At 43.9% G+C, this 60,948-nt stretch overlaps 4 protein-coding genes and 1 non-coding gene across 6 annotated transcripts; 3 read left to right on the top strand and 2 right to left on the bottom strand.

Annotated features, from left to right (window-relative positions):
* Positions 1-808: 808 nt before the first annotated feature.
* LOC117838007 (uncharacterized) lies at positions 809-4,507 on the bottom strand. 2 transcript variants are annotated; one of them, XM_034717867.2, is made up of 7 exons: positions 4,370-4,507; positions 3,856-3,930; positions 2,844-2,970; positions 2,430-2,593; positions 1,843-2,173; positions 1,296-1,459; positions 809-1,198 (listed from the first exon to the last, which is right to left on the bottom strand). In XM_034717867.2, exons 2-7 carry the CDS (start codon positions 3,881-3,883, stop codon positions 1,047-1,049), a joined length of 966 nt encoding a protein of 321 aa, XP_034573758.1. In that variant the 5' UTR covers positions 3,884-3,930; positions 4,370-4,507; the 3' UTR covers positions 809-1,046. The 2 variants fall into 2 exon arrangements, with proteins under 2 accessions (XP_034573758.1, XP_034573759.1); XM_034717868.2 differs by having other exon boundaries at positions 3,856-3,922.
* Positions 4,508-8,193: 3,686 nt separating this feature from the next.
* Positions 8,194-13,011, top strand: LOC117838006 (uncharacterized). The gene is made up of 3 exons (XM_034717866.2): positions 8,194-9,761; positions 9,997-10,186; positions 12,535-13,011. The coding sequence occupies exons 1-3, from the start codon at positions 8,232-8,234 to the stop codon at positions 12,660-12,662; spliced, it is 1,848 nt and encodes a 615-aa protein (XP_034573757.1). The 5' UTR covers positions 8,194-8,231; the 3' UTR covers positions 12,663-13,011.
* A 2,828-nt stretch (positions 13,012-15,839) lies between these two features.
* On the bottom strand, positions 15,840-18,044 carry LOC117838008 (uncharacterized). Its single transcript, XR_011896972.1, has 5 exons — positions 17,896-18,044; positions 17,448-17,614; positions 16,871-17,207; positions 16,377-16,530; positions 15,840-16,282 (listed from the first exon to the last, which is right to left on the bottom strand). It is a non-coding gene; the product is annotated as an uncharacterized protein (transcript).
* A 15,009-nt stretch (positions 18,045-33,053) lies between these two features.
* Positions 33,054-33,953, top strand: LOC140221111 (uncharacterized). Its single transcript, XM_072290435.1, has one exon. The coding sequence runs from the start codon at positions 33,054-33,056 to the stop codon at positions 33,951-33,953; it is 900 nt and encodes a 299-aa protein (XP_072146536.1).
* A 2,802-nt stretch (positions 33,954-36,755) lies between these two features.
* LOC140221110 (uncharacterized) lies at positions 36,756-39,859 on the top strand. Its single transcript, XM_072290434.1, has 2 exons — positions 36,756-39,735; positions 39,837-39,859. The coding sequence occupies exons 1-2, from the start codon at positions 36,756-36,758 to the stop codon at positions 39,857-39,859; spliced, it is 3,003 nt and encodes a 1,000-aa protein (XP_072146535.1).
* Positions 39,860-60,948: the final 21,089 nt, after the last annotated feature.

Below are 60,948 nucleotides of genomic sequence, written 5' to 3'. Positions count from 1 at the left end.
ACTTTTGTTCGTAAAAGGAATAATCCAAGGTCATCCGAATTACATCATAGAAGGAGCCATCAGAATCTAAAATAGAAATCGACGGTGGCACTGTAGCAATTAATTCTTTAGCTCAACAATCCAAAAAGAAAAAGGAAGCAGAAAAGGGAGAAGCACAAAATGGCAATATGTGAATAAAATGCTGCACTGAGGGACAGGCTGTGGACAAGTACATTGGATGCTGGAGGCCAGTTTGAGCGTCAGCAGGGGTAAGAGAAACATCAGAACAGAACTGGGAGACGAAAGCGAAATAGAAGTGTAGACTCCACAGGGAACTAGAATTTGCTTGGGCTATTCAATGTTAAGGATTTTTATTTTTAGACTATTATTTCAATGAGAAAATTCGGATTAACCATCACCAATAATGATTTGGTGATAATGCACCACATGTAACTACATTCAAACGAGATCAAACATGTCAAATCTCTCAAATAAAGTTTCCTGTTACAGGAACACTTCACGGAGAGCCATTTTCTAAATCGGCATCATCATACACGAGTTATTTTTAGACAGGCAAATGAGCTTCGAGGAAGGTGCACATGCCATGTAAAATAATCTCAAACTCAAGGTCTAAATTCTTCAATCTGCTGTATGGCTATAGAACATTCCGTTTACAAGGCATGGGGACCATGGAACCATGTAGTATGGAAAATAAACTCATTGAGACCGCATACATGACTCAACCCATTAGGCTGAATCTAGAAAAGCATGCAGAATTTAAGGAGTTGGCACACCAGAACAAAATGATCTACAACAGAAACCAAGCATGTAGCAAACACAAGCCAATTAAGACACCCATAAGATCAATTAAAAGTATTCCCCATGCCAATAGACATATGCATATCATCCCCTCACGGTTTCTCAACCTGAGTGCTCAGGTCACCTCTACCATCATAAATAAGGTCACCACTAGGCATCAGTAGTGTTTGCTAACAGAACCATTATAGCCTCATAGGCATCAGTGGTAGTATTTAAGGACATTACGGCTTCCTAAGATCACTTAAGGTCTAACCAACAATGGATGACCCAACGATAGCAATATCTGCCTTCACAATGCAGTTTGACCCCACAAGGTAGCCAAAGGACTGGTTCTTGAACAGCCAACGTGGAATGAAATTGGGCCATCCCCAGTAATTTGCTGCTGCAAATGCCAAGCAGCCTGCAAATGTGACAACATAAGGCCATCTTTAAAAAGAGCAGGCATGGTCAACTGATTTTGTGACACACTGATAGATAAATGTTGAGGAAAGTGGAACCTGAGCGGGTGTACTGTTTCCCGTTCTTCTGGTCCAAGATGGACAAGGTCAGTTCAATCATCATCCCAGGCTCAAGAGTGAGCATGCTTGGTTTATCCATGTACAAGTACAGGGATAGTGACTTGGTGCTGAGCTGGTTACCACGTGGATACATTTGTATATGCCTGAGACAGAATTGAAACAGTGTCTTATGACCATATCCATACTCTCACATGTAAAGAAAAAGAAGAAAGTAAGGCATAAATGGTTGCCTCTCTGAAACATTCTAGTTGTTCGCCTCCCTACTTATGCTAGATAATTTAACTAGGATCTGAGAGTGCAAATATCTGAAGCAGCAAGAGCGCTTCTACTGCACAAAAGAACCCCACATGTGAAAGCAGTACAACAGAATGCCCACTAGTAATATTGACCAACACTTAAAGCTTCTAGCAATCTCACTTATCAATCTAGCTTGGTATGTTAAGTTGAAGGATGCTTGTGCCCTGAAACAACTTACATGTGCATATTACATATGAATCAATTACAATGTACAATAACAGTTGCATACCATTTATAACCGCCAACTTCAAATGCTGGGGAAAGCACTGCGAGCTTCGAGTCAAGAAAGATGTTCATGGTCCAGGTGTAGGTCCGTTTGATGAATTCCTTTTTCTGAAGGAAGAGATTCTGAATTGTCGTAGGTTTCTTTGGAACCACAACGGTCTTTTTGGGAACCACAGCAGTTTTCTTTCTTGCAAAAGAGATATCTGCTTTTAATATCCTTACACCAAAGACACAGCTATCGTCAACCAGAAAATCAGCTGATTCCAGTAGTTCTTCAAGAGGAATCAAGCATTTTTTCTCTGAGTACCACTTCTTCACAAGGAAGCTGTTGCTAGCTGTTCATAGATAAAAGGTGATGGTAACTGTATTAGCCAAATACTCCTAAGCACGTCTAAGCTGAAAAAAACTCCAAGCACAAATTAACCTGCTTCCAACCCAAGTTAACCAATTTTTGATAATTCAGAAAATCAGTTAACATGTTTAAGGTTTAAGAAACCACCTTTGCATCCACAAACATATAAAAATAAAGCAATATGGACTCCCAGATATAATAAGATGGCTGTGCTTGAAAAACGAAGTTTAGGAGATCACCTTGGCATCCACAATATGTTCTGTTGGAATGGTTGTATATTGACAACTCGAATAGTGCATTCATGATGTAATCTGGCTCCAGGGTGCTTCCTGTAAGAAGACGAACAGCAACATATGGACTTCCAAAACCGAATTTTTTATGCTTTGGGGTTACCGTCAGGAACCTGGAACATTAATTAAGAAGCAGAAGATCAAAAATAAAAACTGAAGAAAACAAATGTTTTCTAGGAAATTGTGATTGCTTATGACTTCAATGGAAGATGAGCTGTGGCAAACTGCAGTTTGGTTAATATCATCAACAGATATTAAATGAAATCAGGAGTGATGTTTTTTTCTTGAAAACACAGGAGAGCTGCGTGCTTGATCAATGCACACCTTCTTGGTATGCATCCCTTTTACGATCACGGCACTTACCACTCATATCCACAGCAGTGGAAAACATCAGAGGTGACAGTTGTAGCTCCCTTCTCAAGTAGAGATGAGAATCCATAAATCTTCCACTGAAAAGCTGGACCATCGGCCTTTTCCAGCAGCGCATGAGCTGAAATTAGAATAAGAGCAAATTTTAAAATTACAAAAGACAGGGGAAAAGAAGATTATGTGCTAGAGCATATTATGGATCATATTGCAGTTCCAAATAAAGAAAAACATATTGAAAAACAGAATAGTTCTCTGGATACAGAAAATTATCTTATATTACATTCAACTAACAACTATCTGAACTAAAAACAGAAGAAAACTATTATTTACTTGTGATGAGTGGCCATCGTAGAAAGAATTCAGGACATTGATCTAGTTTTGCATGGCATAGACCATTTGTGTGCCTCTTGTTTTTCTCAACAGTTTTCTTTTTTCTTTCTGGTGGAAACAGGGACTCCCATTTCCATTTCATTGAAACAGAATTAATCAAGTTTGTTTACAACTAGAAATTAGATGACAAAACATAAAGCAAACTGACTTTGTCTTAGTTCACTCCACAGTTAAGAGGGTAAATAGTCCTATGAAAAGAATGATTTTTTAGAAAGTCAAGCATTTTTTTCTTTCAGTGGTGCAATAGTTACGTGGTACTATTGATATTCAAAACAGATGTCACAAACTCACAATACATGTCATTGTTCACAGTTTACATAATGTATACTGGATAACACTTATTCATAGCAAGTAAGACCAAGATGCATTTTTTCTGTGCAGTTGTTCACTGAATCAAAAAAATCTACTCCAACGGAAGATTGCAGGACGATGATTCCATTTTATCCAGATTTTGTTTATACAAGCAATGGTCACAATTTCATCCTAGTTGTGTTCACATATACAAGGAAAGATCTAATTTTGAAACAGAAATTGACCAACATCACAACAGTGATCATCTTTCTAGCACAAAAATTCAAGAAACAAACAAAACAAAAGGTTCAAAAAGAATCCTTACGAGCACCAGTGACGCAAGAGTTGCCCATAGCTAGCTCTACCGCTTCCTCTTCCCAGGAAATAAACCTCTGCAAGGCTGCAAGTGAGATCAGTCGTTATGCTGCCATAAGCCAGTAACCAGTAATACAGTGCTGAGGTAGCGCAAATCTTGGCTACAAAATTATCGCGGAATTTAAGAAACAATCGCAAGAAAAAGAGAGATCAAGGGGGGAAAGGTAGACTGAAGCGCTTCACTCTGAACTTCAACGAACAAACCCTCTTTCCAAGAAAGCCAAGAACAAGCATTGCAAAAATCCGCAAGGCCCTCAAAGCTCCCAAACTACCCAGAGAACGCCAAGATCGAGTGGCAAGACAAGATTCTCGAGACCTTCCCTTTCCTCCCTTCCAATTCCACTCGATACACACACAGGAGTCCACGATCGCAGATCATGCGACGCCAAAACTACGAACTTTCCTACGGATCCGAAAAGGAAACAGAGAGGGAGACCAGGATTCCAGAAGGATCGAGCACGCACCTCGCAGATTGCAGTGCCTTCCTCGGCGGAGCTCCGGTGGGCGCTTGGAGCAGGCCCTAGGTCAAGGGGGTTTTATGGAGCAAGGGCGAGTGAGGCAGCCAGGCAGGGGGTCGATAACTCGATACTGCCTGCTTTTTTCACTTGGGCACCCGAGACTCTCTTGGTCATATTTCTTTTTATAGACTGGGTGGGCATTCGGTTAGGTTCTTCCGTCTTTTGCGAATTCGGTTACTAGAAAACATGAACCGGTCGGTTCTTGAAATTTCTGAGAACTGAGAACTTCAGTTTCGGTCAGTTCGGTTCGATTTTCGATTTTGACCGAACTAACCGATCTCAAATCAACAGTCACAAATCGCATGAATCAGCAACCAAAATCAACAAGTAAAATCTGCGGTGGAGTCCATTCTCTGAATTTGCTTCCGAACTGCACACCTTAAAGGTTGAATCGGTTTTATATAATGCAACACAATCATATCCATGTAAGCTTGAATCTTCTTGACTATCATCCGAGGAGACACATTGGTTTCATTCCGAACATCCCAGATATAACAATAGATGACAACCACTGCTACCCACTGTATCTTAGTGCAACAGACTCTTCCAAATAGATGTAGCAAAAGGGCACATAAAAAAACAATGCTCACCTTTTTCATCTTAGCTTAAAAAACAATATATAGGATTAGCTGGAATATGCCGCTTCTGTAGCTGATGTCCCATAGCCAAATAATCATGAGCAAGCCACCACAAAATTATTTTTATCTTATTCGAGGCTTTGATGGACCATAATTTCTTCCAATTTTTCTGCTCACCAGAAGTATAAGACATAATACCAGCTCCAGGCCTATTTTGAAAAGATGCAAAAGGAAGAGGTACGCACTAAATTATAAGCTGACTTCGTTGTAAAATCACCAAATGTAGTATTAGGCAAATTAGCAAAGTCATCAATACACTACTAGCAAGAGACATCTTATTGGGAATGACAAGTCTGCTCGCATCCAACAAAATAAATAGGTACTTGATGAATTATTTGGTCTTATGTGACGAATAGATTGCGAAATCACCCAACCGGATCAGGTTCCTAATGATTACTCGAGTAATTATTGACTTGTTGTTTTGCTCCATCAGTTGATTTTTTTACATGTGCTTTTTTTGTTTCTTACGTGCTTTTCTATTGTTTAGGTCGGCCCGTCAGGGAATTCGGCCTGATACCACATGGCCGAGGCGTTTCTTCGTGCTTTGCTGTTTCAATTTGAGCGAGGCTGGGTGACACACACATTATGCATGGTGGGCAACACCCTAACAACGATCGGTTTTTCTTGGACATGCATCCGCTAAATAATGTGTCTTTTTTATGTGGAGACATTGCTAAATCTAAAGGAGATGCAGATATCCTCCGATTTTCTAAACATCTGCATCTAATGTTTTAGATTTTTTTTTCATTTTGTATTGTGTATTTCTTGTCAAATTTCTAAAATATTTTTTGAAATTATTTTTGTTATGTAGGGTGTTACTTTTTGGACCAGATCAAATTAATAGAATAATTTGTAATGCTTTTGTCTTTTCAATGTATGTCTTTTTTTTGTCAATTTTAGCTTTATCATGTCCATGTCAAAGCATCTCTAAGAGTGTCCAATAAATGTTTAACAACTAGTTTGGAAACAAAGTTGAAAAATAACACTCAGTTTCCAACGTTTTCACTGCCCAGTACCGGCTCCATCCAAAGCTAGATTTCTGCATCCTCCCCGTGCTTCCAATCCCCGAAGATAACAAGGCGCTTGGAGGAACAATGAGGGAAAAAAACGGTGAGTTATCTTTCATGTGAAAACTTAAGGCTCCTATATGGATGATGTGGCAGCAATCAATTTGTTTTAGGAACCAATTTTTAGGAGGTGTTGGTTGCGGGTTTTTTCCCACTAGTTTTTAGTAAGGTCCAAACCTTTTTTGAAATTCTATTTTTTAGGTACACTTCGAGATGTTTCCATAGTATTTGCGATTTTGTGAAAAAAACCAACCTTCCGTAGGTTTGAATGGCTGAACAGGTTGAAAGAGACGAAAGTGATGTCTTATATAGGGTGCCTTTGGTTGGGCTTTCCAACCTACTTTTGCTTTTGCAAAAGTCAAAAGCCAACCAAAGGGCCTAAAAGCTCTACGTGCTTTTGCCCAAAAGCTACTTTTGCTCTAGTACAAAATCAAAAGCACCTTCCCCTACTTTCAAGTGCTTTTGGGGTAAAAAATTACCCACCTGCCACTGATTATGAAGGTAACGATTCATTTTTTGCCCCCATCTATTTCTCCCATCACGTCCGTCCGCTCCTCCCGTCACCGACCCGGCGCCGCACCCCGCCGCCCGTCGCCGCCGGACGCAGTCCGCCGGCCCGCCCTCCGCCGGCCCCGGACGCCGGTCCGCTTCCCGCCGACCCGGCGCCCCCGGCCGCCCGCCACACCCCCGCCCCCGGACGGCCGCCGCCCGACGACCCCGACCGCCACCGCCCGCCGCCCGTCGCCCCAGGTTGCCGGCTGCTGGCCAGCCGTCCGCCTTCCGTCGGCCGGCCATCCGCCGCCCTCGGTCGCTGGCCCGCCTCCCGGCGTCCCCAGCCGCCCGCCACACCCCGCCCCCTAGACAGCCGCCGCTCGACGACCCCGGCCGCCACACCCCGCCGCCCGTCGCCCCCGGTTGCTGGCCGCCGGCCAGCCGGCCGCCACTCCCTGCTCATCCATGTTGAAGGATGGCATCCTTGTATAGAACTTTTGATGGATATAATTTTATTTATGTGGACCAATCACTTTAATGGATGAAAAATATATAAAATTTATTTTGTTACGTGCAATTTGCATATAAACACACTCACAGACCTTTAGGGGCATTACAGGTATTTCTTACACAGCCTACAGTTTCACAGCTCCTCTAACCAAACGGTCCTCTGCTTTTCTCACAGCTGCTTTCTCACAGCTGCTTTCCCACAGCCCACAGCTCACAGCAGCTTTTCCAAAAGCCACAGCCCAACCAAACACACCCATAGACCTGAGCAAAATAGGTCTAGCCCAAGCACGACAGGCTAAGCCCAGCCTGATACTCGTTTAGGGTCGGGCGTGACGCTGATTTTTGCGGCTAAAAAAATGAGCGGGCCTGAGCCCGCCCTGAATAATAAAATGAATTAAATTTACACTAGAAAATGATGGCGGTCCAGTCCAAATTGGGTCCAATTTTGTTGGCCCAATGTTGTTAATGGACGGGCTTGGGCGGAAATTTTGGACACGAAAGAAATTGGGCTTTTGCCGGCCCGGCTGGGCCCGTAGTTTGCTTAGGTCTAGTCTTATATAAAGAGCATCCACGATCAATGCGGATCAAGAATATGGTAGATGTCTCGCGTCACTTTTTTTAGCTGTGTTGTAACGCTGTTAATGGACGGGATTCTTTTTTTTCGAGTGATTTTGATTCCTGTTTTCAATTGGTTGTTTCCTCTGCTTATTGATCGGGCAAAATCGACTGATTTTTATCTTTCCGTCACTCAAATTTCGGTAACCGCCAAACTCCACGTGGCTTCTTCTGATTATCTTAAAAAATCGATTGACAGCATCACATTTTTTCACTCGACTGTTACAGAGTCATTCCCAAGAATTTATGTGCGTTTTGCCAACAAGCATTCTTTCTTTCCGGACAAAAAAATAACATTATGTACCGGGCCGGTCTTGCTGACCTCTTCTGTGTCAGAAAGGCCCGCAAACATCTCAATACTCTGGCCTAGCCCACGCTTATGGGATAATACTCGGCCCAACCCACGGCCCGCCGAACCTTCCGCACGGTTCCAACCGCTTCCCGAGAATCGCCGCGAAACCCACCGGCCGTCTATCCCCACCCGAAATGCTCCTCCTCCGCCACCGCCTCCCCTCCCCTCTCCCGCGCCGTCGCGCCCCGCTCCGCTTCCTCCGCCGCCTCGCCATGTCCTCCGCCTCCGCCACCCCTCCCTCCACCTCCGCGGCCGCCGACTACCACTGCCGCACCAAGCACAGCCTCACCGCCGGCTACGCGCGCGGCCCGGGCCGCCTCGACTGGGCCAACCAGCCCAACCCCTTCCTCCGCTTCGCCCCCGCACCCCAGCTCCCGCTCCCCAACCCGCCTCCCCCCGCGCTATCCTCCGCCCCCGTCCCCTACCCCGCCCTCTTCCACTCCCCGCCCCCGCCGCCGCCGCCGCAGCCGCTCACCGTCGACTCCCTCTCCGCGCTCCTCTTCCACTCCCTCGCGCTCTCCGCCTGGAAGTCCGCGGGCCTCTCCACCTGGTCGCTCCGCGTCAACCCCAGCAGCGGCAACCTGCACCCCACCGAGGCGCACCTCCTCTTCCCGCACCCGCGGGAGCCCGGCCGGCTCGCCGTCGCCCATTACGCCCCCCGCGACCACCTCCTGGAGGTCCGCGCCGCGGCGCCCGCTGGCGAATGCGCCGCGATTCTGCCCGCGCCGGCGACGGCGGTCGTGGCGCTCTCCTCGGTGTTCTGGCGGGAGGCGTGGAAGTATGGGGAGCGAGCGTTTCGGTACTGCAACCACGACGTGGGGCACGCGCTCGCGGCGGTGGCGGTAGCTGCAGCAGCGCTGGGGTGGGACGCGAAGGTGCTCGACGGGTTGTCGTACGAGGATCTTGGCAGGCTGGTTGGAGTGGAGAAAGGGAGCCCGGCTGCTACGCCTGAGGAGCTGCCCGACAAAGTGGTCAGGGGTAAGGCGCCGTGGGTGGAGCGGCAGCACCCAGATTGCGCCGTTCTGTTATTCCCAGCAGGGTCTGAGCCTGAGGTGGACTATGGCAGGATGAGTGAGGCACTGAGGAGGTTTGATGGGCTGGATTGGGTGGGGAAGGCGAATGCGCTTAGTAAGGATCATGTGGTGTGGGATGTGATATACCGTACTGCAGAAGAAGTCAAGAAGCATGGTCCTGCGCCTGAGGAACGCTTCTTTGTGATGCCATGGCGGAAGAGCCCAGCTATGTCGGAAGGTCTGTATAAGCAATTAACAGTGGAGGAGGTGGTGCGACGTCGGAGAAGCGCTGTGGACATGGACGGGGTGCATGTAATGGGGAGGGACACATTTTATCAGATGCTGTTGCACTGCCTCCCGTCAGGGAAGGTTGGCTCAGGTGAGCGGCAGGGGCAGCAATGTGCTCTTCCATTCCGTGTATTACCATGGGATGCAGAGGTGCATGCCGCATTGTTTGTGCATCGCATCTCGGGGCTGCCAAAGGGGCTATATTTCCTGGTGAGGAATGAGGAGCATTTTGGTGCATTGCAGCGTGCCATGAGGCAGGACTTCGAGTGGGTTCGACCGGAAGGGTGCCCGGATAGCCTCCCGCTCTACAGGCTGATGAAAGGGGATTGCCAAAGGCTGGCAATGCAGATCTCATGCTTTCAGGTATTTGAAGATGCCAGATGGCATTGTTTCTGGTTATTCAGTTATAAACTATATTCGATTGGCTGGTTAAGAAGTTTCCTTATGAATATATCAATGTTTATTTATGCTTAGTCCTCACATTCTTCCTTTAGTTTATATATTGAAGCTAAGGGAGCTAATTTTAATATCACCATGTAACCTATTCTAGTACCTGCAGGAATTTTACTATTTTTCTGCTTTTGGTATTTTTATGCAGGAAATTGCTTCACATGGATGTTTTAGCCTTGGTATGGTTGCTAGATTCGAGCCTCTGTTGCATGATAAAGGTGAATGGATGTATCCTCGTTTGTTCTGGGAGACTGGCGTTCTTGGTCAAGTGCTTTACCTGGAAGCCCATGCTTTTGGAATATCTGCCACAGGGATTGGCTGTTACTTTGATGATGCTGGTAAGTTGAGCAGACATTTTAATAGATCTATCGCAGTTTAGTACTTTATTTCTTAACCATGGTGGTATTTCCTTTGTCAGCAATAATCCTCTGCTAACATGCATTAGCTGAAACAGGGAGCATCTGCAAACTATTAAGAACATTTAACACCATTACACTCCTTTCCACTTGTTGTAAAAAGAACTGCTGTGTTGTTCACAGCACAGGGGAACAAATCCCAGTTCTAGTTTGTTTTGCAGTTTATGTGCACTTAAAGATCTGATGATTGACGAGTAGGATGCTCAGGATTCTGTTGAATCATATACGTGCTACGCTAAAACCAGGCATTTTTTTTTCGTGAACCACAAGCCAATTCAAGATTATCTAATCAGTCCAATATCTTCGCTAGTCTTTAAGAATATTGGCAATGCATTACTCAAATCTGTATTGCAAAAAATTTCTGTTGAACAATGTATTATTCATTTTGTTCTGTTGTAGCAGCTGTTGATAATTCATTAAGCCAGCTGGGACAACACTACTTGGAAAGAGAATGATCCTTAGAAAGTTAGAATACTGTTAGCATTTTTACCATAAATAGCTGACCACGCTAGTGTAAACATACCTAATAAGCATATTATGACTGTTTACTATCCTTTACAAAATCAAAATATCGGTAGCTTGTGATGTATTGCAATGATTACACTCTTGATTTACTGACTGGACTAACTTTGTGAAATGATACATCCTTAAACACTAGGTTTATATCACAAAAATGGAGGAAGTGCTATTATTAGTTGCTCAATGGATCAACCTCACTTCACATTCCCAAATCCTAGTCTAAAGTCCATGTTTGTTAGGTGTCTGATAAGCCATGCCTCACAACAGAATGTGATCAAATATACACTTGTAAAATTGTGAACACAAAGAATAACTACACTTAAAGAATAAAAGAAGGGTATATCATGATGAAGCGTAGTTCTGATAGCTGATAACTACATTTTGTATAATGGCTGAAGGTATGTTACATTGGTCTTAACAGTACAATTGTTGAAACATTTTTAAATAGTTGCAAATCAAATATCAATTTAGCAAGCATATGTTTTATCATCAATGTTGAGTCATGATGGGATATCTGCGCTGCAGAATATGGCCAGACAACATTGCTTGAAGGAGGGTGTAATAGTAGGATAGGTGATATAGATTTAACATGATCATTGATGGTGATGGGTTGAGAAGAGACTAATTCATTATTTCTTTTTCTTCTTTTTAGATGGTCCATTTGTGTACAGGACCTTTTTTAATATGCGCCACTCTTCTTGAAACCAAAGAGACAACTTCTAGACTTCGGGACTCTAAAAACAAATCCTATGATTCTTATGATCTTCTTATCTCTAATTTCCATGCAAACGCATGTAATGTTCCAGTTTGGTAGTGTAAGATTCATGCTAGTTAGGAAAAAAACAGAAGTGGTTTCATGTTTGTTAATTTGGTTTCCTTGTAGATATACTTAATATATTGGAGATTAGTTTGCTGGGATTAAGGGTGTTTCTAACTTAAGGTCAAGGATATCCTTTTTGTATCCATTTTGAATCAAGCAAAAATAGTAAATGTCTCACCAGAACCCAAAATCTGTCTCGCACCAATATATTGTCCATCTCCTGCTATTCTGCTAATACATATAATCCTTTCAAACGATGCTATCTGGCTTTTCTTAGACTGTTGAGGATTGACGTGAATGATTGTGAAATAGTATCTGTAATATAGGGTGAACTTACCATGTCCATCCACTGTCAATGTACTGAATCACATTGTTTAACATGCCTATGCACCCAACTCACTTGTCTCACCACTAGGTGTCACTTCCTACACATTGTATTTCTTAAAATTTTGATGAAAAATTATTTTCTGCTTAGATCTCCAAGCTTCACCAGATGTTAGAAAATCTGTTGTTTAGCTTAGAACTCGTGATGTCGTTTAGATCTTTTTGAAATCTGTATTTTACATATCTAACAATTCAATCCATATGTTTAATATTTTGCAGAGTGTTGCATACTTCTTTTTGTTCATGTAAAACATAGTTAGCATTATAATAAGACATCTTTTCAGCACATTGCTCGATTTTCATGCCCGAGTTGATTGTTCTGCCTGTGATCATGAAGCACAAGATCACTTCTGACTTATATTTGGTTTCTCTTAATTACCATCCACTGTGATATCTAAATAATATTCACCATCCACAGTGATACCTAAATAATATTCTTCGTATCTCTATTCAGTTTGCAGTGGTCATGATAATTTAACTCTCCGTTGGTATTTTAGCTTAAGTATTATTCAGTAGTAGCTTCTAATTTGCTAGAATTTCTGTGCAGTTCATGAGGTACTTGGCTTAAGAGATTTGGAGTTCCAAAGCTTGTACCACTTCACTGTGGGTAGTCCTGTGCTTGACGAGAGGATAATGAGTCTTCCGGCGTACCCTGGTCCCGGAATCGATGCATGATTTTTGCTTCGGGGTTATTGTCCATTCATGCATCAACAAGAGAACTGAGGAACCTGACCGTGTGGGAGTTCGTTTATGGTATAGTGGCATGCCGTGCTATCCCTGTGTACACCGGCATTACCCTCTCTTATTTCTGTAGTGGTTAGCCGGGTTGATTTTATGATGGTACATGGCACTCCCTCCGTAGCTCGTTTTGATTTTTCTAGGTTCATAAATATTATCATGCACCCACACATACACTATATTTAGTCTAAAAAAGCTAAAACGACCTACAATTTGGAACGGAGGGAGTGGGTATGTTGGGATGGTTCAGAGTGTTTTAATGCATGTTCTGGACTTCAACTGGTTATATAGTTTTGTCTGTCCACAGATCAACAAGACTGTAGGTTGTCTGTCCACATACCAACAGGAATGTAGGATTAGCTGTCAAAAGAAACTGGAGATGAAAAACTATAGATCCTTTTGAGGCTATACAACAAGAATGTAGTTTTGAGAGACATTATGGCATGACCTCGACCTAAATCATCTAAACATCCTGTCAAGGGCCAGTCAGGGAAGAGATCCTTTTACTCGGTTAGCTAGCCCCATCCAAATTCCAACACTTCATCTCAATTACCAGCAGCTAAGTCTGGTGACCCTCCATCAAAGACACATCTATTTCGGTGATTCCATAGCGACGACACTCCTAGGATAACAAAACATCCTAAAATGTTAACTGGCGGACCCTAATTGCCACAATGTCAACATTTAAACATATGTTCCCAATTTCAACATCTTATCAGAAATATTCCATAGCTGCTACAAGTTCAACATTCCAAAGTGCACACATATTCCAAAGTCCAAACATCAACAGGAAGGACGTGTTGAAAACAAAAGGTTCACATGACATCACAGGTTCACATGACAATAATGTCATGGGAGGAACAAAACTTACACTTGGTGTTATATAAGACAAAAAAAAATTTCAGAGAAAGAAAGGAATTGAAGTCATCTCCTGGTACCAAATAAGAAATTTTCTCTATATATTGAGAACCATGCTTGTCTCAAAACTAAGCCGTCTTAAGAAAGTACATTGTTATATGTTAATGGTCTCATATGTCGTCTCATGCAGTGGCACATAAGATTTTTGATGAGGTGGAGGAGAGAGCAAGAGGTTGTTGTTTTTGCGAAACAACCACCTCATGAGCTAAATTGTAGGACTACAAGATAGCTCAACAGCCATTGTACGAGTTGCTATGCAACTCGTAATATAGCAACTCGTAATATTTCCTTTTTTATATGCACAAATCAAGGAACTATATAGTTCTACCAGACAACTTATAAGATAACTTATTGTACGGGTTGACTCTTGAGTCGTTCCAAGATTACATGTCAATGCATGAGACCGCCTATTAGACGACATCAATGTACTTGAGGAGGAAGAGGCAAGCCCTCCCGAGTCTAGAGCCGTGTATGGTGTACGTTGGCTAAAATTTGCACGATAGCGGCTATTAATTTGCACGTACTGAGAATCTGATATCGGACCGGACTAAGTTTCCGTAGCTTCCCGGCCGGCGCTAACCAATTGGGGACCTGATTGGTTCACTTCTCGGCAGAGCCTGGCTCGTATGAGGGAACCAGGCCACGGTTGGCCAGGCCTAGCGTCTGATTGGTTAGTTGGTCCGTTCCAGCCAGGTCAAACGAAGAAAGCGATTGGTTGGCTGGATGCACGCTCGTCGAGCTATCATTTACACGCGCTTGTGCGCTCCCTGCATGCTGGTTTGCATCGGCCGAGCCTGGCTCGCGAGAAACACCCACAATTCCTACATTTCCCGCGGGCCTGACTCGAGCTGTACGGATGCATGATCGAAGCCTGGCCCAAGCGCTTGTTCAAAGCATCCAGGCGATTTTCAGCATGTAAGGTTGCAGCCATGGAAATCACAGATGAAGTTGTCTAACATCATCCTATAGTGCAAGATCCTTTTTATCTATCTCATTGTCTACGAAAAAGAAAGAAAGAGAGGAAAACAGTGATGTGTACGTGCTACTGCTGATTGCCCTTGCAGCAAGAATTAATCAGCTGCCACTTTAACAATGACCTGGAGACACCGCTAACTACGTTCAGACATGGTCAACTGCGTCAGATCTATCAAGTGAAGCTTCTCTCTCTTACCTTTTTGTACTATCCAACCACTACCGGAAAACTCACCTTCCATCCATCCCCTTTTGTCCCAGTTTAAAGTTAGCCCGTGACTAAAAGTGGTGTCAGTTTAAAGTTAGCCCGTGACTAAAAGTGGCGTGCTACAGTAGGCCAGATTGGGGGAGCTTTAGTCCCGGTTGTAACGGTCGGATTTTTTCCACCAATGGCAGTCCTCTTTTGTCCCGGTTGTAAGCTCCAACCGGGACAAAAGCCTCACCCTTTTATCCCGGATGAAAAGTTTACTCCCAGTTGGTAATTCCAATCGAGACAAAAGGTGGAGGCTTTTGTCCTGGTTAGTGTTTCCAACCGAAGGTAACTCCCAACCGGGACAAAAGGGGTTTGTTTTTGTCCCGGTTGGAATTTCCAACCGCCGGTTGGAATTTCCAACCGGGACAAAATCTCCTCTATTTCTTCCTCCTCCAACCCGAGCCACTCCACTCCACCAGAGAGCTTTATCCTCCTCTCCATGGCGATGAAGCAAGCCTAGGGGAGGTGTTGCCCGAATTTTTTTCCTCATTTCCATGGGGATTTCACTCATCCAAAGTGTTGTGAAGGTTAGCTACTTCATCCTCCTTTCATTTATTGTTATTATGCTTTAGAGAGGGAGAAAAATGAGGTTTTTAGAATGAGGGAGAATGGAGATGATTTTTATTTATACATGTTTTTTAGAATGTGGAGATCTTTAATCCCGGTTGAACGATCCGGGACTAAAATTCTCCCCCTCGTCTTGAAAACTATATCCCGAATGATTTTTAGAGAGATTTGGCTCCTACCAACCGAGGCTAAAATCAAGGTTACCGAGACTAAAGCCAAGGTTTCCGGTAGTGAACACCAGCTGCTACCACGCTGTGAGCCCTCCGTTCCATCCACACAGACAATCAGATGTTGTCTCAGTGTGTTATTGTGTCATAGAAGCCTCTATCAAGCTAATCTATGCTAGAATTAAACATGCCATCAGTTCTCAGCTGTGACCAACTACTAAAAAATATGTTTGTCCACTGCACATATGCGAAGGATATGGCATGCCATGACACTATGTTATACATAGTGGAGGTACAACTAGTAACACAAGTAGCATAACTAGAGCACAGGAATCTGGAAAGTTTTGGTTTCCCCCTCACAAATGTTATCCAGAATTTAAGATTACCAACTGGTCACGTACGGCGCCAACGAACAGGGCATGCAAACCGTGCAAAATGTTTAAGGCTCAACCTATGTTTGCCATTTGCACTCTCATCATCTTCAGCAGAATCGGAGAGGCACATGTGCGAGCACAACCGTAGTGATGTACTCTACCCTTTCCTGGAGGAGCCAACGATTTCGAGCTTGCCTTCAATGCAACACTTGTTTTTCGTGAGATACCCATTCGAAGCGTCCTTGAAATCCTCTAGTGAAATGAACTTCTCCAGTCCCCACTTACAATTGCTCGTGGAGAACCGGCCTACATTTCCCCAATAAGACAAGTTAGGAATATGTGATGATAGGTTAGCATCTGGAACCCTGTTGATCGAGAAAACTTCTGTCAAAATACGAACCAGTTGCATCGCGATGCTTGCCACCCTCCTGGTCATAGATGAATAAGGTAAGTTCGACCAGGCTGCCAGATCTTTGGGGAGATCATTTGGCTTGCCCATGTTCAGATACAAGGAGAGGTGCTTCCCGTCATCAGATAGATGCATACTTATAAACCTGCAAGTTTGGAAGCATCACACATGCACAATTCAGTTGATGCATTAAGCTACATTACTCTTTACGTGTCAATTACATGTGCACTGTAGTAATTTCTATAAAATCATGTTTAAACTGGTAAGAGGGCTCGGATTGAAATAACATCCAGTCACGTCAAGCATCGCAAGCTGAAGATGCTATCATGACTAGATTGATAGATACTGATTAACCTGCAAAATTGAACAGTGTCAAAGGTCTGCGATTCAGTCCATGAATGAAAACGGCGCAGCCCTCAGTACCTCTTGAAAAAAAAGGGCAGATATAGTAGTCTTTACTTTTCAATGATCAAATTCAAATGAACTGCAGTAGCTTTAATGAAACCAAGCCTAAAAATGAAAAGGTATGGAACCAGTTGTATCCGCTGATTTCGAATTCCGGAGAACAGCTTGTATTCTTTAGAGCAAAGAAGTCCTCTATGTTCCAAGTGTAAGTTTTGGCCTCGTTGAAGGTGTTCGTCTTCCGGACAAAGAGTGTTTGTGATATCATATCCGCTTTTGCAGTGACAACTTTAATGAACTTGACTCCAAAGACACAGGTGTCGCCGATGAAGAATCCAGAGGACTGTTCCTTCAGTATATCGAGGGGAATCATGCATGCTATCCCAGTGCTTGTGCTTCCAGTCTCGAAATTGTGCTTCACTGCACACAAAAAAAATATCCAAAGCGTGAGTGTTCAGAAATAGAGATTTTACTGAAACAAACAATGGCTGTGAAACAGAATACTCGTTAGAGAGAAAATAAACATTCTCGAAGACAAACATAAATAAAGGTTGCAAACTTGCAAATTATAGCTGACAGTGTAACCAGGAAGATTTTGAGTTAATGTATGTAAAGCATCCCAGCTATTGCTATCAGGTGTATGTGTATTTGCTATTTTACCTTGATATTTGCGGTGCTTTCCATAGAACTGGTCATATATCATGAACTTGAAACATGCCTCAACGATAGTGTCGGGTTTCATTGAACTTTTTGACAGCCCAAGCCTCATAGAGACATAATCATTTTGATCTCCACTCTTTTTGTCCCTCAGATTCAGCATTAAGTACCTGCAAACAAATTAAGACAGGGCACTGAGGATCTGTTCATGGATGGCCATGTTCTCTTTTTTGATTCTTATACAGAAACCTCTGATAGGCCTGCAGCCTGCTATGTGTTGGGGCCTTGGGGGAGATGTTAAAAACAGTCATTTTTTTGTTGGCCAGACTTCTGAAGCTATTAAGTTTTTTTCATGCAGGATATTAACCAAGTTAGTTGATGTTGAACGGTTCTAGTTGTAGGAACCAACAGATGCAACAAGAGTCGCAAAGAGCAGCTGCTACATCCATACCAGTTCAAGTCCATGATCTTAAACGCTCCAGAGTATGTCCATCCTTCACCCTTGTTGAGAAGCGAGGAGAAGCCGTCAATTGTCCACTTGAAGGTTGTCTGCTCTGCAGCTGGAAAAGGAGGTGTTTTAACACTGGGATTGACAGGCATGAAGCATAGATAACTAGAACAGTATGAAAGATCAACATCTAAACATTAGTGCTGTGATAGAGAGGAAAGTCCAAATAACAAGATGAAGTGTTGCTCATGACGATCCATTAGTGCAGCTTCAGTGGGATATCGGTCCAATAACACTGTGATGAACAATGTTCTAGCCAAGAAACAAGCAGAAAAGGTGCAGAAGACAAGAGGAAATCCTTACGCGAAACAGTGAGGCAAGAGTTGCCCATAGCTCTGCCAATTCCTCTTCCCAGGAATCCTCTGCATGTGAAATCACTAGATCAGTCGCCATGCCATAAGCAAATCATCAGACTGCAGAGTTATGAACTTAAATTGTCTTTAGAGGCAGAGCGAATCTTATAGCCAAATAATTACCACAGACAGAATCAGAAATACTGACCAGAAAAAGAATTCGAAAGGCTAAAAACCTGCTGCACTAACAAGAAATAGGCGGGTTTTACTTCCAAGTCGATCCCTCTATCAAGAGAAAAAAAAGGCCCTAAAAACCAGGACGAGCACACTAGAACAAAATAGGAGATAGCAAGATGTAAAAACCCTGTCCACAAACCTATGAGGCCAAAACCACAAGAAATCCCTCAGTCCCTCCATCAATCCTCAAGAAACCCTGGGAGCACTCAGATTAGCGATCCCGGAGCACTACAGGAAGATCAAGTTCTTTCCTTATTCCCCCCTCTTCCACTTCCACTGTAGAAAGACCACAATCGATGCACACCAAAACCACGAAAGCAGCCAATTTTCCATGGATCGGAAAAGGGGAGACGAGAAATACCGCGATTTAGGGAACGATTGGACTCACCTTGGAGGCTTGGCTCTTTTCTTTTTTTTTGAAACGAACCAGCAGGAGAGCTGCTGCTATATTAAAAGAGAGGAAAAGCCCGACGGGCGCAAGGTGGGGTATTCTGGAGGTGCGACGGTGCGAGTGCGAGTGCGAGGGCAAGGGCAAGGGCGAGGGCGAGTGACGTAGGGCCTGCGTTTTTCTCCCAATGAGAAATTGAGAAGGATGCGCATGCACCCGAAAGGGCGGAGGCACGCGGTAACAAACTGAAGCCGTCAAGCGATTCAGCAGCCGGTTCCTTCGCTTAAAGATGCAACCGACCAACTGCAGCAGCGTGTTGCATTCGCATCCATGTGGGAGAGGGACTGGGCGTCCCTCGAGAGAGGGCTCCTCCACGACGTCTTCACCCGCCTCCCGGCCGACGCCGACGCCGCCAGCTTCCGCCACGTGTGCCGCGGCTGGCGCACCGCCGCGGGACCCGGCGCGCTTGTCCCCGGCCCCTGGTTCGTCCTGCAGTCGTCTGCCGCCGACGGCCATGGCGCCTTCGTCCGGCCCGCCGGGCGCCGCCGCGTCAAGCCCGTCCGCTTGGACGCCGCCAAAGCTCCTGTCTGCGCGTCGCGCGGCTGGCTCGCCGTGGAAGACGGCGGGAGCCTCCTCCTCAGGGAACCCATCTCCCGCGCCGAGTTCCCGCTGCCGGACTTCGAGGACCCCGAGTACCAGGACTACCAGCTGTCCGACATCTTCCTCTCCGACGACCCCCTCGACGCGCCCGGCCGGTGGGTTGCGTTCGCCTTCTTCAAGATGAAGCACGTCACCTACGCCGGCCACGTCCTCGCCTTCTGCCGCCCCGGCGACGGCGAGTGGGCCCGGTTCGATCTCGACGGCCAGTATGCTGGGTTCTACTGGGGGCTCGAGTTCTTCCGGGGCCGAGCCTACGTGCTCGTCGGCATCAGCTGCAGGATCGCCGTCTGCGACGTCGACGCGCGGACGCTCGTCGCGAGCTCGGTAACCCTAGAGCACGTGATGGAGTGGCCGTGGCGGGACGCCCAGGTGCACCTGGTGGAGTGCGGCGGCGACCTCCTGGCCGCGGCGGTGTCGCACTACGAGGACAGGATGCCGCCGTCGTGCTGCGCTCGCCGCCGGCGCCAGCCCAGGACGGTCGGCGTGAGGGTGGTGAAGGTCGAGTTCGCGGCGGGGGGCGGCGGCGCCATGCCGGTGGCGTTGTCGGACGTGGAGGGTACCGGGGACTACGCGCTGTTCGTGGCGCCGCGCGGCCACGCGTTCGCGCTCCCGGCGAGCGGCTTCCCCGCCGTCCGGCCCAGCTGCGTCTACCACTTCGACACCAATATGACGACGAAGAGCGCGAGCGGGATGATCATCACGGATCTGCTGGATCACACTCCACACCAGCATAGGCCCCTCCGGAAGCTGCCCCTCGCCGGGAAGTGGCATCCACTGTCTTGGTTCCGGCCCCGTTGTCCGTCGTTTGATACGACGCCGGCGCGCAGGCGATGGTTCTTTGCATGATCCCATTCATTTTATTTCCTTCTCAAGTTATACATCTTCTACAATGCTGTCTTATTTGAGGTACTGCCCGCTTAATTGGAATTCCTGAGATAATCTAATTGTTTCATGTGGATTTCGCGCGAATAATCTTGCATTGCACACATGCCCGAAATGGTTATGATAGTCTTTTATTACCGGTATGATTTAGATTGCAATTTGTACATCAAACCGACTTGCCTCCACCTACAACCCCCAAGGCTTCCGGCACCACTCCCTGTAAAAAGCACACAAGAGGTCGCTTTCCTTCCTCACCCGCCATAGGTCTTTCCTTTGTCATACCCTAGGCGTGCCCCTCCATTTGGTTCCATGTCTCCTTATGACTTGCTCCCCCAACACCTCCGACACTCTCGCCATCGCTACTCGCTATCTTGTTGTCCCAAAGCGCCCTCTGGGTCCAACAAACACTAGTAAACTTAGTAAACTATGTAACTTTAAGCTCAAAAAGTTTGCTGGATATAGAGAAGAAGGGGCAAAGATGGGAAGAGAAACTTCCAGGTGCAAGGGACAGATAGAACACTTGAGGGTGATAAAAAAATAAAAAAAATCTTAGTGGCATAAAGTCTATGTTTCCATGATTCATCTATAGAGTACACATGACAAATATATGATTATATGGTACGACATATAATCTGATAGAATCGGACAAATAGTTGCACCTACATCCCCAAGAGGAATCGGATTAACCTTGTTGGCAATATAAAGTTTATTCTGCCTGGTAGAAACAAAAGGCAAAAGCTATATCTCACCCAAGTGAAATCTAGCCTTTGCTCACTCAATTTTTCTGGCCCGTCCGATCTGATTTGTGCGGCTAGATGAGATCTGCTATGTTTTGTGTCTGCTCCCTCCATCTATTCTTCTTTTATCTCTATCTTGTCGCTGACTTGTGGGGTCCATTTGCCGGGCTACACTATTTCGCATTTTTTTTGGAAGCCACCGATATTTCTGGTCAGCATTTCCGACGCCGCTCTTTGCCCGCCCCCAGGTCCAACGCCCCTAACCCGCCCTGCCGCCGCCGGCGGCAAAGCCCCCGCCCACGTCACCCTGGAAGGTGAGCTCGCGCCGATGTCGAGCTGGCTTCCCCAGCTGCTCGTCCCACGGCTCCTCAAGCCTCCCGGCACCGCCGCCTCCGCATCGCCCCACCGGTCCCAGTAGCACGTTGTAACATCCGCAAAATCACTAACCTAAAATCACCCATTAAAAATCGTTTTTAAAATCTTTTTACCGCTGAGCTCCCGGAAATCTAAAATCTTCCCGGTGATTTCGCCGTCCCGGCACCCAAGCCGACAGCCATCATTTTATCCGTACCCGAAATTCTTGCCGCGTGCCGTCATCAGACGCCGCGCGTGTGCTCCGACCGCGTGCCGCGAACGCCGCCGGTCCCCCTCTTTTTCTTTCTCCTTTTCCCCTCCCCTTTTCCTTTTTCTTTTTTCCTTCTCCCTTTCTTCTTCTCCTTCTTTCTTCTCCTCCTCCCTCCTTCTCTCTCCTCTTCCTTTCTTCCTCCCGGTTCCTGGCACCACTCCTCCTAGCCGGCCCCAACGCCATTACTCCCCGGCGCCCACCTCCTGGCGCCACACCGCCGGCCGCCTTGGACCCGCACCCGGGCCACGTGCCGCCGCCCCGGCGCTGGCCCCTCGCCCGTCGGCTCCTCCGCCCGACGCGCCGCCGCCGGCCCCCTACCTCTCCTCCGGTGCCGCCTGCCGCTCGCCAGCATTGCCGTGCCCCCCCCCGAGATGCTCTCCCCCGGAACCCGAGCCCCTACCGCTGGCCCGGCCTGCCCGGCCCCCACCTCCATGCCGCATGCCACCGGCCGCCCGGTCCCCTACCACCGGCCGCCCCTCGCCGGCCTATAAAAAGGGCCACCCGCTCGGCCTCCCTTGCCACTCACTCCACCACCACCCCAGCTCGCCACCGCCGCCGCCTCCCGCCGCCGCCCGTGCTCCTCCACCCGAATGCCGCCGCCACCCAACCACCGCCGCCCGCCCCTCCCCCACCTTCAAGTTCGCACGATAATGGGCAAAATGGAGCCCCCTCCCTTCCCTCCGCCGCCCCGGCCCTCAGCTCACCGCCGGCGAGGCCCGGCCGGCCAGCCGCCGCCGGTCAACCCCCATCTCCCTCTCCCTCTCCAAGTTCCTCGAGAAGGAGATAGGATTTCCCATATTCCTGATTTGACCTCCAAGTTTTCCCAAATCACACATAGGTCCTTCCACCACTCTCATAACCCTTTTTGCGGATAAACCCCTCCACCTCCAGAAATATTTACAAATGGGTCCCTAGTTTATCGCAAATCAGTCCTAAACCTCCTTTTTAAGCCCTTAATCCATGTTTAACTCATCATTTCATGCGCCAAACTTCCTCCAATTAATCCCAAATTTTACCACGTCATCCTCCAGAATACTTCCGCCGATCTATATCCAAATTTCCCAAAAATATTCTTTTTACCTATTTTCCGTTCACGTTTTCTGTTCGGAGCTCAACGGATAAAAACCGATTTTCTTTTATTTATTTGTGTGTACGTTTGTGTGTGCCGTAGATCGTGGATTAACCAAGGAGGAGCCTGAGGAGGAGTTTGACCGCGAGCCCGAGCCCGAGGACCAGCAACACGAGCCGAAACTCCCGGAGGGCTTTGAAGACGGCAAGTCCAATCTCACCCTTTGATGCATACTTAATACCTAGTTTTTCAAACACAACCTATTGGCCTGTTTTATAAAATGCATATTGTTTTATTGCAAGACATAGTTGGATAGCCACCCCTTGATTGTTATGAACATTCCTTGTTGTCCCATGTTTATCTCTAAATATGACTTGCTCTGTTTAGATGATAACCACTGCTAGAGTGCTTAGGAGCTCGTTACTCAACTTCAATCGTTATTACAATGGTTTTTATGGAAAAATACATGTGTGTGTGTTCAAATGGGAAGTGGTTTTCCGGGTTCAAGGAAAAAGAGAGGTATAGATGAGATGGATGGGTGTTTCTTGTGTGAAATGCCAGGGTGTTGTGCTCGTACCTTAGTGGTTGGGCAATGTCGGGAGATATCCATCTTGTCATGGTTAAGGACCGAGTTGATGTGTCATCTTGCCTAATTCAACCATCGTGCAACCACTCGACCGTTGTATGGGCAACGGCTTAGCATAAATCCCACTAGCTGAACTGTTAGTCTTCAGGGGTGCTGGTGAGCAACGGGAGCCCATGGAAAAGGAGTAAGATCTTGGTGACTTAGGTCCCAGTTACGGCCTCGTGGATGAGCCGTGAACCCCTTGGGTGCTTCCGTGAGGACTAGCCAGTCTTAGTTAAGGTGGGTAATGGCTTTGTTAGGATTCGTACCGGCACTAAGGTAATCGTGTTGCGGTACCCTACTTGTGGGAAAAGTGTACAACCTCTACAGAGTTAAAACCTATCCGGATAGCCGTGTCCACGACATTGGACGAGTTACGGCTTGGTCACATAACTAGCACTTGGGCATGGATGGTCACGTGTGTGTGTGCGTGTGTGTGTGTTGGATTTTGGAAGTGTCCGGCAGTTGTGCCGTGGGCTATGGCGGACGGGAAGTCCGATAGCAATAAAACTTGGATCCTTTGTATAGGATCAACCCCACTCAATGTTTCAGTTACTAAAGAAAAGTTTTATGAAAACTCATTTGAAAACGAGCCCGTGCATGTGTTGGAAATTTGGCTTTACTGCAAATGAACCCTAGCCTATCCTTGATATATCCTGTGCATATACTTGCTTGTATCCCCCTCCGTGGATGGGGTTGGACTTGTTGAGTACGATCGTACTCACCCTTACTTCGTTGCTACAGAGGAAGACCTGGACTTCATCACCGAGGACCTTGAGTAGAGGTTGTGTCCGCACCCAACGCTGCCTGTGGTGTTGCCCTTTCCAAGATGTTGCTACTGCCGTGCAGTCCCGAGTGCGGTCTTTTGGCAGTCGCTTGGTTAGTCGCTGTTGTTTATTTACTTCTTATCGCTGCGTAGCTTTCACGCCCACTCCCTCGGGAGTTGTACGGTAACTGAATTATCTGTCGAATAAATGTGTTATCAGCCTCCTGGGACTGATATTTGTATCACATTTAGTCTCTACTTATATGGGGACGCTTCACATGTCCGCCTCGCCCTCGCCGCTGTAGCTGCCGAGATGAGCCTCAGTGCGCGACAAAGCCATCTTGCTGGCCGCGGGAGCCGGAGGAAGGACGGGGCGAAGGAGGAAGGGAGCATTCACCTAGCTCCCGTGCTGCCGAGGAGAACCACTCTAGAGTTCATCTGTTCCGATTAGTATTGCTGTCGATTTCTGTTTCCACACCCATGGATCTCGTGTTTCCTTTTGCCCTTTGTCTGATCTGATTTTGGTCCTAGTAGTTATAATCTCTAGGCCGCTTTATGCTATGGAATATTTTGATCTCTATCTTTTTTCACTTTGAGTCTGTGGTAATTGGTTCATGTCGTGTTACCGGCGATTCAATAGGATTTATTTTAGGATATTTTAGCATTGTAATCAGATCAGGTTACAACAGGTTTTGAATGTTTTGTTCTCATTGCTTAGGGTTTCGGCCTTTTGCACCTTTTGATAGCTGATTGGGTGAAGAGAAGGGGGAAGGAGATATTTCCTAATGAAATGGTGGTTCTCGGTCCTGGAGATCAGGCAGCTGTTTCATTATTAATGTTTATGTGAAATTGATGATATGGTAGGACTATATGAATGAGGGTGGGGGGTGGGGGTGGGGGTGGGGGATAAGGGGCATGATCATTATTTCTGATTATGAACAATTGTGCAGGTTGAATGGAGTGGTGTCTATTATTGTTTCACATATTTGAATCTTATTCATTCACTTGTATCTGCGTGTGTTTGCTTTGCCCACTAGGGATGTCGTGCTTCCTATTCCGGCCTCTGTGTTGTTTGCATCAGCAAACATAGGCATCTTTTGTGTTATAGAGGTTCGGTGATAATAGATGTAGCACTTTAGTTAGTGCAAGATACTGCTCTCATGACTTGCTTGTCACTAAGCTAGCAAGCACTTTTAGTTCATGTGTGCTTCATATCTGTGTTGTGTGCTTATCTAGCTAGGCATTAACTTTTATCTTTATGAGAAAATGAGAAACAGTCTGTCACTGGAAAAGATATGTAAAACCATGGAAATGTGTTTATCTTTTTTTTGTTATCTTTGAAGTTGACTTATATCAAGTGGCTAAAATATGTGTTATGAAACTGGTATTATTAATCTGACAGCTAGCAGTTAACTTGTACGATTTAGTACTCTAGGAATTAGGCTATCAATGTTTTGTATTATTAAAATATGTTTTATCTTTTTTTATTTGTACGATTTAGTACTCTAGCCCCTACAGCAATTGGCTTTCTATTCTTTAAGTAAAACTTAGACTACAGTTCGTAGGTTACTAGTTTCCAGCAGTCTACTAGTTTCAATTTTGTGCAGTGTCCTTATCATGCTACATCAATTGGTTTTTCTGTTCTTTATGTCAAGCTCATGTTGTTGTGAATGCATTACTACTACTGTATAAGACGAGTGATCCACTTGTCTGCCATTAGTCCAAATCATCCTAGAGGAACTTTATTCCTTGCCACTCGCGAGGAGCAAGCTAGTTGTCTGTTATTTGCTTGATTTTATCATCAGATTGTGTTTTTTGTATGAAATACTTTATTTTTTTAAAAAGTTTTCTGTTGATCATAACTCTAGTCTAAGTTCTAATTCTAATAATTTTTTATGGGATTTCCATATTATTACAATTTAGTCTCACTGATTTTAAAATTTATTCTCACCTGTGACTATAACTTTATCAAGATTTAATGAGAGCTAAGAGCAATTTCACCTGCTATCTATGATTTTCGGGTGTGTTTTTTACAATTGTTTGCCTTACTGATTCAAAAATTAGTTCTTACTATGAATACAACTTGTCATTCTCTTAGATTGATTTGTGCTCTTAGATGGTACAATATATTGATAAAACAAATCGGGCAAGTTACATCATAAGGCTTATTCAATATCTAACAAGTTGAGTTAACATTTTAGTAGAATCATATTATGATGTCATATATCTGAGTATCCATGTACTTTTCCATCTTTTTTATGGATGTAGTGACTGTATAAAAGCACTTGCACGAGCTAATATGGTTTGCATAAATTCTTATAGACATTGTGGTCGGCTATTCTTGTTGGTAATCCTCCAATTGTGAAATCAAGAGGGCATGTTGCTATTATAGCTATATTGTGACGGGAGCTTTTGCATTTTTTGGCAGTCGTACTTCTGCTTCTTCTTTTTCCTCATTTCCTCAGCTTTTTGTACCGTCCTCTTATTTAATTTTAATTTTGTTGGTTTTCCCTTTGTTGCTGCAACATCCGGATCTATGAGCTGTATTGAAGCCCATGTGATGTTCCTGTTACTTGCACATGACATCTCATTTGAGTTTGATTCTGCATCAGTCTCCCCAACCTTACTTTTGTGCATCTTTTTAAGCTCTTTTGTCAGCCTTTCTATCTCTTTCCTTAGGTATTTATATTTGCCATCTGATTTTGCACCTTCTGAGTTCATTTCTACTGCCATCAGTGAAAGGTTATTGAATCTTCAAATCTTATAACTCTTAGAGTACTTACAACTTATTGATTCTAAATTTCTAGCACTCATTGTACCATAATTCCTATGGAATCTAGGTGTAAGTCCTGCATGATTTGAAATTTTTGTACTTACCAGATATCCCAGTTGTACAAAAATACAAGAGTTTTTCTTTTCTTCAGTTTTCATAGTTTCACCTTCCTATATTTGGTTTTGGTTGACACCGCCCCCATCACCCCTCCATTGATCTGTGTTGATTTCGTTCTTCTGATTCAGATTAGGTTTCGTTCCCCTAATTTGTCCCTTCATTTCCATCCTGAAAGCACCCAATGTAGTGTGAGGTGATTTCGAGTGTTCAGACTACTCTATTCTTTTGCAGATTATCATCATACACAGTCTTTTTTGCTAGTATCTGCAGCCTGCTCTGCTTTGTATTTCCACCACCAATTCAATGTGTTGTATACACCTAGGCTTAGACACAGTTAGATTTGTGTTTTTCTTTGACCTATATGTTACTTCGTATTGCCTATTATACATACATACATACATACATACATACATACATACATACATACATACATACATACATACATACATACATACATACATACATACATACATACATACATATTATGTGTGTGTGTATGTTCAGATACAGTTAACTTGGTCTGATTTTACAATGAAATTATAATTGTTATTTTGGTATTTTCGAACGGTAAGTACCAGTAAAAATGTATGTGCAAATATGTGGTGCTTTTGAGTTGTAAATGCGATATATTAGCAGAACTAGTGGTGTTTACCTATGTATATTATCTGTAGTATCTTTTTTAGTTCAATTCATTGTGTAGCATTCATATATGATGTTCATTAATTTTATTTTGTTTTCTATTTATTACATAGTGCAAGATGGCTACAAAGAGACCAATTGGAGTAGCACTGGATGATGGAAGTGAAGGTTTTAATGATGGTCTGTTTGTTGCTGCTGGCCATCTGATTCTGTATTGTGATTTCACTTTTCATCTAATTACTTTAGTTTGAGCTGGGTCTCCAAGGAACCTGACATTTCATATTCCCCTTTCATCATTAATAGAAGTCAAGGAAGCGATTCTTAGGGGTTCATCGATTATTCACACTCTTTCTCTTCTGATATTTAATTTGCTTGCGGATTTCAATCCCCTTGCCACGAATCAATAATTGAGATTAGGACCCAACCGATTCACTATTCTCGCTTCATGTTATGAAGGCATGGTCGTAATTTGATATGAAGTAGTGTTTTGTAACTTTTGTTTCACTTGATTTTTGATACACTTGATTCAACCATAGTAGATTTTGGGCGGTTAGGGTTCAAATTTCTCATTTTGGAACTAAATATATGCCTATCAATTATATTTCCCGCAATTCATGTTCACTGTACCTCTGTGTGGTTGCTTTGGGTTCCATAATCTTGATTTATAGGATATCAACTTTGATTATTGGCTGCTTTGTCAAATCCTTCTCAATTTGTTATGTGACTTACAAATATCGTTGTGCTACTAGCTATGTAGACTAGGTAAGTTTGATTGCTGGTGTTCCCTGCATCATTCTATTTATATCTATGTAGTTTTGCTTTTGTACTGTGTTCATATCTCTTCAAAATTTAGCAAGATCCATAGACACAATTCATTAAATTGATGTACAGCTAGGTGCTATATCTTTTACAGTGTCAAACTTGCTGTAATTTCTGCAGCATGCATATGTAACTTGTGTTCATACATTAATATTTCATATTACGAGCTTTTTGTCTGATATCTACATGTATTGTCTGATATATATCTAATTTTCCTTTGCTTTGGTAATTCAGATTAATTCTTCTATTTGGTTCCAACAAGCCACTGCTTTGTCTGTATTGTTCCTGACATATTTTACAAAAGGTATATCTAACTGACAATTCATATGTCCTGCATATTCATAAGCAACACTAAAGGCATTGTAGATCTATATATATGTGAATAACTATTTTTCATATAGGAGTTTTACATCATATATATTTATCCTTTGCATCTGTATCTTTTTTGTAAAGGGGTCATGCCAAACTATATAGTTTCATAATGATTATTTTATCTTCTAAATCTCTATGAGCTAACCATAGTGTCATTTAACTGCACTTGAGACAGTTGATACTTTTTTGTTTACCATTTGTCAGATTAAAGTTTGAGAAGTAAATTTTTTCTACCAGGGAGACAAGAACAAGTTGTACAGAACAAGAAATTATCTGCTTACTTCTTCAATTCTTCTATCTTTGTATTGAAGTCTATTTCCATCTCCTTTTTTTCCCCTCCCATTGGCTTCTTCTCCTTCTAATCTTCTCGTCCTCTTTATCCCGATCTACTTTTTAATTCTGGAACTGTGTTGTCTTTCTTCTTCTCGGCAGTCAAGTTTGGTTTTATTTTTCTTTCTATTTTTTGCATTCCCTAGTGTGAAACTTCATGAACCTCTCTGCCTCCTCTATTGACTGGCCACTTTATTTCCTCCATCTGTATTTCTACCTACTCTTTCCTCTGTTGTCTTCATTGCTTCTCCATTTTCTCATCTCTACATCTGAGATTATTGCTGTTGGTAGAAGCCGGAGAACTCAAGGAGGAGAAACTGCAAAGTCTGGATAACTCAAGGTATGGTCTCCATTCATTTCTCTTTTTTTGTATGTTGACCTAAACATTCATTTTGTTTTGACAACTCTGCTGAGAAACCAAGTTGAGATGTATCTTGGTCTATTTGTGATGAGTGATTGACTAGATGATTTGAGACTTTACCGGTTAAGTCCATATTTTATATGTGTATGTTTATGCTAACGGCTAACCGAAGGTGTTGTGTTGAGTGTGTTGTGTTGTGGTGTGTGTAAAATATATCTTGTGTGTTGTGTCTCTTGGCTTGTGATGTGCAGGTGTAGGATGCAACATGGCGGTCGACGGCATGAGGTGAAGGTCAAGCGAAAGGTTCATGCCGATGTACTAGGGCTGTGAAGGATGGACACAAGTAGGCTTGGACTGAGGGACCCGAGGAGTCCGGGCGGAGTCATGGGCGATTCACATGGTGCACAGAAGAGCAAGAGTATGGACGGTGATGGAGACGGCGTTGGTCAAGTCAAGCAGGATGGAGGCAAGTCGAGTAGGCGACCCGGGAGCCGGGAGTGGAAGACTTGGAGGAGTCAAAGGCTTGGCGGAGGCTGGACACGCGTCAACATTGATAATTCACACCTTGCGGGGCGTGCAAGAGGATTTGACCAGTTTGACCTCAAAAATGGAGATGAGTCACGCCTGCGGGATGTGCAAGAGGGTTTAATAGGTTTGGCCTCAAAACCAGGGAACGAGTCCGACGCGGCTAGATAGCGTCGAGTTGGAGGATGCGTGGCACCATCATAAAGCTTGCGTCGAGGCAAAGCTAAGTCATGAAGGCACCGGGTCCATCCAATGAACGGAGAAAAAGTTGGACGGTTTTGCCCCTAGGGGGTTTGGAGTTGTATGCTTCATGTAAGGGCAACTTGGGAAATAGCCAAGTGTCTATATATATGAGAGATGACTGGTTGGGGTAGCCATCCCTTTGGTTGTTTTGGTGGAGGTTTTCTCATTTGTTTTGTGAGAGCCTTTGGTAGAGGGACAGAGGAGGGATCTTTGTGTTGATCTTTTTGCCATCCTAGTTTTGTTTGTGCATAGGATTGTCTTGTAACCGAACATGGTGAAGTAATCCAAAGATCAATTTCGTGCCATCTTATTCCATCCTCTTTGAATCTGAAATTTATCTTTTTCGGTATTTTCGGAGGTATTTTTGGGATTTTTCATTCTTTGCGATTGGCAGCGATTTAGGGTATTGTTCTTGGAGAAAATCGGTGCTAGGATATGTGCAAGAACAACTTGGATGATCCCCTAGCAAATCCATGCACGAGCACCTTGGATTTTGAGATTTCCCGAAAATCCCCTTTCTTGTGTTTTTGGACAAATTCACAAAATCGAGGGTGAAATCTTGATCTTCTTAGGAAAATCTTTTGGGCAAATATTCCCCACATGTATGTGCAACTATGGCTATGATCTTGTTGAATTTGTACCCCGTTTGACTCATTTTCAAGTTTGAGTTCATGGAGTGTTCTTGAGCTCTTTGTACCCTTCTCCAAATCCTTTGAATCTGGTGACTAATTCTTGGGCTTTTTGACATGAGCCTTTGGGAATACCTTTGGTATGTTGTTGTGAGTCTATGGTTCAAATTTCATGATTTTTGGAGGTTATTTGATAAAGTTTCGAATTATCCACCTTCCTCACGAAGGCTGATTTTGGAATTCCAGAATATTCCGAAAATTTCCGAAGTTTCGGAATTTTTCGAAGGTTTTTTCGGAATTTTCCGAACTAAGGTGTTGGTTTTTAAAATCCTTCTTTCGACACTTGTTTGTACTCCTTGCTTCCGCTAGTCTCTAATTGGGTTTCTAACATCATTCCTAGGTCCATTAGCTTGTGCATAGCTAAGTGGACTTGATTTTGCTAGAAGAGAGGTTTGTGGATTGATTTGGAATTTTAGCCGAGGTTCTTTGAGAAAAATTTGAATCAGCTCCCATTAACCCCCCCCTCTGGTCGCCTGTCTCGATCCTTCATCTGCAGACTCAGCTTCTTCATAGGATCATCTTGTTTCTTTCGATTCTTGCCATGATCTGCACAATTTGTCATGCCCTTTTCTCATTGACTTCCATGTTTATTTATGCACAATATGCATCATTGAGGTGTAAATTTCCTTTTTTTGCCTATATATGTCATAATCAGTCAGCCGGTCCAATTCTTACTAGTCACATTGGCTTATCTTATTTTTTTTCTAAATTCACACTTCTCAATGATTGGGAGTAGCCCTTTTCTGTCATTTGCATTTGTCATTGCGGTAATTTGGTTTATTTGTGAAATCTGCATTTGGGGGTTTCAGTGACTCCCCAAATTAATTTGTTAATTTGCATTACATAGAAAAGAAATTTGAGTTATTTAAGTATTTTGCATGTTTCATTTGGGAAATTTGGTACATTGAGAAATCTATCTTTGGAGGTTTCAGTGACTCCCCAAATTAATTTGTTATCTGCTTTCCATAGAAAAGAAATATGAGTTATTTAAGTATTTTGAATGTGTCATTTGGGAAATTTGGTACATTTGATGAATCTGTCTTTTGAGGTTTCAGTGACTCCTCAAACTAATTTATTAATCTGCATTCCATAGAAAAGAAATCTGTGTAATTTGAGTAGTTTACATTTGTACTTCAGAAAATTTGGGTCATTTGAGAAAGTTGTATTTGAAGGTTTTAGTGACTCTCAAAAATTATTTGTTAATTTGCATTCATAGAAAAGAAATATGAGTAGTTTGCATCTTCTTTTTTGAAAATTTGGGACATTTGAGGAATTTGTATATGGGGTTTCAGTGACTATCCAAATTAATTTATTAATCTACATTGGTTGGTCCTAATTGTTAACAGTCCAATTGTTCCTAGTTACAATGGTTGTTTCCAGAGTTTTGCATTTCTATCCATCTATATGTGAACTTTCATGATGTAGTTTTCCTTGAATGTAATTTTTTCATTTTGCATATGTAATATATATTGCATATCTTGAATTCTGTGAAAATATGGTAATGTCAAGTGTTGTTATTCCATGATATTGCTACATGAAGTTTGTTGATACTGCTGCATGCAATATGTTTCATCATATAGTATGTTTCTGGTTGTTTTTTATTTGAATTTTGTTTGCTCTTTTGTTTAAATCTGTGTAAATATAGAATGCTTCTGGTTGGTTAATATTTGAATCTGTGTTGTATGATTGACAGATTTCATATGTACGATTGATTTAGATTTAAAAAAGATTTCAGATTTGAATTATGTCTTTGTTTCACTCAAATTCTAGCATACATTTTTTTATTTGGGTGCCCAAATCACCCGTGTGAAGGCAGCCAACAAACGTCCCATATTCTCACGCCAAGAATCATGTTCTGCGACTGCAACAACATCGGCAGATTCACGGCCCGGACGATCTCATCAACGACGGCGCTCCTGCAGGCACGCCGCCATTGGCATCCCATCGATCCATGTTCGTTTGCTCCCAGCCGTGCCATGGACTGGTCATATGGGGCCACGCAAGCATTGGCTATTACGTGTGCAACCCTAGCACCGGCCGTAGCAAAAACCTGAGAGTAACGTTCGACGATGATCTAATGGACACTTCAGGCGAAGGAGAAGCGGCCTTCTTCGCCCGCCGCGTCGGGTTAGGGTACGACACGGTCACGAACAAGCACAGGCTCGTCTGCCTTTCCTACAGACACAGGAGCTACGCGACACGAGAGTACGAGCTGGAGTGCGCCGTCCAGAACATCCGCGACGGCGGTGCGTGGTGTTCGGTGGACCCTCCGCCGCCGAGGCCGGTGGCGGACGCGCCGCCCGTCGACGTCGGCGGCAAGCTGTTCTGGACGGTGGATCCCGATCTCGAGCCGCCGAGGCCACGGGGCGCCGGCTGCGAAATCGTGGCGATGGACAACCACACGTGCGACTTCGAGGTGCTGCAGGGGCCGCCGTGCAGCTGGGACGGGGAGCTGGTGTCCATCCGTGAGCTCCGGGGAAAGCTCGGCGCCGTCTGCGCGCACCGGAGCTCCAACACGCTGGTGATATGGACAGTGAGGGACTACGGCGGTGGCGGGTCTTGGTCCATGGAGTACACTATAGAGCTCGGCAAGTCCTCGCCGGAGTACTCATCTTTTGATCAGACCGTGCCGTTGGCCATCGATCCGGATGGCCGTCGAGTTTTGCTATGCACTGGGAGGTCGTTGGGCTGGTACGACCCTAGGACCGGGGCAATCCAAACCATTTACAGCTTGGGGACACGGAGTGAACGTGGCAAGAATTTTGTCCCGGTTGTGTACCACGAGAGCTTGTACCGTCCTGATGTGATGAGACGGCTCCGTGCCCCAGCAAACCATCGAATGTATGTATGAAAAAAACAACTATGTCTAATGTATGTATGAACAAAAGTACAAATAATAAGGATATAGAACTACTCACTTATCAAGGCTTGTTGGACCCTCATATTCAGAATACTTGTTCTACGGCTTTCAGACGACGTTGGCTAGATTTTTCTAGTCTCTTGCTCATCTTTAATTGCATCATTAACTAGTTCTTTCTACATGCTTGCAATATTCTTTATTTAGAGAAAGATGGCCATTTTATCTACCTCCTTAGTTCTTGTGAATTGTGAGCTTGTGACTAACCCTTAAGCAAGTATTGTAAACTAGAGGTAGTATATATATTGTAATAACTATAGCAGCACTTCACCTTGCGTTTCCTTTTTCTTCACAGGCTTTCATACGCTTTAAGTGCCTAATAGAAAAACCAACAATTTTCCAAATACGTAGGATTATGATGCTAATGGAAATCAGGGGCAGTCGGACAAGTTTAATACCCACAATTTACCCTTTCTGACTACGAATTGCTGAATTGAAATACATGAACAAATGGCAGGGCTATTCATGCATTTTACTCCTTTTCCCCTTCTGACAGGAATTAACGCTTGACGATCGTCACACATCATGACGACAATCGTGTCGTGACCCGCGGGGCGCACGACGGTGAGTGTCATGCGTTCTGTGCATCGCTTCCTGAATGTGTTGCTGGTCTTGCCCGTGTATCGCACGCATCTCATGCTTGTTATGATACACTTTAGAAGAAGTTCGTGTTCAACGGGATTTCTGCGGTGCTGTCCGTGATGTTGCGTGAGAACGCGCCACGCTCAAAGAACACGCCCCTCAAACGCCTGTGACGATTAAAAGAGTCCAATCTGATGGCAGGTTGTATACATGCAGCACAAATTGTTGAACCACGACTCAATTGCCAAAGGCGCAATGTCGCGGAATCGCGATGCCATATCTTGATTACAAATATGTGAACTTCTATTTTGGGACAAGATTGCAATACAAATCCAAAAATTTGCATATTCCTTGTTCTACAGAAGAGGAACACGACATGACATGCAAACTGAGAAAACTTTTCAAACATACATTTTCCAGCAGAGACAAACAACAGAAGTAATCTACTAATTTGAGGAGACATTGATTGCGACCTCAGATTGAACTAAACATAAGGATGTGATGAAATAGCCATTCACATCTAGTATCTGCATTACAAAGAAAAACATAGGGTCTGATGACCTTTAAGCAACGACTCATCAGTTACTATATTCGATCAAAGGGGGCAAATCCTCTGCCTCACCGATTCGTTCCACGGCATGGTCGCCAACATGCTTGAATACCACTCTCCGACGCTTAGGCCACTTCCGAGATCTGCAATCTTCAATGTTCTTGTACCAGAGCACCGTGAAGGTTTCCCCACCTTCGCTGATTTCTTTCACATCATTCAGAAACCACGGTGGGAACGGCTCCCGCTCAAACCCCTTCCTGACTGGTAGCATCTCTTCGAAGAATGTAAGCACATCGCCCATCTCATTGACAACCCCCACAGGTCCTCGACGGGTGCAGAAGTAAACGCTTGGGGGTTCATCAGCCCACTCTCGCCGATGGTGCCTCATCATTACCAGAGCAAGGCAGTGAGAGCAATAGCCATATCTGCAACACATCGGGAGCCAATGGATAGGCCTCATGCAGCATCTGTTGCAATGGGTTTTGCTCCTCATCACTGCAGTCCGCTTGCACTTCACGATAAGAGTAGCGGCAATTAGCACAGCAAACACTAGTATAGCTGCTGTCAGCCCACCTGCATAGGAACATACTGAATGTTCAGTTCACAGGGCTGCTGTGATCAAAACTAACAGACAAAACAATCACCATCATTCTAATCCATAAGCATTGCAGAAAACAGGTTATTCATAGTAAACAGGTCGGATTCATGAATCACAGGAAGTCAGAATACAAACCAGGATTAACATTTGAAGCTATAAACATTCTCGATTTTTTTTGGTTTGACAATATATTTTCTCAACTCATTTCAGCAACTAGTACTGTAGTAAACAGATGGGGAATCAAGAATCAAAGTGAGACCAAACAAGCATAACCATAGTAAACAAACAAATTGAAGGCATCACCATCTAGAATCTTATGCTTGTAGAAGTGTAGAACCATATGAAGTGGTAATAGATCTAGATGTACTGCCACAGACAAGCTTACGTACGAGCATGCATAGCCAAAGCAGATAATGCTGATGAGCCCTGAGAAGCTACTGCACAGATGCTTTTAGATTAAGCTTTGATGAATAGGATCACACCGAGACGTACCACTGAAGTAAGACGGGAGCATGGCGTTGCGCTCCTGCTTCTTCTCGTGCATCACCGGCAGCTTTTGGTGGGTCGACATGCGCTTCAGTGGTTGCATTGTGTCAGCACCGAAGAGGAAGCAAGTGGGCTGCGAGCTATGCCGAGAACCAGGAGGCACAACAAGCGAGTCACTGGTAATGAGTGGATCAACTAGAGGCCGCTGACCCATCTGCTTGCTGGGCTTATCGCTGCTACTTATGCTAGGGAAAGATGCGAGAGAAGGCATCATGTAACAGATTAGTAAACTTGCTCACGCAAGCTCCTTCATCCCGGATCTGTTCTTCTTGCCTCTGCTCCGTGCTACCCTTCCTCCAATTCTATTCTCCAGACTTGTATCCTGTCACCAGACGCTAACAATTGGTATCAGGTTCGTTCGCTCCTGGTCTGCTCCGTTCCCCTTTTCCATCGTGCGGGGATTCTGGAGCATCTTCCTCCTCACCACCACTTCACGCGCCTTCAGCGGCGGCACGGCGCCATGAATCCGGAGACGAAGGTTATCATCGACGAGCTCAAGAAACAAGAGCTTAAGTGGGAGCAGCGCCTGGCAGAGCTGGACGCCAAGTGGGACCGCAAGTTTGCAGACTCCGACGAGGCCAGAGAGGAGCGCATCCGCGCCCTTGAGAAGGCGGCGGCGGCGTCTGAAGAGTGGCAGCCCGGCATTGAAGGCTCCATTGACGACATTAAGCTGGAGGTCCGCAAGTTGAACAAACATCTCGAGAGGGTCGTCATCGACCAGGCCCCAGTGCACCCCGGCGGCATCTTCTCGCTTCCGGAGTCGGCGTCCGCGCGCCCACCTGCCGGATCCAACGCCGACGGGCCCGCTGGCCACCGCGACGAGCTGTTCCACCGGGAGGATGGCTTTGGGTCGATCTCGACTCTTATCCATCCCCCGGTCAAGGGTGCGTTCCCCAATCCTCCCGCTACACTGCCTCCTCAATTTTCGCATCGACTGCCTAGCTATGGTTCTCGTTCTGGGTTTGCGGCAATTGGGGGTCATTCCCAGGGCAAATTGCCGAAGTTAAATTTTCCTGTGTTTGAAGGGGATAATCCTAGGCATTGGATAAGTAGAGTGGAAGATTACTTTGAATTATGCAATGTCGAACCTCATTTGTGGATTAAGGTCGCTACAATGCATTTTTCCCCTGCGGCGGCGCGCTGGTTGCCATCAGTTGAGAAAAGGTTTAAATCCTGTTCATGGGATGAGTTTCGTACCTTATTGCTCAATCGTTTTGGTAAAGAACAACATGAATTGCTGGTTCGTCAATTGCTTAGTATCAAGCAGTCAGATTCTGTGTCTGATTATATTGACCGCTTTGCCACTCTAGTGGATCAGTTAGCAGCTTATGAGAGTGATCCTGACCAAGTTTATCTTATTATGCGTTTTATTGATGGGTTGAGGGATGATATTCGTGCTCCCATTTTAATTCAACGTCCTTCCAGCTTGGATACTGCTTTTGTTCTCGCACGATTGCAGGAGGAGGTCACGGAGCCAGCACGGCATCGGGACTTCAAGCGCCAGGACTTCCAGTATCAGTCCAAGCCGCCGGTGCGTCCTGCGTTGCCTCTTCCTCCTCCACCTAGTAAGCAGCCCAAGGCGCTGGTGGGACATTCAGAAGACCGACGTTATGGTGATGCTGCAAGAGCCCGATCTGCTGAGGATTGTTGGCAAGCACTGAGGGCATATAGGCGTGCTAAAGGCCTCTGTCAGTATTGTGCTGAAAAATGGAGTAAAGATCACAAGTGTGCGGACACGGTTCAGTTACATGCTATGCAAGAGGTGCTTGATCTGTTTCAGCTTGAAGAGGACGCCCAGTCTATGATCAGTGCTGCCCAGCATCAAGAGGATCACTTATTTTTGACCTTGTCTTCCGCAGCTGTTTCTGGTATTCCTGCTCCTCGCACACTCTGCCTGCTAGGTATGTTGCAAGGTCATATGATTCGCATTCTGGTGGATTCTGGTAGTTCTCACACATTCATTAGTGAGCAACTAGCTTCTCAGTTGGTGGGTATTGTGCCTGTACAAGCTCCCTTGTCTGTTAAGGTAGCTAATGGCCAGCAATTGTCTTGCCTTCACCATATACCTGATGCTGTGTGGTCCTCTAATGGGTTGGATTTTCAGTCTGACATGAAGCTCTTGCCACTTTCTGCATATGACGTGATACTGGGTATTGATTGGCTGGAACAGTTTAGTCCTATGAAGGTCCATTGGAAACAAAAGTGGATGACTATTCCATATGAGAACTCAACAACTACGTTATATGGACTTATGCCCGAATTGCCTGAGGGGGCTGTGATTCAGGTTTGTGCAGTTGACGTATGTACTCAAGATGAAGTGCAAGTTTCCTGGCCACCAGCCATTCAACAACTTATTGAGGAATTTCCAGTCCTGTTTGAGGTGCCCACTGATTTACCTTCCTCAAGAGCTTGTGACCATGCTATCCCACTTGTTGAAGGAGCCCACCCAGTCCAGGTTAGGCCTTATCGGTTTGCCCCTGCCCTTAAAGATGAAATTGAGAAACAGATCAAGGAAATGTTGCAGAATGGCTTGATACAAAAAAGTAACAGCCCCTTTTCTTCTTCTGTGCTTTTAGTTAAGAAAAAAGACAACACATGGCGATTTTGTGTGGACTATAGGCACCTCAATGCTATTACCATCAAAGTCAAGTATCCTGTTCCTATAATTGATGAGTTCTTGGATGAGTTGGCACATGCTAGTTGGTTTACATGCCTGGATTTGCGATCTGGCTTTCATAAAATTAGGCTCAAACCTGGGGAAGAATTCAAAACAGCATTCCAAATGCATTGTGGACAGTTTGAATTCCGGGTAATGCCTTTTGGCTTGACTGGCGCTCCTGGTACCTTTCAGGAAGCTATGAACTCCACTCTTGCTCCATATTTGAGGAAGTTTGTACTGGTTTTCTTTGATGATATTCTCATTTATAGCTCATCTTTTGAGGACCACATCTTTCATGTCAGATTGGTGTTTGAGTTATTGACCAAGGAGAATTGGAAGATTAAACTCTCTAAGTGCACATTTGCTCAAAGACAAATCTCTTATCTGGGTCATATCATCAGTGAGAAGGGTGTGGGCACTGATCCTTCCAAGATAGCTGCTATATCTCAATGGCCAGTACCTTCCTCTGTTAAAGAACTGCGCAGTTTTCTGGGACTGGCGGGTTATTATAGGAAGTTTGTCAGAAACTTTGGTGTTATAAGTAAACCTCTGACTGAGCTCCTAAAGAAGAATTCAGTGTTTGTTTGGACTTCAGTACATGAAAAGTCTTTTGCTGCTCTTAAATCTGCTTTGTGCCAGTCACTTGTCTTAGCCCTACCTGATTTCACTAAACCATTTGCTATTGAAACTGATGCTTCTGGAATGGGAGTCGGTGCTGTCTTGACTCAACAAGGTCACCCTTTAGCCTTCCTCAGTAAAGCATTAGGTCCAAAATCTCAAGGTCTATCTACTTATGAAAAAGAATACCTTGCTATTCTTCTGGCCATTCAGCAATGGAGATCCTATTTGCAGCTTGGGGAGTTTCTTATTTTCATTGATCAGAAAAGCCTCTCTCAACTATCTGAGCAAGATTGCACACACCTTGGCAGCAAAAGGTGTTTACCAAGCTGTTGGGCTTACAATATAAGGTGGTTTACAAAAAGGGTGCTGAAAATAGAGTGGCTGATGCACTGTCTAGAAAACCTTCTCATGATTATTCTTGTGCTGCTATCTCTGCCTGCACACCTCTTTGGATCCAGGAGGTGTTGATGGGTTACCAGGAGGACCAGGAAGCCCTCAACATGGTTGCCAAGATTTCCATTGATGCTTCTGCAGTTCCAAATTTTACCCTACAAGATGGAGTGTTGCGATACAAAGGGAGGATTTGGGTCAGCCAGAACCCTACATTGCAGGCCAAACTATTGTCTGCTTGTCATTCTAGTGTTGTTGGGGGTCACTCTGGTGCTCCTGTCACTTACATGAGGATGAAGAAACTCTTTGCCTGGAAAGGAATGAAACCGACTATCCATAATTTTGTCAAGAATTGTCTCATTTGCCAACAGGCAAAGCCTGATAGGTCCAAATTACCCGGTCTCCTCCAACCACTGGAAGTTCCATCTCAGGCTTGGCAGACTATTTCGATGGATTTTGTTGAAGGTCTGCCCACGTCTGGCACATTCAATTGTATTCTCGTAGTTGTGGATTTCTTTACTAAGTATGGTCACTTTCTTCCTCTTCGACATCCCTTTTCTGCTGAGGGAGTGGCCAAAGTGTTCCTGCACCAAATTTACAGGCTCCATGGGCTGCCAGCTGCCATTGTCTCTGACAGAGATCGAATATTTACAAGCAGGTTTTGGAGAGAGTTGTTTCAATTAGCTGATGTCAAACTTTAGATGAGCTCTGCATATCATCCACAATCTGACGGACAGACGGAGCGACTGAATCAGACTATGGAAACATTTCTTCGTTGCTTTGTGAATGCCTGCCCCTCCAAGTGGCTGCAGTGGCTCCCACTAGCTGAATACTGGTACAACAATTGCCACCATACCTCAATTGGTCGATCCCCATTTGAAGCACTTTATGGTTATGAGCCAAAACACTTTAGCATTCGACCAGAAACAGCTGTATCTGTTCCTGCACTTTCAGTATGGCTCCAGGACAGGGAAGTAATGACATCCTTGATTAAGCAACACCTTGCTCGCTCTAAACTCCGTATGAAGAAGCAAGCTGATAAGAACCGTTGTGAACGACAGTTTGCAGTGGGTGACAAGGTATTCATCAAGCTGCAACCTTATGTACAATCCTCTCTTGCTCCAAGGGCTAATCAGAAGCTTGCTTTCAAATTCTTTGGTCCTTATGAGATACTGGCTAGAGTTGGATCTGTCGCTTACAAGCTCAAGTTACCGCTATCATCTGCCATTCACCCAATATTTCATGTTTCGCAGCTAAAGAAAATGGTTTCAGATCAACAGGAGGTAACGCCATCTATTCCTTCTGATATTGACCTGCCTCGAATTCCTGTTAAGATCTTGCAGACCAAATTGCTGTCTCGTGGAGTTCACTCGGCGCCTCAGGTGCTGATTCAGTGGTCCGATTGGCCAGTTGATATGGCCACCTGGGAGGACCTTGACAATCTCAAGCAGCGTTTCCCTCTTGCGCCTGCTTGGGGACAAGCGGCGTTTAAAGGACCGGGGAATGTCAGCACTGAAGAGGAAGCAAGTGGGCCGCGAGCTATGCCGAGAACCAGGAGGCCCAACAAGCGAGTCACTGGTAATGAGTGGATCAACTAGAGGCCGCTGACCCATCTGCTTGCTGGGCTTATCGCTGCTACTTATGCTAGGGAAAGATGCGAGAGAAGGCATCATGTAACAGATTAGTAAACTTGCTCACGCAAGCTCCTTCATCCCGGATCTGTTCTTCTTGCCTCTGCTCTGTGCTACCCTTCCTCCAATTCTATTCTCCAGACTTGTATCCTATCACCGGACGCTAACACATTGCCATCTCCTCCAGGGACTTCAGCGGTGAAGTCCCAGCTGAGATCCGCAGCTGGATGGGCGCCAGAAGGCTTGGACGTAGAGTGTCCTTGCCGCCCGGGCTTCGCGGCGTGGTCGGTGACGCTGTTCCCCACGCGCTCGTGCCCATCTGCGTGGACGGGTGTGCGGCCGCTGCAGTCTCCTCCGCCGCTGCCGCAGCCTCCTCGACCGAAGTGAGAGGTGTCGTGCCGCGGCCCGCGGGTAATGGAGCCGAGGAGCCGCTCTCTGCTTCCTTCCCCTCTTCCGCGCAGGAGAAGCCGACAGCTGCGGTCGCCGCCGGCTTGTCCCCAGCCCACGCGCTCGACGCCTCCTTCACCTCCACCACTCGTGAGAATGTGGATCCGACCGCCGCGGTGGCCGACACATCCACCGCCTTGTCCCCGCTCCAAGTGCTCGATGCCGTCTTGTCCCCGCTCCAAGCGCTCGACGCTTCCTTGCCTTCTGCCGCACTCGATACGATAACGGAGTCGATCGCCTCCTCCGCGGCCGGCTTGTACCCGGAAGTGGCGCTCGGTGTCGGCCCGCGGGTGAAGGAGCGGCACAGCGGCAACGCGTCCTTCGCCTCCGCCACGCGCTTCGAGGAGACGGCGCTCGCGCTTCCACCTGCTTCGCTCGCCTCCTCCTCCTCCTCCTCCGCTTCCGCTGCCGCCGCGGCCGCTGCCCCCATGGCCTCGCCCGAAGCGCTCGACGACGTGATTGCCGAGTTGGCCTTGGATGAAGCGAGCAGCAGCGCGTCCTCCGCCTCAGTGGCGCCCTGGCCCAGCGAGTGGTGGGAGACGCTTCTGGTGGCGGCGCAGCCATCTCCGTACTCGGCCATGGTGACGGCGCACTGCCCGTAGGAATTGCCTGTGCTAGTGGTGGCGGAGCGGTGGTGATGCACGGCCGCCTGAGCAGGGCGGTCGGAGGCGGACGCGCTGGCCGCAATGCAAGCGTGTAGGAGGACGAGGAGGGGAAAGAGGCGAGCGTGAAGTGCCATGGCAAGGACGAGGTGGAGGGGAGGGTATTGGAGTTGGAGGCGGAGAACGATGAGGATGCGGGGGGTTTTGCTTTGCAGAAGAGGTGGTTGTGGTTTGCGGGGCGCAGCTTTTTGACACGGGGTGCCGATGCGCCGATGCCCAGATGGAAGGGGGTTTCGAAATGCTTTGTCCGCTCTGAATCATGCACAATGACCGTTTTACCACTGGACAGGTGGCACAGAGCTTCTTGACTACACTGGGCCCAAATAATTTAATGGCTCTGATTGGGGTTGTGGGCTTGTAGCATTCGGTGCTGGTCTGCCGGAGCCAATCTACACAATGCTTCTTGTGCACGAGCATTTCGGCACAGCGATCACACGCAAATGCATGGTTTTAGGTTATTTTCAGTGCACGGTTTCATCACACTATTACCAAGACTATCATATCAGCTTTTTAATAAAATGAAACTGTCTCTCTCAATGCAGAGTTTTATTGCATAGTTTCATAGACAGACTGCAGTATTTAATTCTTATAAAATGTTTCGAACAAATGTGCCATAAAAACTTTGTAGCCTCTCCAATTGTATCTAAATGAAGTATTAGCATAGTACTATGCTGACATATATAGAGTTACTCGGTGTAGCAATTTCACATTCAGATACGAAGTTCCACATTCAGATATGCAGCAGTTTAACATTCAGATATGGATCAGTTTCACATTCAGACTAGAGTGCTCGCTGCTACCCAACCTAAAGCGATAAATGACCAAAATATGGAACTCACAAACTTCAAACCCCCACTGCCACTCAAATTTTCATCTTCTCATTTCCTACATAGCGCCTCCCATCTTGTGAAGCCTTCCATGCATCATCCTATTTACTGGCACCTTTGTCTCCTGAAAATGGACGGCAATATTTACTAATATGTTCACAAGTAAAATTTTCAAGCACCACATTTACCAATCCAATGTCTGACATATATATAGCAGCACAATGTCTCACACTTCAGAACCAATGCATATAATTACCAATTGGACAAAAACAGGGAGTGAAAAATGGCAAAATAATATTTACTGAAAAAAACATCTGACTAACCTTGCATTTGTGAACCGGATGTGCATTGTGCAGACATCCGGCAAGTCAGATTGGGCAGTTCAAATGGATCTCTACTAAAGCTGCTTGACAGTTTATTTTTATCTAAAACAAGCAACAGTTTATTTGAACGGCATCACGGTGGGATCTACTTGACCCTATACCCGGTCAGGCCATAAATCTGACGAGCAGGGCATCCCAGCTATCCAATTAAGCAATCAAGCGACCCAAACAACACCTTAATTGGGATTTGTTTTCTACTGATGCACAAACTGAACGAGAGAGGGAAATTACCTAGGATTTGTGGAAGAGGATTGACCTCCGTGGCTGCCAACTCTGAATTCCGGCCAACATGCTGCACTTGGCGGTGGCTGTCATGGTGAAGATTCGAGGTTCACGAATCACTGATGTGGTGACGCGTAAGTTAGACCTCTAGGTGAAGAAGCCGTCCGTTTGCATGGGCCGCCTGTTGACACTTTTTTGGATCAAGACACGAACGCGCGCGACCGTGCGGTGCGTGGAGGGGCACGCTGCAGCACCTCGGCGCAGGCCGGTCTGACCGGTTATAGCGACCGGTCTAACCGGTTGTCGGGCAGATCGACGGTAGACCTTCGAACGCTCGCCCGGGAAGTATCTCGTCAGGGCATGCAGGCGCAGGGTTCTCTAGGATCGGTAGGCCACCTAGAGCGCCTTCAAACGTCGTCGAGACGAAGGAAGAACAGCAAGATGGGGGTTGGAAAAGCTAAGGCTAAGAGGAAAAGTAAAAGATGCAAAAATAGTAGATTGATATGTTTTTGTCAATTGGATCTAACTCAATCGGCCGTGGCCCTTCATATTTATAGGGAGGGGAGGTCTTGCCCCTTAAGGAGTCGAAACCCTAACAAATCTCGTGTTAAAATACAACTCCAACTCGGTTTACACAGAGCCAGACCGGTCAGACCGGACCGGTCTGCTCGGGTGAAGATTTTGCAAAGGCCGTATCTTCCTCATCCGAACTTCAAATCGAACGTTTTATATATGAATCTCGACGAACTCTACGCAATGGTGAAGTTCAATTTGCATTTTTGGAACTTTTCCTAAACTGGTCTGATCGGTTGGGAGACCGGTCTGGACAGACCTGACCAGATTTCCCAAGTCATGCCACTTTTGGACGTCAACACTGCCTTTCTTCTCTAGGCCCACCATCGAACGGTGCTGCTACGCAGCCTATGCCGGAGATGCCACAGAGACCTACCATAGCCATTGGCCACTCGATGAGATTGGAAGGGAGGAGTGAGGCAGGATATGGATCGAAGATCGGTGGGAAGCTTGGCGGGAAAGCTTTCGCCACGCGGGAGATTGACAGAATCACAGAAGGAGCTCTGCGCTTCGCACGGGATCCCTGGCGTCGCATCCGGATGAAACAAAGTCCCTCAATGCAGTGTCATCCGGTTTCCAACGTCTTTGGTGAACGGGGCTTCCTCATTTCATCACCTTGAAACAATTGTTTTCTCTTTCTTCATGAATATGGTGCCATGTCATCATAATTGCCAACGTGGCACCTTATTTATTGTCCATAAAACTAGACTAGCCTTAAAGAACGAAAAGGTGTCCGTGGTGATTGCATGCGGTATGCAAAATTGACAAACTAGGTTCGGATGTTCAGATGTCGTCAGGATGTTTTGGATCATGTGTTTGGACGTGAATGTTAGAGTTAACAGTTTGCTCCTCTTCAATTGACTGAAACCTGACTTACTGATAAATCAAAATTCTCTCAGTTCCAAAATGTAAATCGTTTTAAGTTTTCTAAATATATAAATTTTGCTTTGTACTATACATAGCAAAAATATTTATTTAATAAAACCAAAACGATCTGCATTTTAAATCGGAGGGATTAGCAATTAAGAATGCAGACGGATTAGTCCGCAATATATGCCAAGCTGGTTGCCTGCGAGGCTACCACAACATGCTTGAAAGGCAATCCGTTTAAAATGGTCTATATGTATCTAGAACTTGAGATGAGATTAGGGTTAGAGTGAATTGGAACCATGGTTATCAGAAGGTCTGGGGTTTACTATTGGGGCAAAATATATTTAGCTGAACAAGTGTGAGGAGAGCCCGGCAACGTGGAGAGATCATGCTTGAGGTTCAGAGGTGACCAATTAGTAAGCCGAACCCCTCTATAGATGTTCGGTTTGTAAGGGATTGGAAAGGATTTGAGGGGGCTGAGAGGGATTAAATCCCCTATAAGGCAATATCTACCTCGATTCCCTCCAATCCTCCTCAATCGTCTTGGGGAGGGGATTAACCGAATAAGATCTAAGCCAATCTTAATGGTGTCATGGTAGTATCATGACCATTAAATTTTATAACACATAAACAATTTTGCTGACTCTCCGAACCATTCCAAGGAGAGAGAGATAGGGGAGGGTTTTATCCCATGAAACTTATCAGGCTCAGTTACTATACTATAAAAACACAAATGAAACCTACATTGAGAATGTTATAGTTTCATCGTAAGGTACATTTTATCACGATACTACTTAAAGAATTAAAAGTTACAACATGTCTATGAAATAATGTAATGAAATTGTGCATGGAGATCATTTATTGTAAAACTGATGACATAGCATTTTTAATAACATTACAATAAAATCGTATATTGAGACTGGCTACCTATGGATGGGTCAATTGTTTTGTTGTACTCCCTCCATCCAAATTGCATATCGTTTTGGCTTTTTACATATATAACTTTAAATATTACCTATGCACTTAGATATATATTATGTTTAGATACATAGCAAAAGTGATGTATTTATAAAAGTCAAAATGATCTACAATTTGAAACGAAGAGAGTACTGATGTTAACTTCATATGGTCAATCTAGCTGCTTATAGAGTTAGCTTGTGAATGTATGTTCGCATAAATCATCACACTCCGCGCTCGGTTAATGGTAATTATTTTTGTTATAAGATTCGTGCTACCACACTAGTGGCGGGGCTCCTATGTGGCTTCCATTAGCCAGTTAACTACTTGACTTAGACCCATCAGGATCCCACCAAACACCATCTTCTTCCTCCCACCTCCGCCGCCTCGGCCGTCGGCACCCCCCCCCCCCCAACCACCACCGCCTGCTCACCTGCCCTTCCTAATCCTATGGGCATCCTCACCCCCGCCGTCACCGACCCAACCGGCCGTCTGACCCGCCGGGCGGCGACGCCTACCGTGCCACCTCGCCTCCGCCACCGGCCGAACCGCCATCACCGCCACCGCTAGTCCTCCGGCGTCCCCACCCCCTCCTCATCTATAGTTGCAGGCCATTAGAGCTCCCGCTCCCGGTAACCTAAATCCTAACCCTAAGTCGCCGCCTTGACCACCACCGGCGACCGGTGCCCACACCCCACCCGCTCCCTGGACTCACTCCTTGACGCACGTGCGGGGAGCGGCGGCGGCGGGAGAGGTGAAAGAGGAGAGAAGAAGAAGAAGGGGATTGGATGATCCATACCTCGCGCACGAATCTTAAAATAGTGAAAGCCAAGTAACATCCGGGCTTCCGGAAGCTAGTTAGGAACGGCGCTGCCATGCGGCTCCGCGAGCGACGGTCGGTCGCAGGTCCAGTGAGCAGGGATGAAAATGTGTTTATGTGGGCTTCTTCCGCGGGAGCGAAAACTGGATGGGCTCCCGCCTGTTCATCAGGATTCGTCCTCTTTCTCCGCTTTAGGCAAGGTTACTTTACAAGTGTAAGCTTGGTGCCTTGGTGGTGTTACCCTAGTAGTAATATGAACGCTACAAATGTTAGCCGGCAAACACCAGGATGAAAAATGATTCTTGTATGCGGCGTGTTACGTTCTCATGGTACGGATTATATTCTCAATAAACATTGCTAACAAGTATTCATAATACAAGGATCAGGTCGATTGGAAGATGGCATCAGCAGGTGACTAAGACGACAAAAAAATGACGAGATGAATTCGATTTATACACGCATACGAATTCTTTTCTCGCATTGCGGCTGATTTGTTGATGACCGGGACAAGACGACTTGGCCTGGGAACTTTGTGCTACCCAGAGGCCAGAGCACAAGGACTTTCAACTAGGCAAGGCGACAAATTCAGTTGACTCCCGGTGTGTGCCTGACTGCCTGTGAGGAAACTGTGCTAACAAGGTACACTTGTACTGAGTTTCAGCTTGTCAAATGCTAGGAAATTGCTATTGGCATAGGAAGTTAGGAACCCCTCTGCTTGCAATATTTTGCTCTCGAGCACTCGTGACTTGTCCAAACTCCAAAGTTAACAGGGAGGGGCAGAATCCTCATCCCATTTGCTTCGAAATTTGGCATCACCTAGTCTCCTTCGAATTTTACATCTTTTGCTCTAAATTAAAAGGCCAGTCTAAGTTGCATCTTGGAGCCAGGCAAGGGGAGAGAGATGAAGTGGAGAGAGGGGTGATCTGCCATGGCGGCAGTCCACAAACTTTAGTTGAGGTGCACATAAGTTCCGTGAAAAGTATTTCATAACATTGTAATTTTCCTAATCCTGCTGTTTTGATATATAAAGTAGAGATCAAAGCTATATATTGGAGACCATCATCTTACTAATTAGTAGGCTCCTTTTGAGGCCTCCAAGTGAAGCCACTTAGGATCCTATGTGGACACTCTAGAAAAAAATAGAGAAATCCTAAAAATTCTAAAAAAATGGTGAAGCCACCTAGGATTCTAGGTGGACACTCTAAAAATCCTAAAAATTCTCACAAAAAAGTAAAACATCTAGCCATCAATCGGTAGACTCAATTCATCATAACCATTGGATCTATTATATTTTCTAAAAAAATTACCCACCTATGCCATTATGAAAATAGTCTAAAGTAACCCCCTAAATCTATATCTAAATTACCCACCTCTCCCATTATATAAAATAAACTAAAGTAACCCCTAATATTCATCAAAATTACCTACTTATGCCATTATAAAAATAATTTAAAATAACCCCCTAAATTTTCAACCAAATTGCCCACTACTAAACTTAAAAAATAACTTAAAATAACCTATTAAATTTGCATATATATTACCCACATATGCCATTATTAAAAATAACATGAGGTAACCATAAATTTTAATCCAAATCATCTTAGTTAAAAATATAGACCAATATATGATTCTAAATCGTCTACTTATTAAACTATTGATATATGATATAATAGTTAAGGTATATACACATGTGTGTCACCATTTATAAAGACATAGAGGAAGTGATGAGAATATAGATTTTCATGTGAAAATTATAGCTCAAACTTAGGATCCATTACACAAATTCAAGCGCATACATGCGATGCAAAGTGAAAAGTTAAATATTATAAATGTGAATGAAAATATTATAGAGTGATTACTAACTAAAATCTATTACAATCGGATGAAGGTAATAAGTATACATCTATAAAGTATTATGTTTGAATATTTAAAAAATGAGAGGTAGCTCAAGGTAATAGTTTTGTAGCAACGTGGTCTCATTTTTTCCAATTGAGACTCTGCATTAGTTCTCACAAGACACACTAAAAAAAATACAAATCCTAGAAATTCTCACAAAAATCATAAACATCAAACATCAATCCTATAAACTCTAATAATCATAGTCATTAGTCTATTGTATTTTTCTAAAAAGTTATCCACCACTATCATTATGAAAATATTCTAAAATAAACTCTAAACCTATATCTAAGTTACCGAGCTCTGCCATTATAAAAAATAATCTAAAGTAACCCCATGATCTTCATCCAGTTTACTCATGCATATCATTAGTAAGCATAACTTTAAATGCCATTCTAAATTTGTATCTAAGTTACCCACGTATGTTGTTATGAAAAATAACCTAAAGTAAACTCCTAAATCTTAATCTAATTATCTTTAGGTGAATTATACATAAATACCCAAAAGTAAACTAATATATGATTCTAAATTACCTATTCATGTCATTGTTAATATAGAAATACTAAGTTGTATATAGGCATGATGAGTGTCACCATGTAGACCACTTATACTTGTATGTGAGAAAGTGATGAAAAATCTTAATTTTTATACTAAACACAATGTATGGAGCCATGAAGGTGCGATACAAATGAAAAAAGTGAGAACATGGATGAAAAAATGTAGAGTAATTACTAAAAATCAATCACAACTGGACAAATATATGTACACATTTATATGAGTATTATATTGAAGTATTGAAAGAATGAGAGAGTAGTAGGTAAATAGTTTTAATTATTAATGGGGAGTTTAATTTCTAAATAATTTTCAAATAATAGCTTTTAAAAACATTGGCCCATGCGGGAGCACGGGTTGATGGACTAGTGTATTTAAGAAACATATAATGATATCTATTATCTTAATACAATAGTGTGAAAAGAAGCCACCACGTTCACCGAGAGGATCTAGAAATTACCACATTAATTGGAAAAAGGAAAAGAATATACACAGTTAAATTTTATGATGACCTAACGGCTCAGATTATTCCAAATAGTTCATAATTAAAAAGAAGAAGAAGAAAATATGCACCGTAGGATTTTATGATGTACCAACGATTTAGATCAACTTAGAGAGTCTGTATCAAATACTATTAACCATAAAAGAAAGGAAACCTCTGTGTGGATTCTGATTCTATATGCAAAATAAACATGAAGGTGTAGGTCATGTCTACTTTGCGGCAAGAAAAAATCAAAGAAAAAGAAAGGCAACTGAAGTGCGTATTGGATCTTGATTGTAACTAAATATGTCCATTATGTGGCCAACGATTGAGAAACAACGTACATTAATCTATACTAGCAGGAATGCCCGTGCGTTGCTACGGGTCTGTACAAAAGCGCTTCAATTGCTACTAATGTGACGGGAACGGTAAGATCAGTAGCAACTTTTTTCAAAGTTGGGAATGACACATTTCTTGACCGATTTAAATTATCCTACAATCAAAATATTTTCAGCATCTCCTGCAGAATTTCTCCAAAAATATTCTCTAGTCTTCAGGCTTCACTTATTGCAGTCTTCAAAGAAAGATGAAGGAATATGTTGTGGAGATACCATTGTGTACAGACACCCAAATTGTAAACATGTTTAAGCATTGCAGTCTTCAAAGAAAGATGAAGGAATATCTTGTGGAGATACCATTGTCTACAGACATCCAAATTGTAAACATGTTTAAGCAGACAAATTTTAACAGAGTACAACATGCCGAAAATAGCAACCAAATTGAGATAATGGTTGTACCTTGGGGTGCTCGTACTTCTCTGTGATAGCTTTTAGGTCCGGCCAACGGATGCTGAACAGCAGTTCATGTATAACCACTTGTTCCTGCAGGCCGATTATGGATCTCAGCAAGCATGTTCATGCGAATGCATGCCACACGAGTAACAGCTCTCAAAACCAAATGGGGGAACCTAAAGTATTCTTTAAGTCCATAATTCCAGACATTTGGTTCTTCTCCTTGTCCATGCTTGGCTTGAACTGTCAACAAAAACAGAAGTTTAGTCAGTAAACTAACTCAAGTGTCATGTGACCAGCCTAGCACTATTCAGACAGGTGCTATAACAAACTAATCTGTGTATGTTTTAGGATTTGCACATGTTGTTAGCATTTGCTAATGTCTAACTACGAAATTTCAGTTTCCTATAGACAAAATCAATAAAAAAAGTAGTGTCCTACGTACCATTTTTCAGTCATTCAGGGAAATTCAATATCAGACAGATTAAATATGGAACTGGAATATCACAAAGAAGATTAAATTAGCACAACACAGTCAGTACCTTGTCTTCCTTGAAATACAGGTGTAACCAGTTGCCTTTAGAAGCTTTGCAAAGGGTAACAACAACCTTTGTAGTCTTAACATGAAAGGACAGAGCAATGATCACCGAGATGGATTATGAGCAGCTCTCAACAGATACATGCACATTGCAGATGTAACATCAATTTAAAAAGTTTGTAATACCTCTGCTCGCTTTTTTCTTGTTGCGACATGCAAAGCCGTGTTCCCATTTTTATCTGTCAGCATTACAATTGCTGGATCAGCATCCACTAAGGCTCTAAGAACATCACAGCTTGTTTCCTTTACGGCCATATGAAGAGCAGTTTGACCTTTCTTGTCATTTCTTCTTGCTAGCTGAGGCTCTTTCTCAAGTAATGCTTTGACAATTCCAACATGTCCCTGTCGAGTAGCGAAATGTAAGGCATTTTTTCCATTGTCTCTGGCCATTTCACCAATCCAAAGTAATCTTGTTCCAACAACAGTTCAACAACTTTGATATGGCCCCTCATAGCTGCTGATATAAGCGGGGTAGTATTTCCAGGACCAAATGTCTTGGCAAGCATCCTGTCATGAAGTAACATTTCCTGCACAACAGCTGATAAGAAAGTACTCCTAGGCGTTAGGATATTTTGCTCCCTGTTAAATGTTAATATAACAAACAGGAACAGACTGAAAACATTTTTGATTGAAGTTGGCAGTGCAGTACCTGGGGCAGGAAGTTAGTTACAGGAATTTCTTGGTTTCTGTCATCGGATGAAATGAGGTTCCATTAGAAAATTAAAGGTGACACTTAACACAGGATAGAAAGCCAATTGTTAAAAACATCAAGATAAAAGTTGGAAGTTAAAATAATAATCTCACAGAACTATTATCTCACAAATATTGCAGTGTCATCATTCCTCCACAATTTGCTGGAACTTGGCCTGTCAACTTGTTGAAGCTTATATCCCTGAAATTAGTACAGTTTATTGTAATTACATAATCAGGGATTTTTGAAGTCTTTAGAACATGAATGAATTCAGTATATAGAATAATCTGTTCTCTGCTAGTCATATAAAATAAAACAAAACATTTCTAAGCTCACTACCATCACTGTCACAGTTAGATTATATGAAAATAACTGTAGATTACATACCTTTGCAAAAGTCTCTTTTTCATACACCATCCAACGACAGTATCTCTTTTGCTTGCCTACCCTTTGTCAGCTTTATTGAATTCAGAAAATGAACATGTTAATTGGACAGGGAAAGTATATTCCTATGTTTGTCTGCATCTTTACATAGTTCGCACCAATTGTCTTTTTCCTGGACAGCAAGCAAATCCATAGCAATTTTAGTTTTTTTTGTCTCAGCTAGGAAATCCATAGGAATCCGAGTACAGCAATCATGGCTTACCTTTCAGAAAGTTTGTTGTTTTGTTGTAGCTTGCAGGAGAATCACCTATTTGTAACATAAATAATAAATATCAACTTTAGTTGGTCCACACATGCATAAAACCGTCATGAGTAATTTCTCATAGAACTTACAAAAAGCTTAGTACCTATTTGGTGAGGACCTCTGAATACACTATATTCTTCGTGTATCTATTTGTTGTGTCTTTTTGATTGACCTCTTTCTTATCTGACATGTCGCTTTTTGTCTTCCTTTTTTTCCTTTTCTCCTGCTTGTTGTCCTCATCTTCATCATCATTTTCAGCTGTTAGTATCTTTATGTTCTTGGCTGTTGTTGCTCTAGAAAGCGCGACATATAATTGACCGTGAGAGAAAACCGGTTCAGGCAGGTAGATGCCTACATTTGGTATTGTTTGTCCTTGTGCTTTGTTTATTGTCATTGCGAAACTTAGTCTTACAGGAAATTGTTTCCTCTTGAAACGGAATGGGAACATCTCATCATCAGAGGGGCACAGCGGGATTCGTGGCAAGAAAACTCGTGTCCCATAATGTTGTCCTAGTACAATCTCTGCATCGATTGCATTTTTCTGGAATCCTCGTACCACCAATCTTGTGCCATTGCATAGTCCATTAGCTGGGTCGATATTTCTGAGTAGTATTATTGGACAGTTAATCTTGAGCTTCAGCATATGTGGTGGTAGTCCATTTGGGGTTAGTGTGTTTAGGAATTCCGGGGGATAGTAGTTATGTGGGTCATCTTCTACACTATCGAAGCTGTGATAGACCATCTCTTCTCCTTGGAATCGTTCAATCATTTTCAGATTTATGCGGTCTACACAGTCATTACGCGTGGATAAAATGGCTCTTGATGTGATGTAATTTGGATCCTCCAGGCAAGCGCTGTTCATTTGGTAGACGCTGTCGATGAGTTTATCAAGTCCGGAATCATCCATTGTGCGTGGAATACATATATTTTTGGGCAGACGTATCTCGCCTTTATCGTTTGTCTCCTCAGTGCCATTACCGATGCGCAATAGGTATTCTGCAAACCATGGGTCATTTTGAGCCCTCATGTTGTGCACAAGCTTCATGTGACGCATGCAATTCCAGAGTTCAGATCTGCGTAGTGAGGCATCTACTATTTGTGATCTTGTACCCTTTCGTACAACCGGCAGAACTTGTCTAAAATCTCCCCCAAATACCACTGTTTTGCCACCGAATGGAAGATTTGGTACATCCATTATGTCACGCATGCTTTTGTCCAGTGCCTCTATTGCCTGCCTCTTAGTCATCGATGCTTCATCCCAAATGATTAGCGATGCTGCCTGAAGTAGCTTGGCTGTCCCACTTTGTTTTGTGAATGAACAAATAGCCCCATCATCTATCCTTAGTGGTATTTTGAACCTTGAGTGCGCTGTCCTTCCTCCGGGCATTATGGAAGCAGCGACACCAGAGGTTGCTGTTGCTAAAGCTATTTTTCCTTGTCCACGGACTGTTGCAAGCAATGCCCTGTATAGAAAAGTTTTCCCCGTTCCTCCCGGTCCATCTACGAAGAATAGCCCTCCTTCATCTCTATCAATTGCTGTTAGAATTTCATTGTAGGCGGCCTTTTGCTCGTCATTTAGGTGTTTAGGCAATTCCATGTCCTCAGGGTCCACCTCGATGTTGGCTTCCTCGGTGATCTCCCTAGGTGTATTGTCTTTTGTGTCATTTTGCTCGTCGATCTCTGGAAGAGGAAATGATCGTATGTCTTTTCCCATCGATTGCAACATTTCTCTAATATTGATTAATACAATCTGTTCGACCGTTCTTGCATTTTTGCAGTTTCGTCGATAGTCTTCCGACATTGCCTCGATGTGATTGTTCCATAGTGCACGGATATCGTGGGGCTCACAAAACACAAGAATCGTCGCAAATAGCCTTCGCAGTGAGGATGGCATCCGAAATAACTCTGCTTCCGTCAGGCAATCATCTAACGTGTTGTCTGCCTCAATGAGGCCCCTTCTCTCTGCAGCTTCACGAAATGATGGCAATATTGTTGCATCAACTGTTCGTAGGTCTTCGTAGCAGGTTGCGCCTTTCACATGGTTCAGGAGAACTCGAAGATAGTATCTTTCTCCTTCGGCTGGATGTGCTGAGACGATTCTCCCAACTTGGTACAACGTTTTCCTTTTCCTCTGTTGCCAAAACTTCCCTTGGGTTTGCCAAGTATAATGTTCTGGAAAATCACGGTATAGAATGCCTCGTGCTTTTTCGTGTATTTTGTTTGCTTCGAAGTATGCCGTTAGCATTGACTTCTCAACACCTTCACGGTTGATAACTTCCGTTATTTCTTTTTTTCCATGGTATGAAACCATGTGCATGTTTGGAAGATGAAGCTGCAATTGCATGACTGGAGGATTTGTCTTGCTTAGTTCGAAGCCATATATCCTCCATAGTGCCTCTGGTGGTGTCACCCATCTCGCGTCTCTGTATTGTCTAATCTCATCGATGTCTTCTTTTTCGCTTGTCCCATTTACACATACAGATGCACGGTCATGCCCCTTGTAGATGTATTTGTATAGGTATTTGACAGCTTTTATGCTTGAGCATACCTCGACATTTATATGGCAATTGAACATTTGTAGGAGGTAAGGGTTGTATGGGACTACCCACCTGTTATCTAGTTTGTGCCCTCGGACTATTTCATTGTGGTCATCATCGCGTCGCCTGTATAATGGGTAAGAATCCTTGCCTTGAATGGTAGTAGCGTTAAATGGCCTTGGATAATAGTTCTTGCACGATTTCGATTCTTCGTGCATGCACAGTTCTTATTCAATGTACCGCAAGGTCCATGCATCATATGTTTGATAACCATCTTGTACAACTCTGGGTACTTTTGTTTGTTTGGGAGCTCCGCCGAGATTAGTCTATCATATTGCTCTGGACAAGTAAGCTTATATTTTCCGGTCATTATAAGCAAGAAATGAGCGTGCGGTAGACCTCTCTTTTGGAACTCTACAACATAGGTATAGGCCTTCACCTTGCCTAGGATGTGCTCTTCTAACAACTCCTTTTTCATTTCTTCTAGTTTTGCTCTGAAAACACGAACAACAAGATCAGGGCGATCTTGTGGTGTTTGACCAAACTCAAGTTCATTTGTGATCTCTTCCCAGTTGGGATTGCATGTCATCGTGAGGAATATGTCCGGTTTCCCATATTTTCTAACTAAAGCCATGGCGTCTAGGTACCGACGCATCTTGTCTCGAGGACCCCCAATAAATGATGATGAAAGCACTGTCCGTTTGCCGACCGCATCTCCCCTGTCTTGTCCCGCATGAATGCTATCTAGAAGGTCTTGGTATAGATCTGCCCTTATTTCTTTCTGATGATTCCATATGAAGTCCAGTCGTGAGCTCTCAATCTTGATGTATGTATCCACGGCGAATTGTTGGAAAAGTCGTCCGCCGTATAGTATTGGGTTAAATATGTTTGGTCGCACATGAAATTTATAGCAGTAGTATTCTCTCATGGTTACCCACATTCTACCACTTAAATCTGTATTGGTCATATAGAATTGATTGTTAGTTGCATAGTCAATTATTTCATTATTATATGTAACTATGAAGACTAATATTTGAAATAGTTACCTGGATCATTGTTTTTGTTATTTTGATTAGCACGAGCTTTCATCACATCTTCCGCAGTAATTCCAACCTTTGGGATATCGGCATGCCATCCCAATTCACCTCTTGGAAAGAACAGAGGATAAGACAATGGATCGTAGCATCCAGCGTATGATCGGATTCCTTGTATTTCGTTGTTGTTCCCATGTAGTATTACATTTCTGTCAAAAGTATTCCTCCGTTCATTTCCTTCAACCCAAACTGCAGCTACCTCCGATGTGATTGGTGCATTGTATGTCCTCTGGTCCAATCTTTGGTCAAGGTTCAACATCACTCGGTAATCCTCAAGGTTTTCTTCCTGTCCCAAACTCCTAAATTGTTCAGAGTATGGATTGTTGCGTAGAATATTGGTTATAATGAGTAATACATGTTTGTCTTGCTCATACATTTCCTTGCGGCAATAGCGGTAACGATGCTCTAGGGTTGGATCATCATCATAGAAGTAGAGTTCTAGATGCTTAGGATCTGAACCATCTTTTCCAAATGAGCGTATGTTGTGATAGATCTGACCATGTGCTCGGAAGGTGTAAATACCGCTATTTTTCATTGTTGTTGTATCTCTATCGAGGCGACAATATAGAGAAGTAAATGAGAAGTGGCCATTGAAAAACCTTATATTCTTTCGAAAATGTATTGCATCAGAGTCATTGCTTGTCCATAGTCTCATGAGCTGATGTGGTGTCTCAAGATTTGCAAGTTTTATCTGTCCTTTTCGACAGCATAGGCCTTCAGGTTCGTGGTGAAATTTCTTTGCATCACAATATTTGCAATTTTCAACAGGTTTGAGCTTGTGTGTGTTGTCTGGTATGTTACTATAGACGAGATCATATGGATCATTGATGTTTGAATGCTCTGGAATGGTTGACTCATTTTCATTTATTTGTTCCTCCGTATCTTCCCATTCTGCTATGATTCGTAGGATTAAAGAAATTAGAGAAGTACTCACATTGTGATGTGAAAATATTTTAACGTGTTTATCATACCTTGACCAGAAATTATGTTATCCTCCTCATCAGTGTCTTCTTCATATACAACTCCATCGTCATCTGCATAGAAATATGTGAATTATATGTTGTTTTCTATTGCATGAGAATATAAATTTAGTATATATCCTTACCATATGGTTCATCATCAATGATTGATTCATTTGGTTCTTCTCCATCCTTGGTGGCTGGACACATTGGATAGGGGATATCTGTGCATGAAAGATTGTTATCATTGTAAAAATTGATGCATGTATAATTTGATTGCGAGAGTCATATATGCAATTAGCAGTATTACCTTTCTTCATGTTTGTTGGTTGTTTTATTGATTCTAGATCATCTATGACTTTGGTGTTCGTAGAACAGTCTTCATCTGATGTGGCAGGTGTTTTTTCCATTGTTTTAGATGTCAACTTTTCATCATGATAGGCTAGCAATGCTTCTCTTTCTCCTGGTGTTACGTGTTTCCTTTGTCTTATGCTTGTGGCAAATTGAGTAACATTTTTTGAATTATCTGTTGCAATATTTGCAGGGTTCTCCATTGCAATTGAATTCTTGCTTAGAGTGTCACGTTGTCGTGCACGGTTAGCGTAATCTTGTTGTAACTTTGCTTTCTTTTGGTTTGGTTGCATGTTTGCATATCTTTCCCTCTCATGCATGCATTTTCTCTGTATTTTTTGCTGCTTTTCTTGATCAGTCATCTGTGAGCATTTTTCTCTTTTTTGTTGATGATAGGCTTCACGACGTTTTTTCAGTTTTTCCTGCTTTTCTTCATAACTCATCCGTGCATACCTTTCTCTATCTCTTTTTCTTCTCTGCTCTTTGGGATCCAAGAGTTGCGTTGGTGATTCAAATGGTTTGTCTGCAAAGAGTTATACATTATATTATGAAGTTATATGAGACAGTAAAATATTAATTCTGTGTTTAATGGCTTCACGAGGCTTAGGATATCTAGGTTAGTCATATAATACCACTATTGAGCACCACTCTTAGTGATAAATATTGAAAAACACATCCTACAGAAGCACTTGTAATATCTACAATATGAATCTACTTCGCTGTTTCAAATCAGTCGGCAGAGTATGCTTGATATTACTTTTTTTACATGGTCATATTAAATATCTAATTATGAGTTTGGAAGTTCATTATGGATAGGTTTTTACTGTAGTAGCCTATATTGTAAGAATAAAAGAGGGAGCAACAAAGAGATGAATGGATGATAGATGACAACAAATAAAAATTGGCATGAAGGCAATGTACGATCTAATGCTATCCCCAAAAGAATTCATGGATAATAAGCAACCTCGCTTGTCAGATATTCACATACTAACTTACATCTCCATCCTAAGTTCCTGTTTGTTTTAGCTTGGAGTTGTGGATTGTACCTTTCATAATCTCAAGCTGAAACAAACAAGGAGCTTTCTCATCCTAGATTGCAACAGTCCACAGGACAGATTGTTACAATCCAACAATCTGCTCCCCCTAGCTTGCAGATTTTTATGTTTTCACAATCTACAAGCTAAAGCACCGGACCTAACTTGCGTATTTTAAATCAACAGCAAGCAAGGCTTGATATTGCCTTTGAATCAGATCAAGAACATAAAATTTATGTCTTCCAAACAAGCTTGTGAATGCAAACTTTGCCAAAAACAGACAAAACATATCGATCTGGTTATACTAAAGTGAGATTTAAGAGCTATCCATACTGCCTGAGAGCTGGATTGGGCTCGCTAAAGAAATACTATAGTGAGGCCAGAGATTTTTTTTTCTTCAAAAGTTAGTGATGATGATGTAATGAGGTGTTTCCATAGCAAGTCTCAATGAAAAGTGTACAAAGCAAATGTACTCATCCATCTGACCATCTCAATCACTGATCTCTGTGTATCATGTGTCGCTACACAAATCTAGGGATTGGTTACTGTAATTTCTAGCTGATTCCGTAGCTATGACACCCCTCATTCAAGATTGCATCTGTAACAAATTCTTAACAATGAAGCCAGGCTAGCTAAATCATTTTCATCGGACAGGAGTACATACATCAGAAGGTTACTTTGAGTTTCCAAATATGGCCTACTTCATTTTTTTTACATTTCCTCACATGATCCTTGGCATGTTTCACTGGCATACCATCATTAGTAAATAGCAATCACACAAATACTTTAGCAGTTCGCTTGAATGTTTAGGTAATAGTTAACTGAAGTAGGAGTCAATATACTAAACTACAGTGTTCCAAAGGGGACACCTAGGCATCCGGGCAGACCCAGCTCGCCTTGGGAAACAGGTCCGCCTTATCACCTAGGCGATAAGGCATACAAAGCTCGCCTTGTCGCCTTTAGAACACCGCTAAACTAAAAGGCAGGGCCATACAGTTCATAAGAAACTATGCAGCAGAAGCATGTAAAAGTAACTGCAGAAGCTCTCTATCTTGTACATAGCACACCAGGTGGAATTTCCCAAGGTAAGATATTAGCAAAGAGGTATGTTATGAGAAACTGACCTGTCATAACTTCTGTCATAATCAGGATCTTTGCGCTCTGACTCACGGTCTCTGTAAATTGCAACCCTGTTGTTTTGCCTGTTTCTATTGACTGCAGTCTCCTTCTCGATCTTGCTTCTGTTTGACCTGCTGGTCGAAGTGGTAGTCAAACTCCTTTCAAGAGTAATTTCAGAGGCCAAATAGCTTTGTAATAAGTAAATGCTTATGTACCTTTTGTCGAAGGAGAGTAACAAGCTGAACACGCTAGACCACACGAGTTGTTGGCTTTGATGGAGGGGATCTAAGCGTGTGTTGCTGAGCAGATTCTAGACGGCGAGCAGGACCTGGACTCTTGGCAGTATGGCACAAACACGTCAAAGATACACAAACACGCAGCTATGTATACAGGCAAGAAACCAACCTCGATTCCAATCCAGGTACGCTTCGATTTCGATTTGGTTCGGCAACGACCTCTACTGGAAGTATGGCCCCGAGTCACCCTCGAATCCGATCCGATTCGGAAGCCGCGCAGGCTTGCCGGAGATGAAGGTAGAGTACCGCATGGAGGCGTCGGCGGCGCCGTCGTGGCCGTGGCCATCCTCCACGGGAGGGAGCCTCCTCCTGCAAGTGGAGGAGGAGGAGACGCTCCTCCAGCCGAGCCAGCTGCACCATGCCGCCTTACATTTCACCCCCCGCGCGCAACTCACCGGGGGGTGAGGGGTAGGGGGGGAGGAGGGAGGAGCGATGGGGCCCTCAGATCGGCGATGGGATGTCGTTGCTGGACATGGGGTGTAGGGCGAAGGTGGGATCCGGAGG

This window comes from Setaria viridis, chromosome 9, assembly GCF_005286985.2.
Source record: "Setaria viridis chromosome 9, Setaria_viridis_v4.0, whole genome shotgun sequence".
NCBI classification, from domain to species: Eukaryota; Viridiplantae; Streptophyta; class Magnoliopsida; order Poales; family Poaceae; genus Setaria; species Setaria viridis.
The sequence above is the reverse complement of the archived record's forward strand: the minus strand, read 5'-3'. Positions and strand labels throughout refer to the sequence as shown.

Excerpts from the sequence above, each read along its gene's own strand:
- LOC140221110 (XM_072290434.1), top strand. The coding sequence starts at position 36,756 with ATGAATCCGGAGACGAAGGTTATCATCGACGAGCTCAAGAAACAAGAG. Across the intron at positions 39,736-39,836 it reads ATTAGGTCCAAAATCTCAAG|AAAAGCCTCTCTCAACTATC; the intron begins GTCTATCTACTT and ends TTCATTGATCAG.
- LOC117838007 (XM_034717867.2), bottom strand. The coding sequence starts at position 3,883 with ATGGGCAACTCTTGCGTCACTGGTGCTC. Across the intron at positions 2,174-2,429 it reads AACATATTGTGGATGCCAAG|CTAGCAACAGCTTCCTTGTG; the intron begins GTGATCTCCTAA and ends ATCTATGAACAG. Across the intron at positions 1,460-1,842 it reads GAAGTTGGCGGTTATAAATG|GCATATACAAATGTATCCAC; the intron begins GTATGCAACTGT and ends ATTCTGTCTCAG.
- LOC140221111 (XM_072290435.1), top strand. The coding sequence starts at position 33,054 with ATGTTCGTTTGCTCCCAGCCGTGCCATGGACTGGTCATATGGGGCCAC.
- LOC117838006 (XM_034717866.2), top strand. The coding sequence starts at position 8,232 with ATGCTCCTCCTCCGCCACCGCCTCCCCTCCCCTCTCCCGCGCCGTCGC. Across the intron at positions 9,762-9,996 it reads TGCAGATCTCATGCTTTCAG|GAAATTGCTTCACATGGATG; the intron begins GTATTTGAAGAT and ends ATTTTTATGCAG. Across the intron at positions 10,187-12,534 it reads CTGTTACTTTGATGATGCTG|TTCATGAGGTACTTGGCTTA; the intron begins GTAAGTTGAGCA and ends ATTTCTGTGCAG.